The following is a 72089-nucleotide window of genomic DNA, read 5'->3' as shown; positions in this document are numbered from 1 at the left end:
GATAAAACTTTAAAGATTTAAAATACAATATTTAAGCAATATTTTTCCCTCCCATTATCATAGAAAATCGGCCACCTCCTTTAAAGGATTTAAATATTTGGCAACTCTCCATAATTGATCCCTTTCCTTATCCTTTCCTTGGTATGATTAATTCCCTCACATTTAATCATCAACAATTAATAATTAAGCAATATTCTCACCTCATTTACTTAGTAGAATTCGGCCCCTTTAAAAAGATTTGTTATTGGTTTGACAACTCACCATTTGATATCATTCCTTATTCTTTTCTTGGGAGATAAATCCCCCACCTCTTAATCACCAAGTAAATATTAAATAAACAATTTTCTACCTTGTACCTAGACTAGAAATAAGCCATGCACTCCTCTAATTATCCCTCAAATCAAATCATATCGTTATTATTTCCTTATCTCACAAACTCAAAAGATAGCAAGATTTGATCTTGCCATTTAATTCCCTTTTATCTTGCAAAATTCCCTCATTTTTCCCTAGCCATTCTCCCCACCCCATTCTCTCAAAATTTCAGTGTTCTTAAGCAAGAAAAATCGAGAGAGCACTAGAAATCGTGAGAAAAACAAGAGAGAAAACAAAAGAAGAACACTCCGTCTCCGCCGCGCCGTCTCGTCGTCTAGTGTGTTTTCTTTTCAAACGAAAATTTAAGGCATGTTTATATTATCCCTTGCTCTTCAATCAAGTTATATAAATATTTTTAAACCTTTCATGATCACGAATTCATAACAACAACCGAAATTTATTGACAGCATGTTCGAAAATTCTGCACAGAATATTTTCGGCTCTCTTCTTTGTGCTTCACGTTGGTATGTTTTCTTTTGGTTTCAGGGGTGGCTCATTCCAGGAGCTCAAGGCTGCTTTTAGACATGAACTAGGGTGTGTTAGGGAGGTGCTGGTCCATCGGTTTGAGTCCTTTCGCCAAAAGCAAGACTAAATGGACAGCAACTCCCATAGTGCAGTTTTTTTTGTGTTTCGATTTCTCGTTTTTCTTGCCTAAGGTGTGGGTTCTGATTTTGGCTGCCCTAGGGGCTGTAGCCATGGTTAGAAACCCTCCTTGGCATTTCTAGGATGTTAACAAGATGCCCTTTCATGGCTTGGTTCATGGCCCCATCGGTTTTCAAAACAAAACAAGACAAGTGTCCCTTCGATCCTTTTTATTTTCTGCATGAGTGGGTTTCGATTATATGGGGTTTGGGTGGATCTTGGTTAGCTTCTAGCCCTTAGCCATGGTTCACACAATACCTCATGGTGTCTAGATCATGCCATGGTCAATCATATGGACACTGGAATGACACACGACAGCAATAACGAACAAGACATCCCACGCATGTGAGATGCGTTCTCGGGTGGAGCTTGTGAGTAGTGTCGGGTGTTGCTTGGATTGTGGTTGGCCTAGGGCCCTTAACCATGTTTCAAGTCATACCTTATGATGTTGGTAAGAGGCTCTGGTTGGTGGTTCAAGCCCCAATGGCCATTAGCCTAGCAAACGACGCAAGGAAGCGCAACAGCTGCTGTTGTAATTTTCTTGACAGCAACCTTGCCTTCAGTTCAGAGGTGTGTTCCGAGTTCTTGGTTGGCTTTTAGCCTATGGCCTTGGACCAGACAGTACCTCAATGAGTTAGAAAGGCCATGTTTTGGGCCGTTTGTGATTTGGTTAAGTTTAGAGGTCGTACGAGAATTTACGGTGCAATGTGCCAAAGTGACTCTCGAAAGAGCATTTCATGTTTTGGCCTTCATTCACCAAATTTCATGAGTTTCAATTTTTAAGAGCGTCATTTCATCATGTTAGGCGTATTTTGACCATGACTAAACGATGGTTTCATGTTGGTTCGGGTTGGTACGGAGTCATGGTTAGAAATTAAGTTGTTGGTCTAGTTGGCCCCGTGTTTGGGTCTAATGACTAAGTTATTTTCAAGGGAAAAATCATTTGCATATTTTCATGTTAGAATTAGGTCGCAGCGAGCCTAGGAACGATCCAACCCATTTGGTAAATTAATACAGGATGTTTAATTATGTTATTTAATTATATTACGTGCATAAAAATATAAAATATTCATTTTTGAGATTTATGCGATATTGCTTGTGGCCACCTCACTATCATGGGATTGCAGCTTATCATGGGATTATTGCCTCACCCGGTGGTCACTAACCTGTTCATGTTCATTTATTGGTACGGATATCCAGTCCAAGGGCTGTGATGATCTCTACCGCCCACTATACTGTGGTTTAGTCTGATCAGGCGATTCAGTTCAGTTCATGAGCCACTTGCGTAGAACATAACCTCAATAGAAAATTATTACATGCTATTTCATGACAGGGCTCTACGGAGCAAACATTTCACTTACGATTTTTAGTTCAGTTATGCACGTATTTATAATTATTCATGACACGATTTTCATGATACGCTTTATGACAAGATATTCCCGCGTTACATTTTACGACATGATATCTTTACATGGCATGAAATTTTATGATATATGTACTTGTTATTTGCGATATATGCATGATGAGTCTATAGACTCACTAGACTTGATTGTTGTAGATACTGATGAGGTCGGGACCGAGGGCGGGGTCCAGTGAGCCATCGTGGGTCGGCAGTAGTAGGAACCCGAGGATCTCATTTTCAGCACTTACTATTTTCATTCCAAACTCAGTTTTTATTTTGTTGAAATTATTTTAGTTGTTACTTTCAAACAAATATTTACTTCCGCTGCTACTTTAAACGTTGAACCATTTTTACCAGTTTATTTTATGAATGAGGCTTTTTATTTAATTAAAGAGAAAATTTTAAATTTTTCCGCAAATTTTCAAGTACGAAATACGGGCCTCTACACATTTGGTTTTAGGAGAATGCCTTTTGGGCTATGCAATGCACCTGCCACTTTCCAGAGGTGCATGATGGCCATATTTGCATATATGGTGGAGGAAATAATGGAAGTCTTCATGGATGACTTTTCGGTATTTGGTTCTTCGTTTGATCATTGTTTACATAAATTATCCCTTGTTTTGCAGAGATACAAGGAAAAGAACTTAGTTCTTAACTGGGAAAAATGTCACTTTATGGTCCAAGAGAGCATTATTCTTGGACATAAAGTGTCTTCTAGGGGATTAGAAGTAGACAGAGCCAATGTGGTTGCAATCGAAAAACTTCCCCCACCAAAGAACATCAAAGGAATAAGGAGCTTCTTAGAGCATGCAGGGTTTTATCGTAGATTTATTAAAGATTTTTCTAAGATCACTAAACCCTTGTGTAATTTACTTGAGAAAGAGTCTACTTTTGTATTTGATGATGATTGTTCGCAGGCATTTGAAAAGATCAAGAAGGCATTAGTGACTGCACGAATTATGATAATACCAGACTGGAAGGAGCCCTTTGAGCTAATGTGTGATGCTAGTGATTATGCAATGGGCACAGTCTTAGGCCAAAGACGGGAGAAGATGTTTAGGGCAATTTACTACGCAAGCCGCACAATGGATGCCGCACAGCAAAATTACACTACGACTGAGAAGGAGATGCTTGCAGTGGTGTTTTCTTTTGATAAATTCAGGCCCTATTTGATCGGTACAAAGGTAGTTGTTTTTACTGACCATGCAGCTATTCGCTACTTATTCGCCAAGAAGGATGTAAAACCACGCTTGATAAGGTGGATTTTGCTGCTACAAGAATTTGACTTCGAGGTCAAAGATAAGAAAGGAAGTGAGAATCAAGTGGCTGACCACTTGTCAAGACTGGAGCTGGAGGAGAAGAAAGAAGAGGGAGTTATACAAGAAACATTTCATGATGAACAGCTTTTTGAGGTAAATTTTGTACTTCCTTGGTTTGCTGATATTGCTAATTTTTTGTCTTGCGGAAACCTTCCTCTAGATTTGAGCTATCATCAGAAAAAGAAGTTCATCCATGATATCAAGTTCTTTTTTTGGGACGATCCATTTGTGTACAACAGGTGTGCTGACCAAGTGATTAGAAGATGTGTGGAGGGTGTCGAAGCACATCAAATTCTGGAGAAATGTCATTCTTCACCATATGGTGGACATTTTGGAGTATCACGAACAGCAGCTAAGGTATGGCAATCTGGTTTTTATTGGCCTAGTTTGTTTAAAGATAGTTATACCTTAGTAAAATCATGTGATAGATGCCAGAGGTTAGGAAACATCTCTAGGCGTCACGAATTACCACTGACAAAAGTTTTGGAAGTGGAACTTTTTGACGTTTGGGGCATAGATTTCATGGGGCCCTTTCCTCCTTTTTTTGGTAATTCTTATATTTTACTAGCTTTGGATTATGTTTCGAAATGGGTGGAAGCAATCGCCACAAATACTAATGACGCTCGTGTTGTAGTTAAATTCGTGCATAAGAACATCTTCACCAAATTTGGAACACCGAGAGCCATCATAAGTGACGAAGGTACGCATTTTTGCAATAGAATTTTCAACTCGCTTTTGGCTAAATATAGTGTGAAACACGAGGTGGCACTAGCATATCATCCTCAATCAAATGGACAAGCTGGAATATCCAACCGGGAGATTAAACAAATACTAGAGAAAACTGTCAACACAAACCGGAAAGATTGGTCCATTAAGTTAAATGATGCATTGTGGGCCTATCGGACTGCGTTCAAGACACCTATTAGGATGTCTCCCTATAAGCTGGTCTTTGGTAAAGCATGTCATTTGCAATTGGAGTTGGAGCATAGAGCATTTTGGGCTGTGAAGAAATTATATTTTGATTTGCAAGCTTCGGGAGATATTAGAAAACTGCAGTTGAGTGAGATGGACGAATTCCGAAATAACGCATATGAAAATGCCAAGATCTACAAAGAGCGGACTAAGAAGTGGCATGACAAAATCATTGTCCGAAGGGAGCTCAAACTGGGACAACACGTACTATTATTCAATTTTCGTCTGAAGTTGTTTCCTGGTAAGTTGAAGTCGCGTTGGTCAGGGCCATTTGTTGTGGAAACAGTGTATCCTTATGGGGCTATCGAGCTAAAGTGCAGTGATAGAAGAACCTTCAAGGTGAATGGAAAGCGGGTTAAGCCTTACTATGGGACCGAAGTAAGGAATATCGACAGTGTCAAGTTGAGCGAACCAAACTAAACAGACTAGTGACAGTCGGGCTGACAACGTTAAACCAAGCGCTTGTTGGGAGGCAACCCAACCAGTTTCTCTTTATTGCTTTCGTTTTCTTTATTTTATTATATTTTCAGTAGTATCATTGTTTTTACGTTTTCTTTGTATTTAATTTGGCATGTGAAGATTAGACACTGATTTATGTGTTATTATGCAGGTACAAGTTGACACGAAGTGTGCAAAAAGGGCTCAAAAATATGCCTAATCTCGGAAGGAACAGTGCCTAGGCGCCAGGAAGCAGCGCTGCAACGCCATATTATGCGTACGTCAAGCGCCTAGGCACTACATAACCTGTGCCGCAGCGCTAGACATTCAGCGCCGCGGCGCTGAAGAGGCCGAGAAGTAAGCGCCTAGGCACTAAACACTCAGCGCCGTGGCGCTAGTTCGCATATATGAAAATAAAAAGGGGATCCGAGAGTTTCTTTAAGTAACCTAAGAAGTGCAAGCGCCGCGGCTCTCCTCTCCTCCTCCACCAAAATCGACTCCCACCATAAACATCCACAAATTCACCTTCAAAATACCACAACACACCACCCAAATCATCCTCAATCCAAATTCACCTAAATTTCGTACTCCTACACCTTCTTGTGGATCAAAAATTTCTGAAATAAAATTCTTCAACGGGCTAACACCAGAGGAACTACAAGCCTATTGTGGGTACTCTATCAAAAGTTAATCATTCTTGGCATTGTAGAGTTTCAAGATCCTGTAAGAATTTGAAGGAATAAGGTTTTGGATTTGGTGTACACAAGGTGCTCGATAAATGTTCTAAGTGAATTCGTTTTCAAGATTTAATGAATTGGGAGTACTGCATGTTAAAGGAGATTGTCAATTGATTGTATGTGTTGATATTGTGGGTGCTCATTATTGTCCTATTTGTGTGTGAGGCGTTGAAAATTATTGTTGAGCAAGGTTGATCTTGATTTGAAATATGCCGCCTAAAAGAAGAGCAAACAGGGTCCGTCTGGGGAGGGCGAGTCGTCTAATGCCAGTTTTGATAGACGATGGTTCTGGGACGCAATTGCTATCGAGAATTATATGAAATTATTAGAGAAAAATATGCAGAGAGAAAGGGGCATGGATCAGAGCTGCCCAAAAAATACTACGTTGGCTCGTGCTCGAGCAATAAATTGGGAAGAATTTTTTAAGCCCCCGGCTAATGCTGTGATGTCCCTGGTGAGGGAATTTTATGCAAATCTGAAAGTTAAACATGAGAATTTTCACGTGAGGATTCGGGGGCGGATGGTTGCCTTCGATTGCACAACAATAAATTCGCTGTATTCGATGCCAGACTATGAAACAGACGGGTATACACTGTTCATTCAAGACCCATACCCCTACGAGACGGTCATAAACACACTCTGTGAACTAGGTACAGTTTGGAAGCTCAACAATCAATGAGCCCCGGTCACATTCCCTGCGACGTCGATGAAAAGGGAAGCATATAACTGGTATCACTTTGTGGCCTCGCGGTTGATGCCATCTGGGAATGTATCTGACGTGACGAAGATGAAGGCAGCATTGGTTTTTTGTATCCTCACCGGCCTGACAGTGGACGCAGGCCGGGTGATTATGACGTCGATTCTGCAGGCTGCTAGGGGCACATCCACTGTGAGTATGCCTCATTCGTCGACGATCACCGATCTCTGTCATGTAGCGGGGGTCACTTGGGATGACAGTGATATTTTACTGCATGCAAAAGGAGATATATCACTGTCTAGACCCCTCCCGAGGGATAGGAGAAGAAGACTGATTACTAGTGGTCCGAGAGAGGCTTCAGGCAGTGGTGCACCGACACAGCCCGCCCCACAGCCCTTACATGCACAGACCGACAGCCCCAGTATGGAGGAAGTAGAGCGTAAGCTGGATAGATATTGAGGATGACGCGCGAGCACCAGGAGTACGTGTATGATTATCATTGAGTGCTTGCGCAGCATTACCCTGCTACTAGTCCATCTGGTGAGTCATTCCCACTACCACCTACATTTGGACATGGACCTGATGATGATGAGGAGGAGCCTGAGCTGTCAGGCAAGGACAGCGAGTCCTGATGCTCGCTGTATGAGGTACGTGATCCTCTGTTTTTCTTGCTTTATTACTGTACATTAGGGACAATGCACGTATTTAAGTTTGGGGGGTAGTTTACTGTCGTTTACTCTGCTTTACTTTTCAGTTTCAGTGTTTTATTTTCAGTTGTTATTTTAGGATCTGCATGATTAGTTATCTCCTGCACTTTGCTTTAATGTCGTTAAAAAAAATTGTTTATTGCATGTTAGAATTGTTAGGACTAGTCATGGATAAGCTATCATGAGGCCGATGATGAAAATAAAATCGTGAGTCTGAAGCATGAATGTATTCGTGATTACTTGAGAGTCACATTTTATTGCACTGTTATGTTTGTTGATATTATCGGTCCTTAGAGACAATTTGCGTGCCTGTGATGTTAATTAAACGAGAGAAGTCTGATTTTTAGTAATTCTCGCACGACATTGACTGACACTCTTGCGAACACAGAGATGATCTAGGCAATTTTTCTCAATATCTTTGGGCCGTCTCTCTTTATTCATTATCAATTGTTAGCCAATTTAGCCTCGAGTAGATTGAGATGTTTGAATTTTCTTTGTGCACCTATCTCATATATCATTTTGATTGAAAATTGCATGTGATTGGTTTGTATGAGTTGACTGATGGATTGATGGAAATCTAGAACTTGTTTGAACACTTTTCGAGGCAAAATATGGATAATATGTGACATAGGAATGATTTAGGCGATCTTTGGAGCCGTTTTGAGCCTTCGAGCCTACCAAACGAAAATGAAGTATCTCTAGTGTCCCATTTTGAGCCTACTAAAGAATCAAGTGGTGTGTGTCAATGACACACAATAGCCCCCACTTGTATCTATTCTACATCCCACAACAACTACCTAATGAAGCTTATACACTTACAATCCTACCCAATTTTGAGAGAAATAAGTTCATTGGTACTGTAATCATTCAAGTGCTCCTTTAAAAGAAAGAGAAAAAAGTAAATATTTTAAAAAAAAATGTGTGAATAAAAAGTGGTGAAAAAGAACATAAATGAGAAATGAAGGATATGAATGAGAAGAAAATAATAAGTGGATGGTGAATGAAAAGAGAATGAAAATGAGTAAAATCGATGAAGTTCAAATATTTCTCTCAAATTTTGATCTTCATACCTTTATTGTAGCCATGAGCCGTAGCCTAACGTTACAAGCCTACAAGACCTATTAACCTTGTCACATTTATCCAATATACTAGTGGAGAAAAGTTGTTCAAATCAAGCTTATGGATACCTGATGAAAATGATTAACGAGTATCGACTTTAATCACTTGCATGCAAGCATCTCATTGTGTGACTTCATCTTTGGTATACTTGTGTTAAATATCTTTTGAGCCAAATAATCACTAATAAAGTCCTTTGTGATCTGTGTAAGTAAATGTGTATGTTAATGAAGTGTGAGTTGCACCGAGCGAGGACGTCTTAAGTTTATGAGGCGATTAGGCATCGTGAATCTATTTGCGCATTCGATGAGGTAAATAAACATTGACATATCACACAAGCACGTGACTCTCGAGTAAATACGAATCACATGAAAATAAATAAATCTGAGGCCACTGTCACTTTTTACATATCCATGACTATAGCAGTCAGCATTAATTTCTTGTTCGAGTCAGCATTCCTATTTTTACTTTTATTTTGCTCGTGACTAGCAAAAGTTCAAGTTTGGGGGGGTTTGATAAGGGCAAGAATTGCACTTAATTTATATGTTAATCCATTTGATCTATGCTTTCGAACATATTTATGCTTGGTTTTTGTTGTTTTTGTGTAGTACGGGGATATATAACTTTGGGACGGTTTAGAGCAATCAGAGATGTTTTTGAGAGAGCCGCAACGCCAAAACAAGAGCCACAGCGCTCATTTGTGCAAAGACGAGCGCCTAGGCGCTACCCATTGTCACGCCCCATGTCCGAAACATCGGTGACATCCGGCATTGTTTAACATTTATTTGCAAACAATTAAGCCTCGTATCAAATCAAACCAGTCTTTTTCATAAAATCAATAATGTCTTTACAATGACACTGAAATGAAAATTAAATCCGAGTATTTTGAAGCGGAAACGAAAGGAAAACAGAAACTCTTGAGTCTTTATCTGGATCATCGATTCACCAACCCCAGAAAGCTTCCTGCTCCTCCTCATTTATTTGCTCTTCAGTTTTATCTGAAATTTGTAAGGGGTGAGTGTTTTGGGAAACACTCAGCAAGTGGGGGGTCGATCGATTTTCAATGATACATATAGATCTTAACCTTTAAACAGTTCTTTAATAATCTTTCAAATCTTAATACTTTTAACTCATCATAGCATAAACGAATCGAACAAAAGACAAAGTTTCCTTTTTCAGATGATTCAAAATAGTTCAAAAGCAAATCAGATAATTTCAGACAACAAGGACACAACACTGTTACTCATCTCATTTACATGATCAAATTGTCCCCAATATGTTAGTGCTCTAAGGGGTGAGGCCAGAACTCGGTTTTATACACACCGGTGGGGGCCAGACAGAAATGGTTTTATACCCACCATTGGGGGCCAGATAGAATCACAATTCTCGTCCAATTTCAAATCCGAATTGTAACAGTGCACACAGAATTCAGAGACAATAGACAGAACTTATCAGATTTTTTAGAGTACAGATTTTTAGACAGACACAGCGGAATCAAAGAAATTCGAAGCATAGAAGAAACCCATAATCGATCGAAATTTTAAACAGAACAGATAGCAATTTTCGAAAATATAAACATACATATAAGCATGTCATAGTATTTTTATTCAAGGGTTAAAATACAAGCAAATACTTAATCAAAAGCCCACTTACCTATATTTTGAAGATAAGTTCGAAATTTTCAGCTTTTGGAACAAATTTTCCTCCTGGAATTTGGGCAGCACTTCGACGTAAACTTTCAGCAGATTACGTCTCCAATCCAGCAGCACTTCGTAGTATTTTCTGAGCACTCGAACGATACAAACTCCTTCTTGCCTGGGACGAAATTTTTGGGACGATTTTGAGGAGGGGTGAGGGCCGAATTCTTGAAGGCTTTTTGGTGCACTTTTCATTCAACCTTGAGGTGGTATTTATAGGGGAAGGGAAGGCTTTTCATCTTGCCTTGGCCGAAATCTTGGTCTCCAAGATTAGCCATAAATGTAGTCCGAAATCCCATGCATTCTTCAAGAGTCACAATTGTTTTCTGTAGGGTCATTTCCTGCATCATTAATGTGTCCTAGCCCTTAGCTCCTCCCGCAGCTCTTTCATGGGTTAACTCGAAGGTCATTTCTTGCATACTTAATTTGTCCAAACCTTTAGCTCCTCCTTTAGCTCTCTTTTTGGTCTTGTTAGGACAAGCTTGGTTGAGCTTCTTTGAGCTGAAAGATCGTGTCCTTGAGCTTGGGTTTTACTCCTCCCGTGGCAACCCTTCAATGGATTCTGTTATTTGCATCTCGGCCTCTCGTTGTGCTAATCCCCGAGCTTTGAAGCTATTTACTCGAGTTAAATTTACTGAAAATCTAATTTAATATTCAAGTTTATAGTTAGAATGAAAGTTGTTGAACTTATATTAAGCTAAATTTCAAGTTCGTATTTCTTACATGATTTATTTCTGATCGGAAAATCTCGGGTTCTCACACCCAAGAAGCTCAGCTGCGCAACATTGCCGAAGAATAAGCACCTAGGCGCTGCCCACACAGCGCCGCGGCGCCTCAAGGCCGAGAGACAAGCGCTTAGGCGCTAAGGAACAAGCGCCGCAGCGCTAACATTCAAAATTGACGGGCGCCTAGGCGCCACTTATTCAGTGCTGCGGCGCTAATGGAGGCGAAACAAAGATTAATTGGGCTTCGACTCACGGCCCGGCGGGGGAATTAAAAAGAAAGCAAGGGTTCAAATTTGAGAGATGCCGTTTTTGGGGAAAAACCAGAGATGAGAGCTGGAGCGAACACGAGACGACGATCCAGAGCGCGAAGATCGATTAAAAATACGAAGAACGACGAATCTGGGGACAGAGACTACACTTCGGATTTGTTATCTGTTCTTCCATTTTTCCTTTTTCTCGTATTTCGATGTCTAAAACTTTGAGCATGAGTTGTTTTTATCTAGAATTCGTCATGAACTAATTTTCTGTTCTAGAGGATGATGTAGCTTTGTGGATACGATAGTTTGACTCGGTTTTTATATGATTGAATTCCTTCTCGTTTAATTGTGTTTCTTTGTGTTATTCTACTGCAATTTACTGGCCATAATTTGTGCATTGTCTGATTAATTCTATAACTCGGGAGAGGGATTAGGATTATAGATCATTAGAAACACATCGTTGAATGTTTATAGCATTCGGAAGGCGTATAACTTTAGCCAGACTTAGGTAAGAGCATTGTTGGCATTTATCAATTAAACTTAGATTTTATTAGGAATAATTGAATCGAAGTTTGATTGATACAATTTATTCGTCACTTGGGAAAGAGAGAATAAAACAAGTAAGTGTTCTTGGCTATTAAATGATTGGAATTCGTGAATATAAATTGAACTGAAAATAATTATCGTAGAAACTTAGTGAAATCATTTCTCTAGATATTTCCTCTCCTTGATATTTTCCTCAATTCGGTGATTAGCTATTAATTTTTCGATTCATTAATTCCAAGCAAACCAATCTTTTTATTGATTTTTCTAGATAAAGTCGAGACTATTTTAATTACAAGCATTGATATAAGTTTGGATTACACTCCTCGTGGGAACGATACTCTACTTACATTCTACTATAACTTGACATCGTGCGCTTGCGAGCAATCAAGAAAACACGCAACAGCATACTGATCAAATCTTCCTTCAACTGCTCTTCTAGTAGCTTACTCACGTACACCACTTTTGGATCATCAAGCTCCCCCAAGTTAATCTCTTCTAACGGGTCTTGTACCTCGTGTTGGCCATCTTCCATTTGAAATGGCGCCATCAACAATTCACCAACTTGGAGTTCATCCTCTTCGTATTCTTCTTCTTGGACAACCTCGGTTCCATAGGTGTCTCATGCTTCCTCCTCCTCTAATTTGTTCAGTACTTGCTGCACATGCGCCTTCCATATAGAGGTTGCAGCTAACTCCAAGTCACGAGTGGGGTAATTCTGCTCATAAGGTTTTAGTTGCCGTGAGGCATAAGCAATTACCTGACCCTCTTGCATAAGTACACACCCTAATCCTCCCTTTGACGCATCACTATATATAGTGAAATTCTTACCATCCTCGGGAAGAATTAGTACTGGTGTGGATGCAAGTTTTGTCTTCAGGGTTTCAAAACTTCTTTCACATGCTTCATTCCAAATGAATTTCAACTTTTTCTGAGTAAGTTTTGTGAGTGGAATGGCTATCGAAGAAAATCATTCCAAAAATTTTCTGTAGTAGCCCGCTAATTTCAGAAAACTTCTTAATTCAGTTACTGTTTTCAGCTTTGGCCAATCCTTGATTGCCTCTACTTTCTTAGGGTCTACTGACACCCCAAATTCATAAATTATATGACTTAGGAACGCCACACTTTTTAACCAAAATTCACACTTCTTGAATTTGGCATATAGTTCCCTTTCTCTTAGTGTTTGCAACGTGAGACGCAAATGTTCTTGGTGTTCTTCCTCACTTGGTGAGTATACCAAGATATCATCTATAAAAACAACCACAAACTTGTCGAGATATGGTTTGAACACTCGATTCATCAGGTCCATGAATGCTGCAGGAGCATTTGTTAGACCAAAAGGCATTACTGTAAATTCGTAATGTCCATATCTCGTCCTAAAAGCAGTTTTAGGGATATCCTCAGTTTTGACTTTCAGCTGGTGATAACCAGATCTTAGATCGAGTTTTGAGAAAACTTAGCTCCCTTTAGCTGATCAAAAAGATCGTCTATTCTCGAGAGTGGGTACTTATTCTTTATGGTGATCTTGTTTAACTCTCGGTAGTCAATACATAGCCTCATACTCCCGTCCTTCTCCTTTACGAATAGTACTGGGGCTCCCCACGGGGAGGCACTGGGGCGAATCTGCTTCTTGTCCACTAATTCCTGAAGTTGCTCCTTTAACTCTTTTAATTCAGCTGGAGCCATTCGGTATGGTGCCTTTGAGATTGGTGCAGCACCAGGGACCAAATTGATTTCTAATTCCACTTCCCTATCGGGTATCTCACCCGGTAATTCTTCGGGGAAAACGTCTCAAAATTCTTGAACAATTGGAATATCCTCCAACTTTGGGGCTTCTTCTTCCTTGATTTCAGTGATCATTGCCAGATAAATTTCTTCTCCTCCTTTTATGGCCTTCCAGGCTTGTGAGGCAGATAACAAAGATTTCCTTTTCTTGGATCTTCTGTGGTATATGACTTCCTCTTTAGTCGGAGTCTTAAGTCTAATTTCTTTCTTTTGACAGTCCACTATGACATGGTTTTTAGCTAACCAGTCCATTTCAAGAATGATGTCAAACTCAACCGTATTGAGTTGAATCAATTCCACTTCGAAAGTTCATTTGTTGATACCAATTTTACAGTTTCGATACACTTTGTATGTCTCAATTATTTTACTCGCCGGTGTTGCCACTCTTAATGGTTCACTAAGAGTATCATGTTCAAGTTTAAGTTTCTTAGCAAATCTTCTATACACAAACGAGTGCATAGCACCACAATCAAACAAGGTATATGCAGGCATTTCATTGAGTAAGGTAGTACCTGCCACCACTTCGTTGGTATTATCTGCTTCCTCTTGGGTTATTGCATACACTCGGGCATTTGTCTTGTTTTCGTTTGGTTTTTTGGGTCTCGTCCCTTTTTTTTTTATTTTCCGGACATTCTTTAATTCAATGGCCCACCTGTCCACACTTGAAACATGCACCTGTCTTCCGATAACATTCTCCAGTATGATACTGTTTACAGGTGTCGCACCACTTCCCTTCCCTGTTGCCAGCATTGACAGAGCTTCCTTTGAAAGGCCCACCTGAGTAATTTGGCTTCTTAAACTTGGGACCATTTTGGGTAGATTGATTGACCATCGGTCTTTTGTTTTTGTTTTCTTCCTCGCGGCGTTTGATATCCGTGTCTGCGCTCATTGCAGCGCCCATCAAATCCGCAAAACTGTTTGGCTTGAATACTGCCAAAGCTGACTGAATCCGGCTGTTGAGTCCCTTTTTAAAACAATGCATTTTTAGCGTTTCATCAGACATGATTGTTGGGACATAGGTTCCCAGATCATTGAATCTTGAAGTGTATTCCATTACTGTCATGTCTGGGGTCTGCTTGAAGTTTTCAACTTCTGCAGACGAAATTCGGCTGGGTAGTGTTGTTTCAAAAACTCTCTCTTAAAAATCTGCCATGTGATCTCTTCCACTTCAGCTAGAGATGGTGACACAGTCTCCCACCACTTTCGTGCTATGTCCTCAAGAAACGGTGTTACAACCTCCACTCTCAACTCTTCAGGCACTTCCAGTAGGTGTAATTGCGTCTCGACATTCTTAAGCCAGTTATGGCTGACTTCTGGATCTGGGTTCCCATCAAAAGTCGGGACTCGATTTCTCCTGAGAGATTCGTAATGGTATTTAATTCCACGCGACGGTGGTTCCGGTGGCGGCTGGATGGCGTTGGCAAGGGGATTCACGATTCCTTGCAATGTGGCGGCTACAATGGTAGCTATTGCCATCATATCTTCTTCACTGAGATTCACTCTCGGTGGTGGTGGTGGATTTTCATTTTGGTTGGCGCCACGAGGGTTACGGTTGTTTCGGGGTGGTCTGCCTGCCATTTCCTATAAACATATATTTTATTAATTTATTTACCATAATGTAAAATCAAAATAATTTCATTAAATCTTGAAATTTATACAATCCAAAGTTTCAAAATAAATGATTAATCAAATAATTCTGGATACAATCGATGCCTAATCTAAAGCTCTCTCTCTACTCGTCTATGACTTCACCGTCTCCTACTGCCTCATTAATCTCCTCTTCTACAATAGGATTTTCTTCTTGGTTAGCTTCAAGTTCTTCCAAGAGTTCCTCCATATTGATCATGTTATTCTGTAGCTGATCAATATGATTTTGCAACTGTGTGTTATGGTGGTCAAGGTTGTTTACTTGCTCCTGAACCTCCTGTATTGTTAATTGGCTTACTTTTTCATCGATTTCTTGTTCTTCGATCCGTTTTTCTAGACGGCGTTGTGTTTTGAGAAGGCTATTATCCCGGATTTGGAGTGTAAAAATCCTATCTTGAGCTTTGTTTAACTCTTGTTTGGTGATCTCGTGACGAAGTTCCGACTCTAGATGATAGGCAGCATAACGTCTAACGTCCTCGCGTTGTTTCTTCTCTTCCTCTCTGGCTTCACGGAGATCTTCCATCATGCATATGTTATTCCGATCCAACTGGTAGTTGTCTCTCTCAAGTTTTTCATTTTTTTCTTTCAGTGTTTTAATTTCTGTCTTCTTTTCCTGAAGTTGTTTTTGAAGTTCATTTATAATGCTTTGAAGATCCATGTTTGTTTTCCTATAAAAAAAAAAAACACAATTTTATTGATAGTATACTCATCCAATTTTAAATATGCAATAAGATAATAGAAAGTTTCGTTTAATAATTTGATACATAATATCTCCTTAATCACAATTTTATTACAATCCAGATACTCTTATTATAATCTTGATACTAGGCTAGTCTATCATCTCTCCTCCGTTGCTGTCGCTGTCACTGTCGTCATCGGCCACCTCCATTGGTGCTTCCTCCTCTTCCTCCATGTTTTCTATTACCAGGTGCAAATAGTTGTTCTGATCTTGGAGTCTGTCCATAGTACCGTGGAGCTTGGAGATGTACCGCTCTTGCTTGGCGCTGAACTCTTCGTGACGCTGACGAGCCTGAGTAGCGCGCTCTCTCTCTCTGTCTCAACTCTTTCCAGCAGATCCTTGTTCAGTGAAGCTAAGCGCGCAATGCTAGCCGAATCAGTCGGTATCTGTAGTAGTTGGCTCTCAGCCAAGTCCAAGTGATGAGTCAATCGTTGTACGTCAGTCTCAAGTATATGCCTAATCTCGTTAAGTTCTTGCTTCTCCAATCTTTCCTTGGCCAGTTGCGCTTTCAAGGTCGCGATCTCCCTAGTCTAATTAACAATCGTTAGCTGGCGCATGCGAAGGGCAGCCTGAGCGCGGGTACGTGGAGCAGCCATTTCCTAGAATAAGTGGAGGAAAAAAAATATCATAATCGTATAAAGGATAGAAAGACACAAATAATAGAAACAAAGTTGTCGTGGAAAATTTTCGATTCTATGGATTTGCGGAAATTGAAGGGATAGATTTTTGAAGTTGTTCAAAAATTTAGGGAACAAACGAAAGTTGGACTCATGTTGGGAGACACTAGGCTTTTGCCATTCGTCAAATTTTGTCTATCAAAATCCCAGTGGGATTATGAACCTGGCGGCTCTGATACCACTTAAATGTCACGCCCCATGTCCGAAGCATCGGTGACATCCGGCATTGTTTAACATTTATTTGCAAACAATTAAGCCTCGTATCAAATCGAACCAGTCTTTTTCAAAAAAATCAATAATGTCTTTACAATGACACTAAAATGGAAATTACATCCGAGTATTTTGAAGCAGAAACAAAAGGAAAACAGAAACTCTTGAGTCTTGATCTGGATCATCAACTCACCAACCCCAGAAAGCTTCCTGCTCCTCCTCATTTATTTGCTCTTCAGTTTTATCTGAAATTTGTGATGGGTGAGTGTTTTGGGAAACACTCAGCAAGTGGGGGGTCGATCGATTTTCAATGATACATATAGATCTTAACCTTTAAACAGTTCTTTAATAATCTTTCAAATCTTATTACTTTTAACTCATCATAGCAGAACGAATCGAACAAAAGACAAAGTTTCCTTTTTCAGATGATTCGAAATAGTTCAGAAGCAAATCAGATAATTTCAGACAGCACAGACACAACACTGTTACTCATCTCATTTCCATGGTCAAATTGTCCCCAATATGTTAGTGCTCCAAGGGGTGAGGCCAAAACTCGGTTTTATACACACCGCCGGGGCCAGATAGAAATGGTTTTATACCCACCATTGGGGGCCAGACAGAATCACAATTCTCGTCTCATTTCAAATCCGAATTGTAACAGTGCACACAGAATTCAGAGACAACAGACAGAACTTATCAGATTTCTCAGAGTACAGATTTTTAGACAGACACAGCGGAATCAAAGAAATTCGAAGCATAGAAGAAACCCATAATCGATCGAAATTTTAAACAGAACAGATAGCAATTTTCGAAAATATGAACATACATATAAGCATGTCCTATTATTTTTATTCAAGGGTTAAAATACAAGCAAATACTTAATCAAAAGCCCACTTACCTATGTTTTGAAGATAAGTTCGAAATTTTCAGCTTTTGGAACAAATTTTCCTCCTGGAATTTGGGCAGCACTTTGACGTAAACTTTCAGCAGATTACGTCTACAATCCAGCAGCACTTCGTCGTATTTTCTGAGCACTAGAACGATACGAACTCCTTCTTGCCTGGGACGAAATTTTTGGGACGATTTTGAGGAGGGGTGAGGGCCGAATTCTTGAAGGCTTTTTGGTGCACTTTTCATTCAACCTTGAAGTGGTATTTATAGGAGAAGGGAAGGCTTTTCATCTTGCCTTGGCCGAAATCTTGGTCTCCAAGATTAGCCATTAATGTAGTCCAAAATCCCATGCATTCTTCAAGAGTCACATTGGTTTTCAATAGGGTCATTTCAAGCATCATTAATGTGTCCTAGCCCTTAGCTCCTCCCGCAGCTCCTTCATGGGTTAACTCAAAGGTCATTTCTTGCATACTTAATTTGTCCAAACTTTTAGCTCCTCCTTTAGCTCTCTTTTTGGTCTTGTTAGGACAAGCTCGGTTGAGCTTCTTTGAGCTGAAAGGTCGTGTCCTTGAGCTGGGGTTTTACTCCTCCCGTGGCAACCCTTCAATGGATGCTGTTATTTGCAGCTCGGCCTCCCGTTGAGCTAATCCTCGAGCTTTGAAGCTATTTACTCGAGTTAAATTTACTGAAAATCTAAGTTAAAATTCAATTTTATAGTTAGAATGAAAGTTGTTGAGTTTATATTAAGCTAAATTTCAAGTTCGTATTTCTTACATGATTTATTTCTGATCGGAAAATCTCGGGTTCTCACACCCAAGAAGCACCGCGGTGCAACATTTCCAAAGAATAAGCACCTAGGCGCTGCCCACACAGCGCCGCGGCGCCTCAAGGCAAAGAGACAAGCGCTTAGGCGCTAAGGAACAAGCGCTGCGGCGCTAACATTCAAAATTGACGGGCGCCTAGGCGCCACTTATTCAGCGCTGCGGCGCTAATGGCGGCAAAACAAAGATTAATTGGGCTTCGACTCACGGCCCGGCAGGGGAATTAAAAAGAAAGCAAGGGTTCAGATTTGAGAGACGTCGTTTTTTGGGAAAAACTAAAGAGGAGAGCAGGAGAGAACACGAGACGATGATCCAGAGCGCGAAGATCGATTACAAATACGAAGAACGACGAATTTGGGGACAGAGACTACACTTTGGATTTGTTATCTGTTCTTCCATTTTTCCATTTTCTCGTATTTCAATGTCTAAAACTTTGAAAATGCGTTGTTTTTATCTAGATTTTGTCATGAACTAATTTTCTGTTCTAGAGGATGATGTAGCTTTGTGGATACGATAGTTTGACTCGGTTTTTATATGATTGAATTCCTTCTCGTTTAATTGTGTTTCTTTGCATTATTCTACTACAATTTACTGGCCATAAATTATGCGTTGTCTGATTAATTCTATAACTCGGGAGAGGGATTAGGATTATAGATCATTAGAAACACATCGTTGAATGTTTATAGCGTTCGGAATGCGTATAACTTTAGCGAGGCTTAGGTAAGAGCATTGTTGGCATTTATCAATTAAACTTAGATTTTATTAGGAATAATTGAATCAAGTTTGATTGATACAATTTATTCGTCACTTGGGAAAGGGAGAATAAAACAAGTAAGTGTTCTTGGCTATTAAATGATTGGAATTCGTGAATATAAATTGAATTGAAAATAATTATCGTAGAAACTTAGAGAAATCATTTCTCTAGATATTTCCTCTCCTTGATATTTTCCTCAATTCAGTGATTAGTTATTAATTTTGCGATTCATTAATTCCAAGCAAACCAACCTTTTTATTGATTTTTCTAGATAAAGTCGAGACTATTTTAATTACAAGCATTGATATAATTTTGGATTACACTCCTCGTGGGAACGATACTCTACTTACATTCTACTATAACTTGACATCGTGCGCTTGCGAGCAATCAGGAAAACACGCAACAGCATACTGATCAAATCTTCCTTCAAATGCTCTTCTAGTAACTTACTCACATACACCACTTTTGGATCCTCAAGCTCCCCCAAGTTAATCTCTTCTAACGGGTCTTGTGCCTCGTGTTGGCCATCTTCCATTTGAAATGGCGCCATCAACAATTCACCAACTTGGAGTTCATCCTCTTCGTATCCTTCTTCTTGGACAACCTCGGTTCCATAGGTGTCTCATGCTTCCTCCTCCTCTAATTTGTTCAGTACTTGCTCCACATGCGCCTTCCATATAGAGGTTGCAGCTACCTCTCTTCTTTTTTGGTTCAAATCAATCATCAACCTCTTCAATCAGCGACTGAATTATAAACCTAGGCAGCACGATAACAGTAGGTTTGAGGATTCTTTCCAACACCGAGCTTGGAGTTGGTGTTTGCATGTACAGTGGATTTTCTTTCTTACTATTGCTACGAACTTTGATGGGCCCAAAATCCTCATTGTAATATCTAGACTCAACTGCACTTGCACTTGTTTGAAAGGGCTGTCTATCAGCTTCTACAACCTCCACATCGTCCCCTTTCCAAAATAACAACAGCTGGTGCATTGAGGATGGGATGCACTGGTTTGCATAGATCCAATCTCTGCCTAATGACGCTTGGAAGTTGGCGGACGAGTTTACCACGAAAAATGCACATAAAGACGACATACTCCACACAGTAACATCAGCGGGGAATACCCCAATGGTCTTGGTGATTTCTCCTGTAAATGCAGCAACAGGAACTTCTGTAGGAATCAACTCTTCTTCAGTTTTGCCCAGACTTTTTAACATTGTTACTGGAAGAACATTCACAGCTGAACCATTGTCAATCAAAACCCTAGACACTGGCTTCCCATTCACGTGGGCTTTGATGCACAATGGCCTTATGTGCTTGGTCATGGCCGGTGTAGGCTTCTCAAGTATCACTTGTTTAGGCTTATTTGGGTGATCCTCTTTTATAATCACTCTTGAACTCTCTTCAGGGAGTTTATCTGAATAATATTCTTTTTGCGTTGATTCCTTGGGCATCAACTCCCCATTTTCTGCTTCCACCATTTTAAATTTCTCTGGTAGTATCACCATTCCTGTGGCACAATCCACAGTGATGTGAAACTCTCCAAACCAAAAATTGATTGTTTTTCCTCTTTGATCATTTTCCTCACTTAACAGATCATCATCATCGTCCACTAACTTATCCTCAGTAGTTGATCTTCCAAACTTGAACTTACTCCCCACCTGATCCCTAGTGATTAGAATATCAATTGTGGATTCCTTTCTCAATTTAGTTGACTCTTATCTTCTTGCAATAGATCTTTCTCTCAACAGTCGTCTCTTCTGAGTCCTAGTCGGTGGCCTAGGGAACTTTTTGTGCTGGGCCATTCTCCAAGACTCACTGAACTCACCTCTAGCTGGAAGAACGTGCCTAGGATTTACTCTCCTGCTCTCAAACATTTTTTTCTTTTGAGATTTCATATGCACTCCGCTCTCTGCCTTGATCAGCTGATACTTTTCTGGTTTCCACCCTTCGCGACTCAACTCTACATATGTTTCTCATGTCCGAGTATCTCTGGTACTGCTCACGAGATGATTCCCCTCTGAACCCTTGATTCTCACACACTAGTCTCTCGAAGTAATGTTGGTTCCTCGGCCGATAGGCCACAGATTCACCAACATTTATGGGGAAATGCTGTTGAACTGTTCTACTTGATCAGCACTATGTCTTCCATGAGCTTCCAACAATTGGCCCTTTGGGATCCAGCATTTCTTGATTATTTGGTCTTTCACTGCAAAGGATCGGCTTATTTTGTCATTGAGAAGATCCCTCAAATTTGTCACATTCACATTAACCAAAGCTACTGGGGGAAAAAGATCATCATCCACCGCCATAGACTCTTGTTTGTTAGGGAACTTCACGATTCCCTTGTTAATTCTGTCCTGCAAAATGTTCTTGAACGCCCAACAAGATTTGGTAGTATGATTGTAGGAATTGTGGTACTTACAATACTCTCGACCTTTCAGCTCTTCTTTAGGTGGCATCATGTGATCAGGTGAAAAGGTGATGAATTTTTCTTTTACCAAGAAATCGAAAACTTCCTCGGTCTTTGACACATCAAATGTATACTGCATATCTTTGGGGAGTTGGGAGTTGTTTTCTTTTTAGGTTCTGTCGGCTTTTTTTAGTAGGGGAACTGTGCAAGAACCAGCTGATTGAATTTTTGCCAATATCACATCTTCCACCTCCTGATAATAAGACCCCATAGCAGTTCTCTTTTTTTATGAATCTTTCCACAACAGTTCTTTGTATTCAGCAATTTTGGCAGCCAGCTCAATGAAGTCCCTGAACTTCATACCTTGGAAGTTCTTCCTTAATTCAAAATCCAGCCCCTTTTGTGCCATCTTCACGAACTCAGTCTCAGACAGGAACACCTTGCACCTATTATTCATCATTTTGAACCTATCGATAAAAGATTCTACAGATTCTCCTTTCTTTTGGGTGACCCTAGATAAATCGGCAATACACACTTCTGGCTCTGTTCTATAGAATTGGATGTAAAATTGTCTTTCCATCTCTTGCCAACTCATCACTGAATTTCTGGGGAGTGAGGCATACCAAGCAAATGAAGTCCCTGTGAGAGAATTCGGGAATAGCTGCAACTTTAAATATTTGAATTTTTCCAAGTTGGCTGATTTCCCGCACTAGATGGTAAACCTGGCTATGTGTTCCATGCTGGACTTGCCATCCTCCTCAGAGAATAAGCTGAAATCATGAACTCTGCAACCCCTTGGATATGGGTTACTCACGTCTATGTAGTCTGGATAGTGTTTGTGAAACTCTGGGCGGCCTATCTGTCTCAAGGCCGGCCCGTATAACTCTTGAACAGTTTCTCTCACCACATCAGGATCAATCATTGCTGCATTTCTGTTGGGGAGTGGATAGTGATCATAGTTTGCCCCCCGAGCTTGAAACCCTGCATTTAAACCAACATTACCTCGTGGGAAGCCCCTATCTACTCTGGATAATCCATGTGTGATATATCATCATAAACTCCAGGTTGGTACAGAGGATTTGTCACGCTGTACAATTGAGTAACTGGTTGTTTCGAGCTCCCCACTCCATGAGCACGTGAATATGGCTTGGCTCTCCCCCCTAAGGTCTCTTCTCTCCTGTGAGGTGGTGTATACCTTCTTTTTGGCTGACTTGTGACAGTGAAATCTGGGCGGCGGGGATCACTAGCCCTTGAGTTTCCTACTCCCTGGTCAAATTCAGGGACTTGGTTACTTCCGTGAACTTGGTTGCTTCCCTGATCAGTCTCTTTGACAGTAGTATTTTGCTCCCCTCGGACAGACTGATTCGGCTAACTCAGTGGAGTCTTCAAACAATCAGACATTGCCTTAGATAATTCCTGTGAAATTTCCTCAATCTTTATAGTAGTCAATTCCTCCATCACTCTGTTTGAATCTTGATCATATTTAGTCAGGACCTGCAGATCAACTTCTTTGGGATGTGGTTCAACAACAGGTTGCTCGGGCTGTTGAACCTGAGTTCCCTCCTCTCCTAACTGACGTTTTCTTTTCTTCTTAGCGGCATATAGTGAGGCCCCACTAGGCGTGCCAAAAATTATTTGCACAATATTGATATTTGCGGGCGTGCTATGTGCGAAAATACACCAATTTGTGTAAAAATTATAAAAATCTAACTTCTAAAAACAAGCGAAAGTGAATACTAAATTTGATCGTCGGTTCTAATCTCCTAAAACAAATATAACGCCAAAACGAAGAAAACTATTGGAATTTGAGGAATAAACCTCTGACATCGTTTATATTTTCAATAAACAGTAAGAATTTATAAGATATAAAAATATAACAATTAAAGTTGCTGAAATATACAATGACAAGATCCTAGAATGCTAGAAATATACTAGAACGCTTAAAAACTAGTGGTTGAAGACTGAAATTAGCAGAGAGCTTTTTGCAGATTTTTGTGTATGTAGAGTTGTCCATGTTCTTGTGTTTGCCGATCTCTTTTTCTGTCCAGCAGCCATGCGGTTCTCCCACTCTCCCATGATTCAAGTTCTTCTACTTTTCATCCCACGATCTTCATCTCTTTCCTCTCACAATCTCCTCCCTTTTCACCTCCTTGCGATCAGTTTGAATTGATAAGAATTGATCAGCTATGAGCTTGTATTATTTAATTGGGCGTTAAAATCACGGGAGGTTTCTATACCGGAGGTTGGGCTTCATTTACAATTAACTACAAGCATTGTCGTTCTTTGCGAATAATGTAACCCTAGGGTTTCTCGCATCCATCGCTACACGCCGTTCACAAGTATTATTTATTCACGTCGTGAATTTCTTAGGTTGCATACGCAATCGCTCTACAGTTTAGAATAATCCTTGGTGGATTCGCTTCAATTTCACGTCTTTTGCTCCTCGAGCTATTGTTTAGGTTCAAATTTCTGGGTTTTTCTTAATTTTTTGATTATGCAACCAAACATGTAACTTTAATTCATCGGATTCTATCTATTGTTTATGGGTCGCCATTATCGACAAGAATTCGAGATGGCTCCATACGAGTCAGCAGCGGTTGCCCATTTCCTTTGGCAAATCGTCTGCCGCTTGGAGCCTAGATGAATCGTTCCGGTTTGAAGATCCATGAAATCTATCACTTTTACTATTTCATGATACAATAAACTGGGAAAATCTTTGAGATCCAGACAACAAATTTATTTTAAAATCTGTTTCATTGGTTCTTCAAGATTGAACATTTTTCTAAAAATCTTGGTGGAAGCTCATATATTTTGTATGGGTCCTGATAAAAATAAATAAATTTATTCAAAATTCAATATTGTTATTTGTTTTCTAGATCGCATCGCATATTTTGGGATTTTCTGGAAACCCACTATCTTTCAGTTTAATTATACGAGAAAAATGTCTCAAAATTTCTATGTTTTTAAGATCCAAAATTGTTTCAAATATTGTCTGATCATAAAATAAACTGATAGATTTTTAGTGAGGTATCTTCAAGATTGTTTATTTTTCCAAATTCGTTTCGTTTTCAGTCGGCACTAAAGTCAGACAACGGGGGCTTCGTATCTATGAACAATGGCAAGCTACCTTTTGCACAGTGCCTAAAAATTGCTACTTATCACGAATGGAGGAAGTTTGATTCCTTCAAATTTGAAGTAGCTAAATCTACACCACCTTTTATTGAAATGCAGTGCATACGTGTATTTGTTCGACTTGCTTTTTGACGGCATGTTATTTGTTTCAATTCTCTTCTTGATTTGGAACAAGTCTAGTTTTGTTTTAGAGTCTGGTTGGATTCATGCCATCCATGTTTCGAGGCCGAACGGATTTAAGATTGTCGACATTTTTTATGTTATTTGTGTGCGGTGATGAGCAGCTAACATGTAAGAAGAGCCAACTTCGTGTTGGTTCCTTCAATGAAATCTTCTTGTTAACGCTTGGCTTCTGAGCATTCTATATTCGAGAGTTATCCATACCTGCTATTTGGCGACAGTGTGATGCTTAGGCCTCTCAAGAAAAGTCTATCCGTTCAGATACAAAGTTGTAACTTTTATCTTTATATTTTTCAGGATATCTTGTTATATCCTGGAAAATTAGTAAATATGAAGTCACTGTGTTATTTTTGTCGATAAAATTATGTGCAATAACGATTTTAAGTGGAATGGACAACCGGTGATGCAAATCATCAGAATGATGCTGTAATTATAATTGAATAATAATTCTTTTCGTTACTTGGTTCCAAATCATAAGAATGTGGTTGTAATTATAATTGAAGATTACTTTTTTATTTTTGGAAATTCAATTATAAATTTAACTACGTTCATATTTGTTTATTGATCAAACTGTTGCAATTATGATCCAGAAAATAATTACTCAAAATATACTAATTAGACCGCTGAAGGATTGAAAGGTGTAAACAGTGCTTCTCAGGATGTAGTACTTCTAAGAACCCGCTTCATCTTCTCACTAACACATTATAAAACAAAGCCAAGGGAAAAATGAAGTGTATGCATGCTTCAATTGTCCAGACTCATAGCCCAGGTAATGGGAATTGGCTTGTAAGTGCCTCCACTCGCTTTTGCAGATCCAATACCTTGTCGATCAGAGGAAAGGTTGGGGAAGTGACAAATTTCATAAAGTCTAGTAGTTTCGAGCCGCTGACAGATTTCTTGGCTTCTAAGGTGATTTGCACACCTTCATGGATATAATCTGCCACTGCTATGAATTCATTTTCACTGAAACCTCGGGTAGTCATTGCAGGTGAACCTATGCGTATCCCACCAGGCACTAGTGCACTTTTGTCACCTATAAATTTCAATAGTAAAAATGAGAGAAGCTAAAAGTTTCTGTGCAGAATACAAGCTCAGGCATCAAAATATTCGTGTTCTATTAAAATTTGATATAACATGTCTCTCTATGACAAGTTAACAACGTACTAATCTTTTGTATTTTCTTCTTAGCATCTTCTCATATGCTTTATATTTTTTATGCATGGATGGTGGTTTGTGTCAAAGCCCTCCTAAGATTCGGTAAATTTATATAAAATGGTCACAGGGCGTGGCGTATATGACAGAAAAGGATTTTGTACACTCACCGGGTACTGAATTTTTATTGAGGGTGATGGATGCCATATCGAGAATTTTCTCCACTCTAGCACCGTCTATCCCCTGCACACGGGAGAAGGGTTGATGTATTAGAACTTATGATAAATCATCCAAAGAAAATAGTCAATAAAATAACCAAAGATTACGAGTAGTTGATTTCAATTGTAGACACGGACAGGCAATTGAGTGCTAGTAGAACGAATTTAAGAATAATTTCAAGTATGGAAACACACACAATATCTCATCACTCGCCTTTTAATTATAGTTTTATTGTTCTGGGCTATATGAGAACAAGAAAGGTAAAAATAAGTCAGATGCTCACCAAGGGGCGGAGATCCACAAGGACCAAATGGTTATCACTCCCTCCAGAGACCAGTTTGTATCCCAACTCCATTAACCGGTCAGCAAGAGCTCTACAATTATTGACCACCTATCAGACGAATAGATGGCGTCAAAATAATCATACATGAAGAGATAACTAAAAAAATAAACTAAAACATCAAGAACCTTATTTTGATAAGCCTTGAACGCAGGTGATTTTGCGTGTTTTAAACAAACAGCAAGCCCCCCAATTGTGTGATTATGTGGACCTCCCTGTTCATGATAATAAACGGTTTGGTTAACCAAAAAACAAATTTAAATACGAGCAAATATGCAATAATCCCATAATGTTAATATTTACAGCATATTCAATACATTAATGACAAGCAAAGCACAGATTCCACAGACCTGTAGACCTGGAAAAACAGCATTGTTAATGGCAGATTCTAAATCAAAACCCAGAACAGGATCCTTCTTGAAAAAGATCATGCCTCCTCTAGGACCCCTCAGAGACTGAAAAGCACGTCAAGTTATGGTCACCAAAATGAAGAGAAATTTTTTTTATAAATTAAAGGATGACCCTGTTGCTGTCAAATTTGACAACAAAAAGAATACCACATTAATTCATTCTACTTCTCGTTGGCAGCAATCCAGGTGCTTTGTCCAAGTTTACATAACTAACTATATAGAGCAAATAATCATAGCGAACCTTGTGTGTTGTAGTAGTTACAATGTCACAGTAATCAAAAGGATTTGCGACGACAGAGGCAGCAACAAGTCCACTAATGTGAGCCATATCCATCATGAGAAAAGCACCAACAGAATCAGCGATCTGCATATCAAAAACTAATGGTTAGATGCTGAATATGATCGAAAACATGGATAATGCATGAATTAAGCATACATGAATACGGACGAGGTACATGTAAAACGAACCTTCCTCATGCAAGGATAGTCAAAATCTCTAGGATAAGCGCTAGCACCTGCAATTATAAGTTTTGGACGAAACAAAATAGCTGTTTTCTCAAGCATTTCATAATCAACGAGGCCTGCGCAAAGTTTAGTGTTAGTTATGGTTACAATTAATCTATGAAATCATGCTATTTAAACTTCATAACAAAATACCAAGACCTGTAGACTCATCAAGTCGATAGGGCATGGACTCAAAATAAATAGATGTGCCAGAAACTCGTCTCTTGGGAGTCATGAAACCATGTGACAAGTGTCCACCATGAGGCAAATCCAATCCCTGGAGTCACTCAAATCCCGATAAAATAAGAATAACTTCAAATGTTCCAACAGATTGATGCTGGAAGAAAGGATGGTATTTTACCATTATGCGATCATGTGGATTAAGAACTGCAGTGTAAACCTCAAAATTAGCAGGAGAACCTGACAATGGTTGAACATTTACACCCCATTTTTCCCCATCCAAACCAAATGCTGCAAGCGCCCTCGCTTGACAAAGAATCTCAAGTTCATCAATAAACTCGTTGCCACCATAATATCTAGACAAATAAACATAAATAAATCTCGCATTACAAATTGTAGTGATGTCCAGTGCTTAATATTGTATTGATGTCATTTTCCTTCATCCAAGCTATTACCTTTTACCAGGGAGTCCTTCTGAGTATTTATTAGTGAGGCAAGAACCAACAGCTTCCATCACTGCACGTGATGTAAAGTTCTCTGAAGCAATAAGTTCTAAGCTTCTAAATTGACGATTCTTCTCCCTGTCAATAATGGATCGAACTTCGGGATCTGCTTCACTCAAGCCATAGTCCACAAAGTTGCTCCCAGCACCTAATCAATCCATTTCACGATTAAGAAAACTCGCAACGTATAATGAATTATATGAAGGGAAAACAATGGAACTTTATGCCAACTCATTCGAGTTGCCAGGAGAATAAATATGAAAAGTATCAAGTTGCAATTTCTCTGAAAGGATCAAGCATTTCTCACTAAAAAATGGCAATAACAAAGAAAACACCAAAGCCTGAGGTCTTTGAATATAAAAACTTAAGACACAAAAATGTATAAAGACAATCATTAATCAAAACAATGCCAAATCTCCCATAAATATCAGCCAATCAATTGCCACCTCAGCTAGTTACACCCGTTGAAACTCAACCGGAGAACGTTGCAGACAGCAGTTACAAAAAAAATGAACTGGCTTGATAATTATCACGAGAATGTGTGGGGATGCTGCACAAATGGTGCCCCTCTCTTTTTAAAATGCCATACAGTGGGTTGTAATCTTTCATGATAATGGATTCATCATTGAATTTTAATGTTCTCATGTCAGTAAAAGTATAAACATGCAAGAATTTATGCCTTTAAATCAAACAACAAAAAGTCATGCTTATCCAAATTCAAGGAACTGAAAGCACGTGACACTCAGGTCTCACCCAGGACAACATTAAGTTTGACGGAAAATATCAAACAAGACAAGATTCTGGGCCAAGAACCAAAGCAGACATTTATTAACATTTACAAAAAAGAACCACAGATCGATGCAAAGGAAAATTTGGTAACACACACAAAACTTGAAGACTTAAAGATAAATCTTTTATGCAGTAAGGAAGAATGTGAAAATATTCGATGGTTTTTCCATGTTTGAACTACGATTTGACTTATATTGTTTACCACCTTCAATTTCAGAGATAGGAACAGACACAGAAGAGGCTGGCTTCCCAGTAACTAAGCTTGCTTCCAATGGAGACGACCTACATGGCCTCATTGAACTCAATTTCACATAATTTGAGCCCCCATTGGTGCCAAGCAATTTAGAAGGAAATGTTGATCCCTGTGTCCAAACAGTTTGTTGAATAGAGCTCGTCATTGCAGATCCACCACAAGCCAGTATGCTCTCTCTCTCTCCGGACTCTGATGCTATACTTTCAGTTTACTTGTATTAAAACAAGATCTTCTGCCTGACCGGTAGAAATCAAGAAAATTAGCTTGAAACAAATTTTAGATACAGGCACCTGATGCTTGGTATGCAGGGTATGACAGACATTTAACCCATTAACAAAAAAAATCAAAGGATAGTTATCAAACTGCCTTTTGTATAAGTTCCATTATACAGAAGTAACGTAGCCAAATCCGCCAAAAGTTAATCAGCTTATTCATACAAAAATTTATCACGACAATATACATAAATTCAACAAGTTCAACCGGACTTCATGATCCTAACATCATTAACCAGCTCAAAGAAACATCATAAATCCCCAACCAATCCAACAATCTATGTTTCTGTACATGAAGCTTTATTCGTTCCACCAAATCCACAAACACAAACCAACCAAAACTCAACATATGCAACTTCCTTTCCTGAGACACTCCATCCAACCTTCGCAGAACACAATACGACGAAATCCCACAATCGAAAAACAACTCAACGTTGGAAAGAAAGAAAAAAGAGTTAAATTTGACCATGTTGAATAATCCTTCAGAAATTAGCCCGTCCTCTAGCTCAAAGCACATATAAAACAGCGAACCAAAACCAAACAGTACAGAAAAACTCACTCTTATCCTGTTTATTCTTCCGTATGAACTGAAATTTCCGGAATAATTATTTTCTGTTGGTGTTTTGGTTTTCTTGTCAAATGAACATTTCTGTAGGCATCTTTTTACACAAGAGGAGAGTGAAGGTCGAAAACCTAGCTCAGTTCAAAGCCCGCGCCTCGCCGTCAGCAACTTTATATATAGTTTTAAATTTAATTTTATTTTATCGTATTTTTAGATTATATGAGTTAAAAAATTATTAATATAAAAAAANTTCAATATTCAAATATTCAATATTAAAATATTAATTTTCAACAAATTTCAATATAAAAAATTTTCATATTTAATACAATTGCATAAATATTCAACTATGTGCATATGGACATTAGTTACACTTCTAATTTTTAATTCTATAGGGCAGAATAAAAATCCGGTTAACCAGTATAGAGTCTGATTGATCTATATTTATGAGATGGTCGATCTGATTAATAAAAATTAATATTTTAAATGTAAAATAAAATAATTTTTTTGACTATTCATCTCACAAAGTTTATTTTTAGATGATCTCGTATAAATTTTTGTCATCTATTATTTATTATAAAGGCTTTGATATATTAGATTTAACTCATTTTTTTCCCCAAAATTTTTCATATTTTCATAGGGCCCAAATACAATCATTATATAAGGATAATGAATCTAAATTTTTTTTAATGTAACATTAAATTTTTTCAAAAACTACTGTGTTTTCTGATTTTATAAAGCATAAAAAGTTAAAGAATTCAATATATGATATTATCTGGCATCCATAATTAATAAATATATTATTCGGAAAATAAAAATCAGTCAAAGTATCGTCCAATACAACTTTCAAAACACAAAAAGAAAAAAAAAACAGTTACATTACATTTACTAATTACTTGTTTGATAATTAAATGTGCATGATGTTTATAAAAAAAAATTCACAAAAACTCATGTAAGACGGTTTTATGAGTCAAGCTTGTGAAACATGTATTCTATTATGTCATCCATGAAAAGATATTATTTTTTATTCTAAAAGTAATTTTTTATTATAAATGTAGACAAAGTTGACATGTCTCACGAATAAAATTATGTCACAAAAGATCTACTCAAAATATTTTATGACTAATTTATTCAAATATTATTAACTTTTTAACCATTAATGATTAAAGTTAAACATAATATATCCCAATTTTTTACCAATTCAAAAGTATGCATAAGAATATAATAAATTCAATAATAGATTTTGATCAGGCTACGGATTTATTTTCTAAAAAAATGACTGGATTCCGTTGTAATTTTCAATCTGAACAATTATATACCTTATTTCTTCTTTTTTTTTTTACAGAGATTTCTTTTTAGATATTGTTTATTGAGTGGGTCTCATGTGAGACCGTCTCACGGATCTTAATCTGTGAGACGGGTCAACCCTACTCATATTCACAATAAAAATAATACTCTTAGCATAAAAAGTAATACTTTTTCATGGATGACCCAAATAAGAGATCCGTCTCACAAGTACAATCCGTGAGACCGTCTCACACAAGTTTTTGTCTTGTTTATTTGATATTTTGTATTAATATACATTATTTGTAATTTAACATATCTGGTATAACTTTTACTGTTTTAATTATAAAACATCGTACAAGATATATATTTATTTTTTTACTCATCAAAAATATTTTTAGCTCTAGCCCTGGCATTGATTTAGATTTTTTTAAATAAATTAAAAAAAAAATTAATGAATCTTTCACAAAAAATAAAATCATAGCAAATAGTTAATAGTCCGTTTGGTTAAAGAAGATCACATGTTAAAAATGTTTTTAAATAATAAAATTTCTTTTATTAAAAAATTTAATTTTTGGGTACAAAAGAAGTTTAAAAATATACTTAAAAAAAGTTTTTTTAAACTGAATTTTATTTATTTATTTTAACTTATAATTTTTTTAAAAAAATTATAAGAAAATACATTTTAATATTTATCCAAACCCAAAACGTCTTCTTTTTTTTTTTAAACAATAACACTGATGAAATTATTTAGGTTTTTTTTAAGCTATAAATTTTATATCCAAACTCAATCTAAATCTGATAGTTAATAGTTTGGCATATTACGCTTTCTACTTCATTCAAAAAATTTTAAATTTAAACACGTGCTGTTTAAATAACATCCACTAAAATAATCATAGTTTTATTATTTAATTATACAAATATTTATTAAAAAATGAAATATGAAATTCAATAATCATCACCTTCAAATTTGATCTATAAATTTTATTTTATTGTTTTAGATAACTTAATTAAAGTAACCACTTATACTTTTATTGAATTTAACTAAATTTAATTTTGTTTAATCAAGAAATAACATTAATTAAAGAGTCACCAAAAGATAAATCCAAAATGAACGAAGGAAAATGGGAAGTTGGTGAAAAATCCTCAATCAAGATATTTTTTTGGATTCACTCCCTACCCACAAAATTGTGGTACTATGTCATACAAAATGTGGTACACTTCATATGGAAATGTGGTACTAAAAAAGTACCCAAGAATTGAACACAAAAAAAATCGACGGCTGGGAATTGAAGGCCAATTTTCCGAAGGAAAAACACATTCGATACAAAAAAAAATGATAAATTATCTGACACACACCACAACAATCAATACAATGAGTTACCAAATTAGCAGTGTGGCTAACATGTGTTAATGATTGGATATTGATTAAAACAAGGAGATATTGAATCTCATCAGATTCACGGTTCACCGATGCCGAAGTCACTGCTTTGACGGCAAGGGATGAATATCTCTGTCACACCTTTTCTCTATTCTTATCATAATTACCATAATCAAAATAGGGTTTGAATGATATAACTATAGTATGAAGCAAATCAAACAAGGGGCATCAATTTGACGGTTTATAAAATTTTTGACATGGTGTCCCTACTTTTTTTTAAACAAAAAACTCAAGCAATGCCATATATACAACAACATCAACTATATTTTCATACGCAGCCATGCACCATATGGTTATACAAATACATATTCATAAACTTCGTAAAACTTGTTCAAATCCTGACATATTTTAGTACAATACATATGCGGAAGCTATACAATAATAAGTCCCGGTTCTTGCCGAGGTGAGGCACGTCACAAACATCCATTGGCGAACCGGCATCCTATGTTTCTTCACTACCTGATCCTGTAATACATGAGCTACGTGAGTTTATAAAACTCAATAAGTTGACACTTGTACGTATCAATATGCGTCGAAGGAACATACATATCAAGTCGTGACAACAATGAATCTTTAAACCATATCATATCATAGCATATATTCATGTTCATTTTTGTACTTGAGCCTCATTAGTTGACCTGTACTACCATGCTTGTTTTATTATATAGTTACTACTGTGTTGGACGTCAGAGAGCAACCTTTGGCATCCCCACGCCCCATGAACATATATTGGCCAATAGGTTGGTGGACTTAAAACCACCCATGATGTCAACAAGCCCTATATCATGTAAAAATCAATCATTTTCTTTTCATATTCATGTTCATGTTCATAACATAGCACCCATCATCAATATTTATGAGTTTCTTATATATTTAATGCATAACAATTGAATATGATGCTATATTTTCATCAATAAGATACTAACAATGTACATATAGCAATAATCAATGGGAAGTATTTGAAATCATAACATTACTCATGTATTACTTTAAGAACATGTCAACTTACTGTCCAAGTGTACGAATACTGGTTTGAGACGATGTTCTCGCTTCTATACTGTCAAATACATCAATAAACCAATCACTATGTGTATACTAGGTGAAAATCACTCTTTTATTGCCCTATACATGTATAACAAACAAAAGAGAAGAAAACTTACACCCTTAGAAAGTTCTTGTGATGGAAAACTTAATTCTAACTTCAAAATGATGAAAAGAATGAAGAAGAAAGCATTTGGAGGAAGTTTTCTAGGTTTTCTTTTGAGTTTATGCTGTTAGAGAAGGTGAGAATGGTGGAAAGTGCTTAGAAAAGTCGATACTTATCTTTTTATACATCAGGNAGTCCCGGTTCTTGTCGAGGTGAGGCACGTCACAAGCATCCATTGGCGAACCGGCATCCTATGTTTCTTCACTACCTGATCCTGTAATACATGAGCTACGTGAGTTTATAAAACTCAATAAGTTGACACTTGTAAGTATCAATATGCGTCGAAGGAACATACATATCAAGTCGTGACAACAATGAATCTTTAAACCATGTCATATCATAGCATATATTCATGATCATTTTTGTACTTGAGCCTCATTAGTTGACCTGTACTACCATGCTTGCTTTATTATATAGCTACTACTGTGTTGGACGTCAGGGAGTAACCTTTGGCATCCCCATGCCCCATGAACATATATTGGCCAATAGGTTTGTGGACTTAAAACCACCCATGATGTCAACAAGCCCTATATCATGTAAAAATCAATCCTTTTCTNGAGCTACCGAAAAGAAGATTCACCTTCGTGGTATGAGTAGTACATATCAAATATTTTAAGCCCTCTTCAACTGTACAGTCCATTACATTGAACAGTCTCGGAATCTCCCTCCTTCCGGTGTAAGATCGGTTCATTCATGTTCCCTCCGCCTAGAAGCCTGCCAGGAGCCGCTCATTGTCCGTGCAACCTCATGGCACCGGCGATCACCCCCCGCCCTCTTCGGCCCCGGGCCTTACAAGGAAGCGCCCGGGCGGACGTCTTTTACCGCCCAGGCGGACATTTACATCGGCCCGGGCGCGCAAGTTTCGGCTCTGCACACTGTTTCATCACAAATCGCTCCAAAAACGTTTCTTCCTTTCATAATCTGAAAAATTGGTAAACATAAAAGTTGTAGCCCTATATCTTGGCTTGAATCTCCAACCAGTTTCATGTCATTTGGAGATCTGAGGAAAAAGTTATGCTTATTCTCCCAACATGTGTCAGTGAAGGAATGACGATACACACAACACACTTCGGGGCACTTTTGGCTTGTCTTCCACAATGATTTGAACAAAATCCAAAAAATGAAAGTTGTAGCATTATATCTTAGCTTTCGAATGGTTGTAGCCTCACACAATTTGGATAAATATTCTAATCATTGTGCTAAAATCCGTAAAAACTACCATATTTTCATCTCATTTCCTACCAATTTCATTACACTACTTCTACCTATACATCTTACTATCACTATTTAGACACATATTCATTCTCAATACATAATGGACAATCTAGAAATCATATTCCATATCAATATCGATACCTCAATCAACATGTAAAATATAATGAGCTAAATAATTACATATTACATGACATAAACATATTATTATCATTTGTACGAGTAACCGAGCATTACAAGCTCATAACACAAAAACTTTATAAAACTTAACATTAATCGCTAAAATAAAGCCAATATAAATAGCAAAGAGCTCGACAGAATATACAGATCCTGGGTGTCGAATACCTCAATTTAATTCACAGGTCGAAGATACTCAAAATGATCTTGAAACCGAAACAACCATTCACATTGTCAAAACAATGAAACATGCATCTACTAAGTTTAATTTTTTTTATAAAGCAAAGCGTTTGTATTACCTTACAGCAGTATAGATTCCATCTACTAAATTAACGTCGTTACGGAACATCCAGTCTACAAGTGGGGCCCACTAACGGCGTCTCAAACAGTTTTCGGAGAAGCAATCCAGGCCGTTAATATATTCTCAACGGTCGTAGATTGAGTTGGAGGTGGAAGTGTACACGAGAGGGTATAAAAATTGTTGTTGGGATGTAGAAAGAAGAGTAATTTCATATTTTCTTTCCATACTTCAAAAGAAGAACAATAGAGCGTCTCTCTCAAATTTCTACTCTTTTTTCAGATTTTTTTTAGAAATTTGTTAAAATGGAAAACTTTGGTGTGTAAAATGCAGTGAATTCATTGTTTTCAGAAGGTGGTCTTTGTTTTCTGTTTTTGAGTTTTCTGAAGATATATCTCGGATTTAACATGTAATATGTCTGTGTATTATGAATCACAGGTGCATTTGCAAGCGATTTGGATTCGTTTTCAAGTGGGCGTTGACGATTGGTTAATTTTACTGGCTATGAAAGACGCTGAAGAACTATTGTATTTCGCGAAGGAAATTTGAATGCAGAGCTTTGTAATCATCGTTGTGTTTCCATTTCTGCGGTTCTTATTGTGTTTTCTTCGCGATTAACGCGTTTCTTTTCTGTAATTTTTGCTTTACAGGTTCATCTGTGTAGATTTGATGTCAGTTTCTTGTCTGTAGATATCGGAATCGAATACAAAATCCGTAGATCGAAGCTCAGTTTTGTTGTTTTTACATGTTGAAATTGCTGTGGAAGATTGAAATCGAGGCTTGGATCTGTTGAGTGACTGGTTGAATTGTCGTATCCGTGAGTTGACAGAGCCTGAAGGGATAAACCAGCGGAAGCTGATATAGATTCGAGTTACATGATATCAATGAATCTTGCTTGATGTTTTTTTCTGTGAGAAAATTATCAGTAAAATTGTCGCCAAAGTAAGAGGAAACAAGTTATATAAATCTTCATTTCAGAAAACATCTGAAAATATGGTTGAATTTGATCTGTTTCTCACAAATATTTATATTCTGTAAATGCAGATTCGGAGCAATCGGTTTCGGTGTTGATTCTCGGAGCTTATTATTAGCAATTTCGTCAAAAACTTCCATTGAGAGAGGAAAAGAATAGAGTTCTCATACAGTCCCGTGTTTTAATTGAGACCCCCAGGTAATGCTATGGTGATGGGATTCGGTGACTTGCTCGCTCATCTCTGCCTTTCTACCTCCGAATCGCTTCGATTTCATCTTCTCCTACCTCTCAATCTGGAGATTTCGTCTTATCCGATTCACAATCTTGGTAATTTTGTGTGTTTTGAGCGATCTCTACTGCCTTGATTTGAGATATTTGCTGAAAATCCAATCTCCTTTTCTTCATAATTTTCAACGCTCCTTTTCATTTGGATATTACAGAATTTTGCTTAGTTTCCTGTCAATTTCTTCAGAACCATCAGAAAACCAAACCAGAGTTCTAAAGAAAAATCAAAATCTATTTCCCTCTGTTGGCCAATATACATGACCAAAGCTCAGCTTACAGAGCGATTCTTACCAATTTGTTCATCTCTTTTCGACTGAATCCTGCATTATTTTCCTTGGAGGAACTGTTAAATATACTCACAATTAGCAAACAGAATCTGAACGCAAATGTGATTGGATTGTTGAACAGGTGGGTGCAATATGGAGAGCAACAATGGCCAATCGACCAATAATAGAGATGGGCCACTATTACTGAGATCCGAGCCCAAGTCAACCTCTACGACGTCGTCTGAGTTCGTGCTGCAGTGGGGCAATAGGAAAAGGCTGCGCTGCATGAAGATCCAAACCAACAAGGAATCAAGCTCCGGATCCGGTCGACCCATGACCCGGGTCAATCGTCGGGTAATAAAATCAGACACAAACAAGGATCCGAATTGGCTTCAGCAGATAAACGCAGAAAAGGTTCATGTGAATGTGAATCTCCGTCAACGTCCGCAATCGCCGTCACCATCACATCGAATTTTGAGGTGATCTTTCTACTTTTTGTGTGTTTTCTTTGGGGGTGTTTAATATATCTGAGATTTTTTTTTTTTTTTAAAAAAGAAGAGTTTTCTAACTGTTAAAATAAATTTTTTTACACTAACAATAATTTTTTTCCGATTTTTTTAGAAAAATAACAATGTCAGTATGTTATTTTTATTTATTAAAATTTCGTAAATATATTTTACTTTTCAATATGTTTTTACAAAATCAATTTTGAGAAGATAGATAATCTTAGGAATAAATTGTAATGGGAGCGCAGCAATGGCATCTTTCATCAAATTAATAATGACAAATACTTGTGTGAGACGGTCTCACGAATCGTATTTTATGATACAAATTTCTTATTTGGATCATAAACAAATAAGGGTGTTTGTCTTGTTTTAGGGGAAGACTGGAAGAGCTCTGGAAAAATATTTAGGAAAAATATTGTTTATTTGGTTCCACTTTGAGAAAATTAAATTATTTTCAAATCATATCAAATACGGTTGGATACAATTATTTTAAAATTTAGAATAATATAGTTTGCGTACAATAGTATAAAAGTTTTTTGTTTTTGTTTTTTTTTTTAAATCAATAATATAATTTTATTTATTTATTTGGGGACCTCGTCCTTAGATAAAACGTTATTTAAAACCGTATAAAACGTACTGGTGGCAAAGAAAATTCCGTTAATAGTAATGACTATGCTGAGGTATGTAAAATTTGTTTTAAGAAATGAAAAAAAATAGTAATACAGTATTTATTTTTATTTTATTTTTTTGAAATCGTTATTATTTTTTATTTTTTGTTGAGGATATAGTTATTTTGTTTTTGGTATAAAAAAAAATGCAAACAAAAACAAATTAGGCATTAATCCAATATTTTATCTGGCAACGGTTGATAATGGAAACTTTGGAAAGTGGGCCGCCATTTGTCCTTTGATCCCTTCCTTTTTCATGAATGAATGAATGAATTTGTTGATTACTAATATGAATATGATGATGTTTCGATTAGGACACGTATACTCTTCAGACATATTTCGATCCAAAGGCCCAAATTTTCTTCGACGAAACTATGTTATAATCCTTGAAATTTCTCCCCACTGCACTTTTGCTTTTAGGCTTTAGAGTTCGGTCTCAAATTTCTTGAATCCTTGACCCTTCTAAAAATAAAAGCCGACCCGAATCTGAGCCACATCCTCTCTTAACAGCTCTCCTTTTTCTACGCCAAACCTTGTGATCTGCAACTACCCCGCAAGGTTATTCCTGTAATTTCACCTTCACTCATTATTTTTCTTTAGTTTTTATCTGACCAGATTTTGGGTTGTAAATTGTTTCGGTAATTGATTTGTATGTGCGGAATGTAATGTCTAGTGTTTTTTTTACATATCATGATGTGATGGTTTGCCGAGAAATTTTACTTGAGATTTCATATGTTTTGGAGCAAAATTCTAAATCTATTCCTTAAATTATAAATTGTTTTTAAATTTTGGTAACTTCATAATATATGTCAATTTTTCTCGTGCCCACTCCACTTGAATGGGGGATGCATGTCGTTCTAACTTGTAATTTCTTATTTTCTTTTTCCTCTAGGAATTCAGAGAGTTGGATTGGGATGAGGGGACATAGCAATGGTGTGAAGGGATTGGCTTCACCGGATAGATGTGGTGATAAGATCAAAGCTAGTAGCAATACCAACACTCACAATAAAAAGAACAGCAATATTAATGGTAGTCATCAAAATGACCACCACCAGCAGCAGGGCGGTGGCGGAAGTCGTGGTTCTGGGTCATCGGAGACAACCCATGAAGGGAAGAAAGGTGGGCCTTTGTCAGGTAACGAGGCTATCCCCGTAGTGTGGCCGCCTAAGTTTGTGATCGCGTTGACAAATAAGGAGAAAGAAGAGGATTTCATGGCAATTAAAGGCTCCAAACTTCCTCAAAGGCCAAAGAAACGAGCCAAGTTAATTCAGCGCACAGTCAATGTTAGTTTTATTACTCCCCTCTTTTTTCTATTTGCGAACTAGTTACTTGCATTGTGCTGAAATTATGGGGATTGCTTCACTCTTTCATGGATGATTTTGCTTGTTTTTTTTTCTTTTTCCAATTATTCACGACTAGTTAGGTAGACTTTGTTTACTTCAACTCTTCCTCTCATTTTGGATTTTTTGTGAGTGCGTTTTTCATATTTACTTCTCTCTTCAGAAAACAGGACTACAAGTTTTCTATTTCTATCTCTGCGATCAGAAACGATGATATATATGCAAATCGATACAAACTTTATCGAGTCTATAGATGGATTCAGCCATTGAAAGGCAACTATTTTTGTTCGTGCCTTTCACTTGAATCTCGAAATGCTACTTCCTACCAAATGACAGCTGATTAAAATGAAACTATAAAAAGGCATGTTGGGTTGGTGAAGCCAAAAATTGCGAGGTGGTATTTGGACTATCATGTCCTTTGTCGGATCCAATTTTTTTTTGTTCTGGCAAGCTGAAAAATTGTATGTAAAATATCAATCTTTTTTCCCTGCTGGTCCTACCAGTAATTACCCTTTTGTCGTTTCTAAAAGCCATCGTTGATTATATTTCTGAATTGTCATCTACTCTACGAGTCTTTGCTATTTTCATTTATTTTATTGTGGAGGGAATATGCTTTTGTCAATTATTGATTTTGGTGGGCCTTATTTTCCTTGTTTGGCGCCACTTGTGTATATAAACATATATTATTGGATGGATGACCCACTCTGCCTCACCACGTACTCAAGATAACACAGCACTAAAGGTTCAAGCGTCAATTTCTATGTTTCGATCATTAGTGGTTCATGATATTTCATTACCATCTAATGTCGACAACATTCGATCAATTTCATGTATAATATTTTATTCATTTAAGTTTAGATACATCTCTTACTTTATTGCTGAGTGTTCTTTGAAGAAACTTGTTATTCAAATGCGTAAAACATGAAAAAAATCATTACCAGGAACCTATAATTTAGAGTTTAGAGTGTGGTCAATGCTTTTTTGACAGTGAATTCCATCTTTGAAGATCCTGCGTTTGAAATTATGGCATTTACTAAAATACTCGAAATAGGAAAGAAACAGTATTATCCCGGTCTGATTCTGAATCTTTGATTGCAATTGCAGTTGGTATGCCCGGGTTCATGGCTATGCGATCTAACTCTTGAGCGATACGAGGTTCGAGAGAAGAAAGTTTGTAAGAAGGTACTCTCTGTTTCTCCATGATCCTTTTTTCTTCATCTAAAGCAAGGAGGATAATCTAAATACTCGAATTCATGATCATCAGTAGTCACATAACAAAGTTGACCAACAGTACAAATTGTATTTTCTTTCTTTTTTTTTTTAAAAATTTCTTTATAGTGACATCACTTCACCATTTTCAGAGACCAAGAGGCTTGAAGGCTATGGGCAACATGGAATCAGACTCGGAGTAAAGGAATGTTACGGAATCGTAAAAATGTAATCTTTGAAAATGTGTACACTTTTTCGCAAATCAATGGACGGTTCAATTAGACACTTTGCTTTACAATTCGCTTCAGGATTAGGGAGCTACAGCGGCGCTATAGAATAATGCTATTGGCTATTGCCTTGGCGTAATTTTTTCCTTTTTTCCAAAAAACAAAAACAAAATTTTAAATTCAAAATTTAATTTATGTTGTGAAAAAGTAAAAATTTACGGTAAAAAGTAAAAATCTTAAACTCTTAAAATTATCACACTACACATTTTATAATATTTTTCTCTCAACTCAATTGTGATTTTCTTCACAAATGAGATATCTATTTATAGAAAATTTTTACAAATAATCCAAAAATAAAATACATCATTACCTACATCATCACACACTAATTTTCAATATTCAACACCTAATTTTCAACATTCAACATTCACATTTTCAACACAAATATTTAACACATTTTTAAATAATTTTTCAACACTCCCCCTTGTGATGATGATCATAATGATTGTATACATTACGTGTTTTTATACTGCCTCGTTAAAAACCTTACTAGGAAAAACCCATTGGGATAAAAACCATAGTAAGGGAAAAAGAGTGCAGTCACGTAAACTCCCCCTCATGTTGACACGAACAATTCTTCACAAATTTCGTAGATTGCGCATCCCAATATTATATATGTGCTTTCTGAATATTGTCGTAGGAAGTGCCTTTGTGAAGAGATCTGATGAGTTTTCACTTGATTGAATGTGACGAACATCAATACATTTATTCTTCTCAAGCTCCTTGGTGAATGCGAAGAACTTAGGAGGAATATGTTTAGTTCTGTCGCTTTTTATGTATCCTTCTTTCATTTGAGCAACACATGCAGCATTATCTTCATATAGTATCACAGGCTTCTCGTCGAATGATAATCCGCATGAGATTTGGATATGTTGAGTCATTGATTTTAACCACACACATTCACGGCTTGCTTCATGTAGTGCAATAATCTCGGCATGATTTGATGAAGTTGTTACAAGTGTTTGTTTCTGTGAACGCCAAGAAATTGCAGTGCCTCCACGAGTAAATACATATCCAGTTTGAGAACGTGCTTTGTGTGGATCAGATAAGTATCCAGCATCGGCATAACCAATTATACTTGGATTAGCATCTTTTGAATACAAAAGTCCCAAGTCTGTCGTTCCTCGTAGATAACGGAATATATGTTTAATTCCGTTCCAATGTCTCTTTGTTGGATATGTGCTAAATCTTGCCAATAAATTTACGGCAAAAGATATATCAGGCCTTGTACAATTTGTAAGATACATAAGGGCACCGATAGCACTTAGATATGGTACTTCTGGACCAAGAATATCTTCATCATCTTCACATGGACGGAATGGATCCTTTTCTATGTTTAATGATCTAACAACCATTGGAGTACTTAAAGGATTTGATTTGTCCATATTAAAACGTTTAAGGATCTTTTCTGTATAATTTGTCTGGTGAACAAATATTCCACATTCTTTTTGTTCAATTTGTAAACCCAGACAATACTTGGTTTTTCCAAGATCCTTCATTTCAAATTCTTCTTTCAAGTATGACACAACTTCTTGAATTTCCTTATTTGTTCCAATGATGTTTAAATCATCAACATATACAGCAATAATTACGCATCCGGATGTTGTTTTCTTAATGAAAACACAAGGGCATATTGAATTATTTACATATCCCTTTTTCATCAAGTGATCACTTAGCCTATTATACCACATTCTGCCGGATTGCTTCAACCCATATAATGGTCTTAGTAATTTCACAGAATAACATTCTTTGGGTTTTGAACTTTGTGCTTCAGGCATCTTAAATCCTTCAGGGATTTTCATATATATATTACTATCAAGTGATCCATATAAGTAGGCTGTAACAACATCCATAAGACGCATTTCTAAATTTTCAGATACTGCCAAGCTAATCAAATACCGAAACGTAATTGCATCCATCACAGGAGAATACGTTTCTTCATAATCAATTCCAGGCCTTTGAGAAAAACCTTGTGCAACAAGTCGAGCTTTATATCTTACTATTTCATTTTTCTCATTTCGCTTTCGAATAAAAACCCATTTGTATCCAACAGGTTTTACACCTTCAGGTGTAAGGACTATAGGTCCAAAAACATTACGTTTATTTAGCGAATCCAATTCAACCTGGATGGCATCTTTCCATTTTATCCAATCCTGCCGATTTTTACATTCACCAAAAGATTTTGGTTCATGATCTTCATTATCATTTATGATGTCGATTGCCACATTATAAGAAAATATATCATCAATTTCTTCTATATCTTTTCGGTTCCATATTTTTCCAGTATTAATATAATTGATAGAGATTTCATGATTCTCGTCAGTTTGTGGTTCTGACAAAACATTTTCATCATCATGTGTTTCTTCAGGAACATCATTCTCTATTTTGTGATCATTATGTGTTTCTTCAGGAACATCATTCTCTATTTTGTGATCATTGTGTTTCTCTATGAATTTTCTTTTTCGAGGATTTTTATCCTTGGAACCAACTGGCCTTCCACGCTTCAGGCGTTTAATGACATCATGACTATCTTCAATTTGTTTCTTCGGAATTTCAATTCGAGCAGGGGCATTTGCAGCATGTATATATGATTTAGTTACCCCTTTTGTGTCTGCAAATGCATCTGGTATTTGATTTGCTATTCTTTGCAAGTGCACAATTTGCTGTACATCTTTTTCACATTGTTTTGTTCTTGGATCCAGATGTAACAATGATGATACATACCATGTAATTTCTTTTTCGGTATGTTTCTGTTCTCCCCCTAACATTGGGAAGATTTCCTCATTAAAATGACAATCAGCAAAACGTGCTGTGAACACGTCGCCTGTCTGTGGTTCAAGATATCGAATGATCGATGGACTATCATAACCAATATAAATTCCAATCTTTCTTTGAGGTCCCATTTTCTTTCGTTGAGGTGGTGCAATAGGCACATACACCATACATCCAAAAATTCTCAGATGAGAAATGTCTGGTTCTTTACCAAATGCAAGCTGCAATGGGGAGTATTTATGATATGCACTTGGTCTGATGCGAATTAATGAAGCAGCATGTAAAATTGCATGTCCCCATATAGAAATAGGGAGCTTTGTTTTCATAATCATTGGTCTAGCAATCATTTGCAGACGTTTAATCAATGATTCAGCCAATCCATTTTGAGTATGTACATGAGCAACAGGATGCTCAACAATGATTCCCATAGACATACAATAATCATTGAAAGTCTGGGAAGTAAATTCACCAGCATTATCAAGTCTAATTTTCTTGATTGTATAATCGGGAAATTGATTCCTCAATTTTATTATTTGAGCAAGTAATCTTGCAAATGCAACATTTCGAGTTGACAATAAACATACATGTGACCATCTGCTGGAGGCATCAATCAATACCATAAAGTATCTGAATGGTCCACATGGTGGATGGATTGGTCCACAAATATCACCCTGAATACGTTCAAGAAACATTGGTGATTCAGTTTGGATTTTGGCTGGTGATGGTCTTATAATAAGTTTTCCAAGAGAACATGCTTTACATTGAAACTTATTATTCTGAAAGATCTTCTGGTCTTTCAATGGATGACCATGTGTATTTTCTATAATTCTTCGCATCATTGTTGAACCAGGATGTCCTAATCGATCATGCCAATTGGTTAATATTGAAGAATTATCAATTACCATGTTTGATTCAATGGGACGTATATGTGTATAATGCAATCCAGTAGGGAGCATTGGTAGTTTTTCAATCACATATTTCTTTCCTGATTTATATGTGGTAAGACACATATATTTCTCATTCCCTTCATTCATTGTTTGAGTATCATACCCATGGGAATATATATCATTAAAACTCAACAAATTTCTTTTCGATTGTGGTGAATATAAAGCATCATTGATCAAAAATTTTGTACCATTAGGTAACAAAAATTGTGCTTTACCACATCCTTTAATCAAGTCTACAGGACCTGATATTGTATTCACCGTTGTTTTTGTTGGTTTTAGTTCCAAGAAATATCTTTTATCTCGGAGGATAGTGTGCGTTGTACCACTATCGGGTATGCAAACTTCAGCTTTGCTCATAGCATTTTCCATATTTGAACTTCAAAAAATATGCAATGAAAAAAAATTAATGACAATACATATTTAAATATAACACATATCATAATTGTACAATAAAACATTATCATATAAATACATGAAAAATAAATTATTGTACATTTATATTCTACCACTATATTGTTCATTTTCAGAGAAATCATTGAGAAAATCTGCAGCATCAATATTGTTCATTTCTATCCCACCAACATATTGATCATTTCCAGAGAAATCATTCATAAAATCAGCAGCATCAAAATGAGTTGAATCACTCAAACGGTCACTTCGCTCAGTGAAGTTGGTCTCCTTTTCTTTCCCCTTTATCGATTCTTTATAAAGTTTGCAAAGATGCTCAGGGGCTCGACAAATACGAGACCAATGTCCTGGAGTACCGCATCTGAAACAAGAACTTTCAAATCTTTTCGAGTGATTTTCATTAACACTCATGTTTTCTTGATGCCTTTTCTGTGGATGGTTTGGGACGTTATTTTGAGATGAGTTATAGAAATAACTATCTCGATTATTTTCAAAACCACGGCCGCGTCCACGACCACGACCACTTCCTCGTCCACGTCCACGTCCACGACCTCGACCTCGACCTCGACCTCGACCAAAACCTTGTCTTTGAATTTGATTTTGGTTTCCAGGTTTAAATTCATTTTTACTTACAGCATTTACTTCTGGAAATGCTGTTGATCCAGTGGGTCGGGACTGATGATTTCTCATTAATAGCTCGTTGTTCTTTTCCGCCACAAGAAGACAGGCGATGAGTTCAGAATATCTCGCAAATCCACGCACTCTATATTGTTGCTGTAGTGTTATATTTGATGCGTGAAACGTGGAAAATGTTTTTTCAAGCATTTCCGATTCTGTAACCTCATGTCCACAAAATTTTAACTGCGAGATTATTCTATACATCGCTGAATTGTAATCACTGACTTTTTTAAAGTCTTGGAATCTTAACATATTCCATTCATCACGGGCGGTCGGAAGTATAACTTCCCTTATATGTTCAAATCTCTCTTTTAATCCTTTCCACAGAGCCATGGGATCTTTTTCGATGAGATATTCACATTTTAAACCTTCATCAAGGTGTCGTCGTAAAAATATTATAGCTTTTGCTTTTTCTTGTGATGAAGATATACCATTTTCTTTAATGGTCTCGCTTAGACCCAATGACTCAAGATGCATTTCTACATCAAGAGTCCATGGCATATAGTTTTTCCCAGTAATATCAAGAGCGATGAATTCGAGCTTTGCCAAGTTTGCCATGGTGGTACTAAAAATTACGATGCATTTTATTAGTTAATGAATATTGCAATACAAAGTAATGGATAAACAACAAGTACAAGTATTCGTAAAAATAAAGAAAACACACGAGGAGGATATTCTCCGATAAATACAAGACTGGTGAGTATGATAACCAAAATAATTAAAAATAACCTCGTGAAAGCCATCTTCTTTTTTTCTTCGAAAATTTGATGAAGAATAATTTTTAGAGAAGAAGAGAAAGTTGGAGTGATTGAATGTATTTGTGAGATTGTATTTATAGAGCAAAAACTAGCCGTTTTGTTACCGTTTATTACCGTTGGTGTATAAGAAAATAAATGTATGTATTTGTATAATTTTATGGTAATAATATGGTGTATATAATATTAGTCATATTTAAATAATTATGTATATCATATCACATTATTATAATTAGGTGTCATAAGTTATTTTGTTTAAAAAACCTTATAGGCTTTTATACTTGTCGTATCCCTTACCGGGAGTGTGGGATGTCGTCTTAACATCCTCCCAGGATTTATAACAAGTTTTTGAAAAAATTATTTTTATTATTTCTAACAATAACATTATATTATATATTACATATATAAACAATAAATAAATAACAGTAAAATAAATATTATTACTTTTGTTACCTTTTTCTTCTGTTCGGAGCTTGGAAAAATATGGAGGACTTTTAGAGCTTCGTGCTGATAACGTGTTGTGAAAAAGTAAAAATTTACGGTAAAAAGTAAAAATCTCAAACTCTCAAAATTATCACACTACACACTTTATAATATTTTTCTCTCAACTCAATTGTGATTTTCTTCACAAATGAGAGATCTATTTATAGAAAATTTTTACAAATAATCCAAAAATAAAATACATCATTACCTACATCATCACACACTAATTTTCAATATTCAACACCTAATTTTACCTAATTTTCAACATTCAACATTCACATTTTCAACACAAATATTTTTCACATTTTTAAATAATTTTTCAACAATTTATATATTTACAATTAAAAATATTTTTGTAGTAGTAGTTTTCGAATAGAGTGAGCGTGCGTTCGGGGTAAAAGTAATTGTTATCTAACCTCATCGTTCACAGTCTCTCAAATCTTATAGATTAGAGATTTACCTAAATAGACTTTACACAATTGCTATTACAAAGATATCCCTTATCTTTTAAATCATATTCAATATCAATTTAATAATCTCAAACTCTTTATTTTATTATCTCATTAATTTCATGCGTATAGAGGTGACCGTGAAATACATCAATCCTATTTCTTTAAGCAAGTATGAATTTCTTTTTTTCCACTTAACTTTTACTTAAAAAAAATTGATTTTATATTGATATTACTGTGTGTGTAGGTATGTGAGTTATGACAAAATCAGTTTGTTACTAATTTTGTTTATGTCAAATCATTAGAATATATTGCTTAAAATTGATTACTGTAATTTTGATTTTAATTTTTTTTAATATTTGACTTGATTATTTTCATGAGCAACAATCGTAATTAAAATATTATAACTTTGGTGTTTTCGTATGCACTAATTCAAACTAACAATTCATAATTTTATTAAAATATGTTTATTGATATAAGTAAATAGTATTAAAAAAATTAATATCTTATAAATTAAATAAAACAGAACAAATGTTAAATCAATTCTTTAAAAAAATAGATACTTAAATAAATGAATCAAGAAAATGGAACATGTGTGGTCATAAAAAAAGGGTATTTTAGGATTTTTAAATTATATAAGACATAATGCAAATTATGTAATAAAGAAGATCATTTTTAAAATTAGGACTTTGAAATAGACTACAATAATCAATTTCCTTAGGCTCTAAACCAAGATATCGACCAGAAATATATATCTAACTAACTGAGTAGTTTTCTTATGAGACAGTTTTACATAAATTTTTATCATCTAAACCTATTTCACGTTTTATACACTTTTAAGGCCACTCAATAAGGCAAACAACAAAGCTAAGTGTAGCATAAAATTGAAGTGCAGAAAAACGATAAGCGTCAATCATACAAATTATATCATCCTTTTACGTACAAGTTTAGCAGCAGTTAGATGCCGACGTCCAACTTATTTCCTAGAACAGTTCAGGAAGAGATCGTTTGAGTTACTTAACTACAGTGAATATTATACGACGGTTAGAGATCATGACAGGGCATTCTCCCTTGTCATCTTATTCAACAAACTCTGTAAACAAGGTTCCTTCGATCTATGGGGAAACAGAAAGAGCAAATAATATAAACGATAACAAGGGAGAATGCCCTGTCATGATCTCTAACCGTCGTGCAATATTCACTGTAGGGAGAATCAATAAAAAATGTTGTGAAAGAGAGATTACATTTCGTGAAAAATAGCAGAATGCACAATATTGACTATTAAAATTAATCGACAAGTCGCGTGGAGAGCTTAAAGTTTTACTAAGGATGGCCAACTTAATTTTTCACAAGGTAGTTGGGAGGTAAAACTTGAATGATTTGTTCTACTCCTCCATTTGATGGTTGTGCCCCTTACAAGAAGGAAAGCGACGGAATTTGCAACTTACTGAAGTGCAAACTTACATATTCTATTGTATTTATTGGTGAACCTTGTAATGTAATGTTTTCTTTTCGGGTTAATCTATTTAATCAGCCAAGCCAAAAAGCATCTGAGTACAACCATCGATACCTCAACATAGATATTGATGGTTTCCTTTCTCCAAGTAGCAGACGAACAACGAGATAAAATTTATAGGATCTTTTTATAATAAGCTGTCATAATTAAGGGCAAAAAGCAAATAAAAACTGACATCGCCATAGGATGTCCTGAATTATCATTACCTAAACTCCTTTCTCAGCAGGACGAAATTTTCTCAACCTTTGTGACACAAAAACATATTGTTATTTCCTTCTTCCTGGTAGTTCAATCATACTCGTGGATGTAGATGTAAACTTGTGGAAGCATATCAATATATGCAGAGCATCGAGTTTTGTAAATAAGAAATTAATCATCTACAAATCATCAAGCAAGTTTTGAAGACGCATGAGGAAAAAAAAACCAGAAAAAGAATAATTGGACGTACTGATTCAACTTTCCACCAAGTACTAAAAGCACAGAGGCCCATAACCCCTGCAGTCAAATAACATCAGAGGACCATATTTTCCATTCTCAACATCTGCCTGAGTAAGAGGATGACCCCGGCCACTGATCATAGTCACAGTTCCTTCCCTAGAACAAAACTTGCACCGGAAGTTGAAAAAAGATAATAAGAAATTACTATGAAATGACAAATTATCCTCGCCAAACCCAAATCAATTAGTGTAACAGGTATTCAAGAAAACAAAAATATATGTTGCCAAATATTATTCTTTTCAATTCGGACAAAGCCTTCCTAGAATGTGGGTGCATTTATGTTCATAGGCATAAGATAATAAATAAAACCCGAGTATGCAGAGTTCAAGTGATAACATCAATCATCAGATACATGAGAGAGAGAGAGAGAGAGAGAGAGAGTTTACCTTCTGGGCAAGATGCGATTCACCCTTGCCTTTTGTAGAAGAAACTATCTCATTCAAGCTAATACACGTCTCTTTCTGTGTCACTTCTCCATAGTTCCCACATTTCAGAAACACGTAGATGAAAAGTACACACAGTGTGAGGAATGATTTTTTGAAAGAACGAAAATAATTATCAATTTTACTTCAAGTATATTCAAAACAAGGTTTAATTGGTCAAGGTAACTTAAAAAATCATTATCAGATCTGAATCCCACTTGGATAGACATTTCCTGTGATATTCATGAACTGCCATGTTCCAGACCGTAAATCAGTTGTAACACACTTTATGCCAAAACAAGATGAGAATAAAAGATTTTCAAAGTGATAATAATTCTTTTACGCTAAAACATCGGAAAAAACAAATGCCAATTACATGTACCCAAATCAATTAACAACTTATATCAATCAAAAGAAAGGCTCGGATGATGATCCCCACAATAAATCTAACAACTTGAAAGAGAACTTAATATGAAACAATTACGAGTGACATTTACATGAAGAGCAACGGATATCATTTAGCTTTGCAGCCCACCACATTAAAAGTTACCAGCTGTAAAATACACAGCAGGAAACAAGACATACTATTCCGAAAAGACCAGGACGCGATTACATTGATATAAATCCAGATAATACTAACCATACAAAAATCCCAGCAGCAGCATAATATTACATGCCCTTACATGATCATGTATAAATATTTACGTCTACTATCAGCATTTGTCTGGGTTCTAGCTATTTTAAAATCAGTGCAACAAAATTGGAATAAAACCTTCAGAAAACTCTCCAAGAATGCATTTTGTGTAAATATAGGGGAAAATTCTGACAACACTATATTAGCAGAAATAAATTACAAATGAGTTGAGCATGAAAACTACAGTTCAAAATGGCTTATTAAACAGTAAATGAAAGTGAGAACTAAACTAAACAGACATAGAGCAACACAAACACAGAGAGGAAAGCAAATCAACGAATTAACCTAAACACAAATAATAATCGAAATTAAAGTGACAAAACTAACAATATATTGCAACGTATTGGACATACGAGTTCAAATACGATCACAATTCATAAATAACCTCCGATTTAGTCAACAAAATCGAGGGAAAATACAAAAAAAACGGAGATACCTTGAAGTTGCAGGAGAAGTTAGCATCATTGCAACCGTCCTGAGGCAGGAGGTCAGTAAGATTCTCAAGCTCCGTGCTGATCATCGACATGTAGTTCACCATTTCTTCACTGTAAAAGCTTCGAATCTCCGGAATTCTCGCTCACCGTGTGTCCTTCCTGTATTCTTGCGTGGGTAGGTATCTGTATACAATTGTCTCGAGATAAAGGGTTTCTGTTTATAATTTATACGCTTAAATCTTATTTATGGTCCAAACACTTGCAAAACCCTTGCACCCCACCACGATGAATTGAAATCAAAACCAATATTTCTTGATTTTAGGAAAAATGAGAGAATTTCATTGCACAAAAAAATGAGAGAACCGTCTGTACAAAACTCAATGAATGAATTTGCATACAAGTTTTTGCCCTTATATAATATGCTAATACAATTGTAATCAAGTCTACCAACTAATCATCTGACTAGGCAACCGACTACGTATAACTATATTTGTTCATAAAACTCCCCCTCAAGATAGATAAGGAGTGAATGTTGTGCACTCCCATCTTGGACGAGAGACCTCGGAATTGAGCTGACAGCAACGCATTAGAAAACAAGAAAGTAAGTTGTAGGGTCGAGGAAGCATGCATGAGTTTAATGATTCCAGATTGAACTTCTCTCGCACAACATGACAATCAATCTCAATATGTTTGGTCCATTCATGGAAGACGGGATTAGATGCAATGTGTATTGCGGCTTGAATATCACAAAAAAGCTAACGGTTCTTGACGGTGAACTCCAAGATCTTTAAGAAGAGATATCACCCATAAGACCTCACATAGCTGCAACCATGGACCTATACTCAGGTACAGCTGATGACCTCTCAAAGGCTTGTTGTTTCTTCGATCGCCAAGATACCATAGATTTTTCAAGAAACACATAAAAACCTGTTGAAGACTTCTGTGTGTCTAGACACGCCCCCCAATTAGCATCAGAAAAGAAACTAAGCTTGAGATTCGAATCTGAACTGTAAAACATGCATTGGCCAGTTGTTCCCTTAATATATTTCATCACATTGATCGTAGCATCCACTTGTGGCACTCAAGGCTTAGACACATATTGGCTTAGTTTATTTTGCACAAGTGAAAAAGGGTCGTGTAATCGTGAGGTACAACAACGTCCCAATCAATCTTCTGCAGGATGATGAATCAGGAAGCAATTCCCCATCCTCGTGACTTATTTTCATGTTAACATCCATAGGAGTGGTCCTTGGTTTGCATCCAAGGAATCCTGCTTCATTAACCAATTGTAAAGCATAGTGTCTTTAGCAAATAGAAATACATATCTTCGAATGTGCAACTTCGATCCCGCAAAAATATTTTAATTCTCCCAAGTCTATCAAGCAAAACTTGTTCTTAATAAGAACCTTAAAATTTGTTGCTTCTTTCTCATTGTTTGTAGGTTCAACAGTACCATCAACATACACCAACAAAGCCAAGAAAATATCTCCATGAGTGCGAATAAACAATGAGTTATCAGAATGTGACTCCATAAAACAAAGATTTATCAAGGTAGAAGAGAATTTTGCAAACCATTGGCGAGATGCTTGTTTGAGTCCGTGGAGTTATTTATGTAGCCTGCACACAGTATTTTTAGGCAAGGACTCTCCCTTTCTGCGATACCCTGGAGTCAGAGACATATAAGCTTCTTCGGACAAGTCCCCATGAAGGAAAACCATGTTCACATCAAGTTGAAACAAAAACCAACCGCGAGCCGCTGCAAGAGCTAATAGGATTCCAATGGACACAATCTTAGCAACAAGGGAAAAAGTTTCAAGATAATCGATACCCGTTTGTTGTGTATATCCCTTAGCAACAAGCCTAGCTTTCTAACATTGCAAGGTGCCATCAGCTAAAAATTTAGCTTTATAAACCCAACGACAACCACAGTTTTACCAGGTGACAAAGATACAAGAGACCATGTACCATTGTTTTCTAAGGCTCGAAGCTCTTCAGTCATGGCCTGCCTCCATTCGTGCAACACAACAGCCCGAAAGAAACTTTAAGGTTCAACAATGGAAGATACATTGAACAAAAAAGCTCGAAAAGAAGGTGCAGTTTGTGGGTTTCAAGAATTGAAGATAATGGATGGTCAGTCAAGGATTTAGGACGGTGATCAACAACATAGCACTGATAATCACGAAGATGAACCGGCCTGGAAGAGATGCACTGGGAACGAGTCGGACTAGGAGCATTGATACGGGAAGAGTCACTGACAAGATTGGTTGGGAGATAACATGAAAACAACACACTTTCAGAGGATAGCTCAAGACTATCCTTAGTTTGAGAAATCTTTTCAAGAAACGGGAAGATAGATTCATGAGAAGGGACATCCGGAGAAATGTTCACCTCATTTGTGTCAAGATTTAGCAACTCGTATCCCTTATACCTTGGTGGATACCCAAGGAACATGGACTTGGTGGCTCTAGGGGAGAACTTTGAACGCGAAGAGATGAGAGTAGACAAATAGCAAAAGAATTGAAAATTCTTTAAATGTGAATACTTTGGGTGCTTGTGATATAATAGTTCAAAAGGCGTTCTATTGGACAAAAGCGGAGGAAGAGTCCGGTTAATGAGATACACAATTGTGGTAACACACTCATTCCAATAAATCAATGGGGTGCCATATTGAAAAAAAGCATGCGAAAATTTGAGAATTTCTTAATATTTTATTTCCACAACAGAGTTTTGTTATGGATGTTCAAGAGAATAATGATAATGAACAATGTCTTTGTCCAGGAAGAATTTGGTGAAGTTAAATTCTGGCGCATCATCACTCCGAACCGCTTAGATGTTCTTACCAAATTGGGTATAGGCTAAGGAATAAAAAGCTGGAAAGACATTAGACACATCAGATTTTGATCGCAACATATATATCCAAGTAAATCTAATATGATCATCAACTATAGGACAAAAATATTTGAACCCTTCAACTGTAAATGGAATAAACAGACCCCAAATATCAATGTGAATAAGATCAAAAGTATTGTCACAAATATTATTATTTGATATAAAGGGTAATCGCTTTTGTTTGGAAAGATGACATATTGAACATTGTGTTACATCCAGGGGCCTAGCTTCATTAGGGGCTAGGATGGGCTTTAGCCCAGCCTAGTCTCGGGATTAATGTGTATATATAGTTATATATTTTAGGAATTTTAGTTACTGATCAAAATTTTTATACATGGATATCTATGAGTTTTAAATAATCTAGTATTTGAGATTATTCTATATCTATGGGGTTATCTTAATTTATATATTTACTCATTTTAATTCTACACTTTATATATATATTTGTGTTGTTATGGTTATAAATATGTATTTACATAAATATACTGAAAATATATAAATACTAAATAATAATCAAATTAAGTGATAATTATTAGAGTACAAAATTGTATAACTAAATTATTTGAATGAATAATGTCATATGTACAATCAAATTTTTTATTTATTTTACTATGAATTTATTTTAAAAGTTCATTATTATAAATGATATTTATCATGTATCTTGATATATTAAGTTCTTAAAATGATTTTTAAAATTTATCTAGTTCATATTATACAAAATATAACAAAAAAAATTTAAAAATATATTAAATAATATTTACATTTTCAATATCCAGCCCACCCTATTTTAAAATCTTGGCTACGCCCCTGGTTACATCGTCATCTACAGGATTGAAATGCAACTCAGTACCTATTACAGAAAGTCGCTCTAATCTAGAACGCCAAAGCGTAGTTTTGTTGAGAAAAACATTACAGACAGTAGCATGAACATTTGAATTGATGAAGACATATAAATTGCCTACTCGTTTACCCATCACACTATTTGATCCCGATACCTGATTCGCGCTCTTCCTTGACCTTGATTCTGCTTATGATTACATTTAGAATGTCCAGGTGGATAACCACGCAACTTGTAGCATAGCGTTTGTGTATCCACAATGAGAACAAACAGTTCCGTTCTTGCCCCAAATCTCTCGAGCAGTGGTCATATACATCAAGCAATCCGTTATTCTCGACTTACAGAATTCAAAATCCACGATATAACCATGTCATTACATCGATCCGAGGTGTTGAGATTGGAACTTACGAGCAGATGAGATACAATGATTAACCGTGGGTGATCGGTAGTATGGGCTACTGGAATCCTCCTATTTGCAGTGATACCATTTTAGGAAAATCGAGCAGATTTCATCGCAGAGAACCGTCTAAACAAAACTGAATGTATGTATGACTGTGATGAGTGATAATGACTAATGTTATTATATAATAAATAAAGCAATTTCTTGTTTTATTTTAGTGCAAATTGTATTATTTTATATCATAAGGTGCCTAATAATTGTGGTGGCAATTACAATTTTATTAGTTATATAAATTTACCTAGTTTTTGTTTTAGTATTTTAATTTATCAAATTTTGATTTTTATAAAGTAATTTGGATTTTTTTCGTGTTGGTTTTTTTTTATCTGAAACTATTATATCTACCGGATATTTCTCATTTGATACTGGTACTTTCATATGTGACTTATGTGACAAGAATAAACCTTATATTACACAAATTAAATATACATAAACAAAAATATTGTGATACAACAAACATTTTTCTTTATATTTTGAAGTGTTGTAGGTCATTTTGATTTATTTTTTTCATTTTTATATAAGATGAATTTAAATTTGAGTTATATGATTAATAAAATAAATGATATTATATATATTTAATGGTTTCAGAAAAAAACCATGAAAACTAATGTTAAACAAATTACCAGACGAAAACTCAAAACAAATTAAGTTATGTGACTAAATTTGCAATTTTTCCTTAAAAATGTCTCAAATCAAATGCAAAGATAAAGATGGCGGACAAGAACCAAAAATCCCAACTCTTGTGGAACCACCAGGTTGCAAGAAACAGCAAATCATCAAATATTTAATTAAATCAAACATGTCTATAATGCAGTATAAATTCTCAACTAAATCGTTAAATCAGGCTTATAGACCTAAATCTTTCTCAAGTCTTTTAAACCAGCAAGGATTTTTTTTATCTTTTTGATGTCCTAAATAGTATATATGTTATAAATATCATGGATATTTATCTCTTCATGAAGTTGCAGGTTCTGTTCGATCACAACGTTGGGTCCACAGTCCGGAGTGTTTTTAGCGTTTTCCCTATTCACATACTTTTTCCTGTTCTAATCTTCCTAACCTCATTTTTCCCAATTTCGAATCGTTTTGACTCACCTGCGTGTCATCTTTTATTGTTGGGTTACACATATTTCGGTTCTTGAATGGGTAAACTCTGTCCCAGGTTTCTTGATATTTAAAACTATTGTGCCTTGTGCGTGCTTTGTTTAGAAATATCCTTGATATTTTCCTAGGAAAGGAATAGGAATCAACTTTGGTGGAGAATTTTTGCTTTATTGCAGGTTGGTCCAACTTTGTTTTTCGTTTTAGTTATCAAGAAAAGCAGTATTTGATGTTTTCTTAAATGGGTCGGTTTTGGAATTCAGTTCTGGTTATAAATTCTGTTTATGATCACCAGTTTGTTCTAATTTACTTCTTTATTTAGTGGGTGCTTTGATTCAAGGTAAAGTTTGTTCAGAAAAAGATCTGATCTTGATATGTGGGACTTCATATTTTATAATGACTTGTGAGGAATGGTTGAAGATTATCAACAAGTATGAACTTTTCAATTTTCTTGAGCTTAAATTTAAAGACGAAGTTATAGAAAAAAGTAGGTTGATATTGGAAAATAAGTAGTGAAGATGAAGAGAGGTAAAGATGAAGGGAAAATAATGGGGCCTATGTTTCCAAGGCTTCACGTGAATGATACAGAGAAAGGAGGGCCAAGAGCACCTCCAAGGAACAAGATGGCGCTCTATGAGCAGCTCAGCATCCCTTCTCAGAAATTCAGTCACACAGTTCTGCCCCATAATCGGAATGTTGCAGTGCCTTATTCGAGCCAGGTAATCTGTGAAATTTTAGTTTTTTTCGTGTTCTTTCTTATGAAACTTTATGTTTTTCTGTATGTTTAGCCTTTACCTCAAACTTTTATGTTTTTATTACATGAACATACTTTGTCAGCATCATTATATTAGGTTTCCTTTTCTTTTTTTTCTTTGACATTCGTTATCTTTTATAGTACTTTGATATTTAATTATTGTTAGATTTAAGCCTAGGTTGAGTTTATAATATTTGTGGTGGCTGAATCTCTTGATTTTGTTATTGGACCACTGTAACACGGCCTGCATACATTTCGTTCTTTTGGCATCGGTTTTTCGGGGTGCAACAAAGGTTGATGTAACAAAGCTAAAACATAATTGGAAGTTCAACCTGTGCTGTTGCTTTGAGCTTGAAAATGTGATATAATTTTATTTCTTTTCTATTTTTATTCGACTCAGTTTGAGAGAGAAAGGAGGAGGTTAGAAATTTATCTCGTTTGTGGCAGCAAAGTGCTTATCTAATTTCTGAAAAAACTCGTGCTTCCAGGGTGGTGGAAATGAAAGGGGTGTTTTTTCCTCTCACCATCAGCCTCCGAGACTAATGTTTGAGAAGCAATATAGCCAGTATTCTGATTTGAGCTCTCCTTTAACACGAATACAACCGAGAAAAAAATTTGATGAAGATGACTTTGCCGTTCCCATTTTCACAAATTCCAGGCCAAGTCAAGTAAATGACAGAGAAAAAGCAACTCCGTTCAATCCCTCTTATTTCAATCACTCATTGGAATTTTCGAAAGCAGCCAAGAATGGTGTATTTGGGCACTTACCACAACAGTTTGTTGTTGGTCAGAATCAATTTGTTAAAGCTGTCTCAAATTCATCAATAGTTGAGCAGACCGAGGAACCGCTGAAGCAAACTTATCCTTCGAGCCATGAACCAGGAAATAGTCATTCTAATCATATCAACTTGCCAGAGCCTGCCGAAGCTCAACCTGCCAGTGGAATCCATAGTGCTATTTCAAGGGAGTGTACATCAGCCTCAACTAAAAGCAAGTGTTCTATGTCATCAATTGCCATTCGGTCAGAAGATCAGAATATTTTACATGATGTTGCTAATGATGGAGAATCTAGAGAAGATGAGCCTTGTCGATTACTGCAAATGGGAAACTTGGACAGAAGTGAAAGTGTGTCTGAAACATTGGTGGTTGATGCCATATTTGGACCGGATATAACACCTGACGATGTAGTGGGAATAATAGGTCAGAGACACTTTTGGAAAGCAAGAAGAACTATTACAAAGTAAGTTTTATGCTTGCCATATCATCTGAAAATTTGTTGCCATTCTTTTGATTTGTCCGAAAGTTTCACTTCTTGATTATTATTGAGATGTTGTGTTCGACCATGGTCATGTGAGCATTTATTAAAACTTTTGATCAATCAGTTGGAACCATGGTTCTCTGGCATTTCAATTGCTTGTAGTCATTATGATATTGGGTGTGATATATTTTGAAGACTCATAATTTGTCTGCTGCTTTTATTTTTTCCTTTCTGAAAAAACACTTAGGTTCCATTTGGATGGATTTAAAGCTAGAGATTTCAAATTCAAATCCATTTGATAATGTGTTTCAAATCCAAACTTTTTTTAGTCATTATTACTTCCTCAAATCCAAATTTTTCAATCCAAACTCAATCTTATGTTAGCATTTGGGGAAATAGATTTGAAATTCATGGATTTCGATTGTAATTTTATTGTGAACAACAAAGATCAAATCTTAAATTCGTCTTACTTATCTATACATTAGTTATACAAAATGAAATGAATTTCAAATGACACCGTTATTGGTGAAACTGAAATTCATCCTAGTTAACATGAAATTTATATAAACATGTAATTGGTGAATTTGAAGTTTATGGTCTTATTTCTCTGAACAACAAAATTACATTTGAAATTCATATGCAGACCTTCATGTCAATGGAGGATTGAAGAACAGTGGCGAAGGTGGTGGCTAAAATGGTTTCAGAGGAGGAAACTATTTGTATTCTTAGAAATTTCACATAAAATTTTAATTTTTACCTTTTGAGCTGGGGCGACCGGTGCCCTCATCTGACGATGGATTCCTCGGCACATTGCCGATAGAAGTGGTGGTTTTGATTTAGTGATCTGTCGCATCTGAACCCCAATAATAGATTATTCTTGTAGTGATTTGATGTATTCTTCGAAGTTTTTTTCTTTCTTTCGTTGCATTTTGACTATGACCACATTAATTCCATCTTTGATTTTCTGCTAAGCTTCATTGACTATCCCTTTCAGTTTTTGAGTAATCTTTTATCATTTGCAGCCAACAACGAGCTTTTGCGTGTCAAGTATTCGAGTTGCATAGATTGATAAAGGTGGGTGTGCCATTTAACTGTCTTGGGGTTTTCTTAGACGCAACTCAAAATTTCATACTTTATTTGCTGTTTCTCTATATAATGCTACTCTGCTTAATTTTGTATCAGGTTCAAAAAGGTATGGCTTTATCACGTCATCTTCTCCAGGACGTTTCTTCTTCAGAAAAGCCTATAGAACCCGTACCTTCGAAGAATCTCCAATTAGATGACCCCGGTGTGGCACTTCCAAATGTTTCCAAAGGTGAATCAGTGAAGCCAAGCCACAAGAACAAACTCCTGGTCCAACATTCCGTGGGCATACCCTCTATATCCGCTGCTCAAACTAGCGGCAACTCTCAAGCAACATCCATTAGTAGTCAATATACTCCCCCTGGATTGGGGGCTTTGAATCAAACTCAACCACATGGGCACCAGTGGTTGATCCCATTGATGTCTCCTTCCGAAGGACTTGTTTACAAGCCATACCCTGGAAATGGTTATGTTTACTCTGTTTATGGAGGATATAATGTCCCTTCGGGATCAAATCCAGGAACTGGTTGTTTTTCCACTCCCACATTTGGAATCCCGCTTCAACATCCAACATTCCCTTCCCCCGTTCCTCAAGGCTACTTCCCCCCCTACAGCATGCCAATCATGAGTACAGCATTTTCAGGCTTGTCTGTCGAGCAAACCAACGTCCCTGCTATGGCCCATCAACAAACCACCCGAGAAACAAATTCAACCATTCAACATGATGCTAACACGGATGCATCCGAGGATATTGAAGTGCAATGCAGCTCGTCCACCTTCCCAATCCAGCGACTGCAAGGCAGTGGCAGCATGAAATCAAAACACATGCTTCCGCTTTTTCCGCTGTCACCGACTCCAACCATCAATGCCGCCCCTGCCTCTAGCCCCCACCATCCTCAGCCGGAACACCCTCCAGCACAAGTCATTAAGGTCGTTCCTCACCATTCCAAGTCTGCTTCTGAATCTGCTGCAAGAATTTTTCAATCCATACAAGAGGAAAGATGGCGGTATGACTCTTCTTTGTGAGACTTTACTGTTTAGGACTTGGATTTTCGTTCATATTTCGTCTTCCTTTTTATCTTGGTAAGGTGGCGTTGATAGTTTTGGATATTTACCGGCATAATCAAGTGGTAATGAATGTGTGTTTTAATTTGATACAAGTACCTCCTAATTTATTTCCGAAATTCATGTCACTTGATTTAAACACGACCTAGTTCGACGCTGTTTTTCAATTTCATGAACAAATTCTTGATCATCTTTTCACACATATACATGCACATTGGATTGGTTTGCAAGTTATTTAGATTGTGTTTGGATCGAGTTATTTGAAATTAAAAATTAGAATCTGCATGAACTATTGTTATAGACTTCAGCATAGTCTAAAAATCCGAGTCTCAAATGATTTAAATTAAATCCTTTCGTCCAAAAATAATCTTGTCAAGTCTGGAAGAACAGAGCCAATATTATGGAGCTAGTTTACAAGGATATGTAGTGAATTTTAGAAATAGTATGAACTAGCCAAATAAATGAGGGAAAAAATATTATTTGGTATGTTTTATTGCTTAAAATTAACATCCTCTCAAAATCATCATAAGTCGTAAAATCTTTAAAGTAATCATAAATCATAAGCTTATTTTATTTGCGGAAAACTAGCGACGGTCATTGGGTTGTGTGCACCTTCAATCCAGCTAGTTCAACCATCAAGACATCCATTATTATCAAGCTCATCTGCATCGATCACACCTAGTGAGTCTATTGACTCAGCAAACCTTAACCATGATTACAAGTAATACATATATAAGCGCACGCATCAGCAAAAATACTTTTAATAAAATAGCTTTTCATGACTATGCATAAACTTAAAACATTTTTCCTTTCATCATATACATTTATCTTTTTTCATCATATACGTATACGTTTTCTTTTTATTGAATTCTGATCGTTAATTGTGACTTTCATATCAGCTGTTAGTCGATGGATCCATCTACGTATAACCATGGTACCAAGCGACGGGGACATCAGCGACACTCTCAACCGTCAATTGAGTCTTGTCCTATCATATCGATGGAAATACGATCGTCGGTGAAACATCCACTACTCGTTTTTTTTTGAAAAAAGTACTAGATTTTTTTTTATAAAAGTTTCGGCCGATCACAATATATATACATATATATTTTAAAAATACTTTTGCACCATTTAAAATAACTCATCCAATTATTATTTAAAAATTTCAAAAAAGAACTCAATTCAAAACATAAAATCGTAAATCGTTAATCAAACCTAAACTTAGCAAAGTTTCAAAATAACATAACTCTAACATCCTCTCAAAAGCCTCTCAAAAGCAACATAAAAGTCATAAAATCTTTAACGTAAACTTAATTTAAAATGCGGAAAAACTAGCGCTGGTTCTCGGGTTGTGTGCACATTCAGTCCAGCAAGATCAACCATCAAGTCCCTCCACAACATCAATAATATGACTCTAAAGTCCCTCAGGTGATATTGATAATAATATGTGTGCACCTTCAGTCCAGCAAGATCAACCATCAAGTCGTAAAAATCTTTGACGTAAATCATAAACGTAAGTGCGGAAAGATAAGAGCTGGTCCTCGGGTTATGTGCACCTTCAGTCCAGTCAGATCAACCATATTATTATCAATATCACCTGCATCAATCACACCTAGTGAGTCTAAAGTCTCAAAACATCATAATCTTGATAACAAGTATTACATATACAAAACACATGCAAAAGTGAAAATACTTTTACGAAAAATAACATTTTCATGAAGATGCATAAACTTTAAACATAAATATTTTCGTAAACATTTTCATATCTACATATTCATATTCATCATACTCGTATTCATATTCATTTTCGTTGAATTCAGATCGTTAATTATGACTTTCGTATTCGTATTGGGGCGATGAATCCATCTACATGTAACCACAGTACTGGGTGGCCGGGACATCAGCGACACTCTCACCCGTCAACTGAGCATTGGCCTACGTATTAACATATCATCGTATCACATATTCGTATTAGTCACAATTACTTCACTTCCTTCAACATTTCGTATTTTCATCACTTATAAAAATTAAACATGCATATAAAGTTTTTCCTTTAAATCAAGCATGCAACATATTTTTTAAATGTCCATATTAAATCATAAAAATCCATAAATATTTAAAATAAAAATTTTAACATATAAAACATCATTCAGGACACTGCCATGACATTTACAATTTTTCGGGTGTAAAATTATCGTTTTGTCTCTAGACGTAAAATTCCACATTTTTGACATTTTCTTAATTCCGTCGACTCTAGACCATCCCAAATAATTATTTAAGCTTACATTAATTTTCTCTCATTTTTATTTAGTTTAAATTCTAGACTTTTCAATTGNACTCTAGACCATCTCAAATAATTATTTAAGCTTACATTAATTTTCTTTCATTTTTATTTAGTTTAAATTCTAGACTTTTCAATTATTGCTTAATTACTCATTTTTAACGCATTTTAATCCCGAATTAAATCAAACTTAAATATAAAATTCTCAAATTAAAAATTTAGACTTTTTATATTATTTTAGCCCTCGTGAACCACGACTCGACCCCCGTGAGCTATGTTTCGAATTTTAAACCAAGGAAACTCTATCTTCGAACAACAACTAAAACCCTTGAACCAACTATGTTTTTCACCGAGCCAGCCTGAGCCAACTTCAAACTAGCCCTCCCCTGGACCCTCGTGAATCCATAACACCTCTAGGACCTAACCCTAGCCCCAAAACCGAAGCCACAACTCAGAACATGCCATGGCCGAGAACCCTCTTGAGCTAGGACTCTACGTTTTCTTGCTTAGCCACTTAACCAACGAGCCAGCCCCTGACCCTAACCCTTGTGCACCCTCTTAGGACCCTAAGGACTTGACCTAGCTCAACCCAAAGCTCCTGGCCGAGCCCTTTCCCTGCGCGCGGTGCTGCACCAGCGTGATACTTCTCGACCCTTCACGGGAGGAGTCCTCCCCAGCCGTGATCCTCGAGTCCTAGAATGTCTTGGACTCCTTCCTTAACCCGTTCGTGACCCTAGCCAGCCCTGGTCCCAGCCGAGACCAAGCCATGCAACAAAAACTTGAACCCGAGCCCTTAGATCACCAAAACCGTGTGTTTGGTTCCAGCTTGTGTCGTGATCGTGTGTAGCGTGTTGTGTGTGTTCTAGTACTCCTTAAACTCATGCCAAACCACCCTTGATCCTTCCCTAATCATGGCAGCCCCTTAAGAACACAATAATTCATGTTTTGGATCAAAACCAAGCTTTCAAATTCATGTTGATGCACAAACACGAAAATAATAAGAGTGCATCTTGTTTTTCCATGCAAATCATGATCATACAAATACTAGGGTGTGATAGATGAGAAAAAAGAAGAATATGGCATGCTTTTGCGTAATTAACGTACGAATTAACATTGACGAATCGAATAACGACGACGAAAAGCCTTGGGAGAATTTCCTTGAAGAAGTCGAAGCTTTTCCTTGCCAAATTATTGTGTTTGCCGTGAGATTGATGAGAGAAAATAATTGTGATGCTTTGGGGCAGGGGAGGCGTGAGTTTGTGATATAATTGTGGGGTGATTTGCACTTTAATTAATAAATAAAATACTAATGGTAGCTTAGACCTATTAACTAAGTTAGTTAGGCCCAATAAGCCCATTAGTGCTTTTAAAAATTATTTTTTTTAATAAAGTTTCTGAAATTAATAGTCGGGTTGTCAAAACGTTCGTATTTTTGATGAAAATCGTATACCGATAAAAATTACGTCCCGGCGTATAAAATCACCTCAAAACTCCTTATTTTCAAAAATCAGAAAAAACATCAACCTTAATTTAAATAATTAAAAACAATTATTTAATAAAAACATTTTCTATTTTTCAGCCCTCGGTCTCCGTTCCTCGATCGCAACTCGAATAACCTTTAAAAATACATTTTAATGCTTTCATGCAGAAAAGTACATTTTAAACATGTCAACATGTACAACATAATGAATTTATGCAATTAATTGAAATACACAAGGAATTTAATAACTTGCATGTATGTGGTTTACGTGTACCTTCAAATTTTCGGGGCGTTACATTAAAACACTCCCATAAATATTCCTTAGGCTTAAACTTTAGCTTTTCGATAAATTCTTCGATTCGTTTTTAATCTTGGACATATGTCCCGGTTTTGACTCGTATTAATTCGAAACTTAACCAAAACTTGCCAAACTTGAACCATAGCTTAATAATACCTAAATAAACCATATACAACCCAATTCAAGCCATTAAGACTCTCGATCAAGCCTAGGGACATTCTGAATTTTTCTGCACCTAGCCCTAATTGGTTTGATTCCTAGCTTGCCTCGACTCCAGCCCCTTAACACCATGTCCAGACCTTAATTGACCCTACTAGGACCTAGATCGAACCCATAACATGTTGCTGGACCAAACCTAATAGCCCTAACGCGCCCAGCCCTTCACCCTTGCCCTAGGAAGCCATGCATGACTCCCATAGGCGCGGCTCATGCCTATCCTTCGAACCATCCATCGTGCAGCCTATCTAGGACCATGGTTCAGCACTCTCAAGACCCCTGGACGTGCCCCTAACAGCAGCTAGCAGCCGCATACACTTAGGAAGCAACCGAACCCTAGCCGAAACCCTAACCCTCAAAATCTCCAATTTTCACTCAACATGCTTCTCCGCCTTGTCCAGCCCTTACACACGCATATAAGGACCCTTAAACACATTAAAATTCATTCATTCCTATAGCCCTACTATGGCAGCCCCTTTATGCGTTATACCCAAGGGTTTTACAAGATGAAAACACTAGTTTTATGCATGAATAACCATAAAAACGAAAATATTTAAAGTGTATCATGTTTTTCATGCAATCATGTTTCAAATACGCAATATAGTGTGATAGATGAGAAAAAAGAAGATTAAGGCGTGCTTTTACGTTTATTACGCACGACAAACGGCTTGACGATGCGAGGGACGTTGGTGGAGAGACGGGGGATGCACCTTGCTGATTTTTCTTCAATATTTTCGTGATTTTCCTTCCAAAATTGTGTGTTCGTGCGTGTGGTTTGCTGCTAATAGAGTCCTAGTATGTTTTGGGAGGGTTGGGACGTGAGTTTTGAAGGTTTGGGGTTATTTTAATTAAAACTCATAATACAAGCTTAGGCCCATTAACATAGTGTAATAGGCCTATTAAGACCATTAGATACTAATTAAAATATTTTGTTTAGGAAAGTTTGCAAAAATATTAACCGAGTTTCCAAAAAAGTTCATATTTTCGTCGAAAATCGAATACCGTTAAAAATTACGACTCGACGTATAAAATCACCTCAAAACATCTTATTCTCAAAAATATCATATAGCATAAACCTTATTTTAAATAATTCAAAATAAGGATTTAATAAAATTATTTTTCCTTATATGGTACCCGGTCTACGTTCCCCGATCGCGTCTCGAATAACCTTTAAAACACACTTTTATGCATTCTAGTAGAAAACCATATTTTAAACATGTAAACATGCATACCACATTTAATAAATGAAATTAAAATAATTTAATTAGAACACATAAGAATGTGATAACTTGCATGCATATGGTTCACGTGAACCTTAAAATTTTCGGGACGTTACAATCGTATCAACGTATTAGTTAAAATCAATTCGTCTCCTTCAACCTTTTATATTTCCATCACTTATAAAAATTCATGTATATATAAATCATTTTTCTTTTAAACCAAGCATCCAACACGTCTTTTAGCATTAAGGTTTCATCATAAAATTTCATAAACATATAAAATAAATGTTTTAACATGTATTACAGCATTCAGGGGCACTGCCATAACGTCTAACATTTTTCAGGTATAAAATGACCGTTTTGCCCCTGGAACTTCAACTTTCCCAATATATCTTTAGACCTTAAAATGACAACCCAAATCATTCCAAACTTGAAATATCACCTTAAAATACATCCATAAACATTCCTTAGACGTAACTTAAGATTCTCGACTAATTTCCCAATTCGTTTTTAAACTTAGACGTCCACCCCGGTTTTAACCCGAATGGACTCGAAACTTAATCAAACTCGAGACACGACTTATTAACACCTAACTAACCCTTTTTCATCCCAAACCAAGCCAATTGAAACCCATAGAACAGCCTAGGAACGTTCTGAAATTTTCTGCCTTCATCCATTCGAACCCTAGCTTGGACTATCCACTAATTCCTTCGCTACTAACCCTTGGCCGACCCAACCAGCCCTTATTCCACCTTCCTAGGACCATGACCGAGCCCATGAGACCTACTTAGTCAAGCCCTAGCGAGCCATGCACGAGGACGTGCATGGATCTCTCTACAACCCCCAGCCATGGCTAGGTTGTGTCCTAGCCGTATGCCCTTTACTCCTAGCCCCTCTAGCCTCATCGAGCCCTCATGAGTCCTGCCCCTCGCTTGTAAAGTACCCCGCACGGCCCCTTTCCTTTTTTTCCAACAAAAACATATGCCCTAACCCTATGAGCCTCCAACCGAGCGACCCTCCTTCTAGCACCATACCAGGCCTACTTCTTTTCACCTAGGGCCACAAGACCACCCTCTTAGAACTCCTGTAGGTGCCCCTACAGCAGCTGGTGGTCGCGCCCTCCTAGGAAGCCAAACCAAAACCCTAGGACTCTAGAATCCCCAAATTTCGTTCAGCATGCTTCACCATTGTATGACCCGAATCCTTATTTTCAATGAAGTAAAATTTAAAAGATAATTAAAGAGTTGTTAATTAAGTATTATTAAGGAATTGATAATTCGGGATCAAGCTGTTGGGATCCACCGAATTTTAAATAGATAACCCGATCTACTTCAGATTACGTTATCTCGAGAAATCCAATTAGATGAATGAGATTTAACGTGTGGTAGATAATATTGATTCGGATTTTCTGAAATAGTCCGGATGCAACCTATAAATGGAAGCTGAATTCTTTTTTTTCCTACACCGCATCCTTCAGAGAGATTTCTAGCCTTATACCTTAGATTTTCTAGCTAGTTTCTAGGGCACTTTGGTATCGAGAAGTTTCGGAGCTAGTGTCGACTCGAGGGAAGGTCGGTGAACTGGGATCGAGACATCATCAGCGGGCTGACGACGGACGCAGGTATAATCCTAAAACCTTTAGGATGAACTTTGAAGCATGTTGGTAATTCATGATCTGATTTGATAGTGATTTCATATTGTTGGTATTGTCTAGTGATACTCCATGGATGGGCCCACTACCCCTAGCCCATCCCTTGCCCAAATGGAAGACAAGCCCATCAAAGGTCCAGGTATTCTCCTATAAATACCAGGTTTGAGTGTTCAGTTGATACATTCACTATATTGTTTCCAGCAGCGCCCTTAGCTGCTCCCCCTATATATCCTCAGTCTCTGACTTGAGCGTCGGAGGGGCTACGCCAGGACACCTTCCTGGCCCCCTTCTAACGGTCTTATTTGTGATTTCAGGCTCAGGGTAATTTTTAAGCATGAGTCTGGATTAGTGACACCTGCAGAAAGCGGACCATAAATTTTCCGTGAGTATCACTTGGAGACTGGTGATACCCCATGGATGGGCCCACTACCTCTGGCCCATCCCTTGCCCAAATGGAAGACAAGCCCATCAAGGGCCCATGTATTCTCTTATAAATACCAGGTTTGAGTGTTCAGTTGATTCATTCACTATATTGTTTTCAGCAGCGCCCTTAGCTGCTCCCCCTATATATCCTCAGTCTCTGACTTGAGCGTCGGAGGGGCTACGCCAGGACACCCTCCTGGCCTCCTTCTAACAGTCTTATTTGTGATTTCAGGCTCAGGGTAATTTTTAAGCCTGCGTCTGGATTAGTGACACCTACAGAAAGCGGACCATAAATTTTCCGTGAGTATCATCTAGGTTCAGAGCTTTCTGTCAGATTGTTTTAGTGAGGTACATGATGTACTGACTGAGATATCCAAGCGTAATATACACACTTATATGCTGCATATTTATATGTTGCATTATACATGTTTTACTGCTTTGGTATATTATGCATGACATATCATTTTGAGCCTGATATCTTTTGAGATATACCTCGTTTTTTGGGGCCGCTCAGCCCTATTCTGTATTGTGGACGATGGGGCATCGAGATACAGTGCCTGATGGGACCCGCGTGCTTTGATGACTGGACATTGTAAGTCCACATCTTGATGATGAGTGTGGGAGCTAAAACATGCTTAGGGCAGATAAGAGACTACACACTCAGGCGCCTCTAGACTGAGCATGAGATTCTTGACTTGATCCTTGATATCCGAGCATATTGCATTTTTGCATGCATCATATCAATTTGTATGCTCATACATTCTCGTATTGGACGATTGTCGCTCACGTCCTTGTTTTCATCTTGGGCACCCCATTTCACGGGGCAGGTTTTAAGTTAGACGGTTCGGACGACCAAGGCAGTGGCTAGAGCAGTTGGGTTTTCGGTGGTGATTGTAACCCTCTGACCCGAATTCATAAAATAACAGCGGAATTTAAAAATATTTTTCTTCTTCTTGAAGGAGAGAAGGTTTTAAAATACATTTCCAGATAGTCAAAAGTATACACATGATCGATCAAATGATACAACAAAAAAACAAAATATCATTTTTATGATCATGTCCAAAATGCTATCAAAATAATCCTTCCTTCTTCCATCTCTATATGCATATGACTCCGGTCTCAATCAACATCCCGGCTCGTCGCTCTTATCTGCATCACATGAAATAACTGAAATGAGTATAAAACTCAGCAAGTGGAACTCTTACATAGCAATGTACATATCATACTCTGAAAACATGGCTTTGAAAACATTAAATACCATCAACTCTGAAACATGAATATCATAGAATGAATAACAATAACGATGGTATTTCTCTTTTCTCTGTTGGATTGATATCTATATAGTAACTCTGTCTCTGTACCTATATCCCATCGATATACATCGATAACTCTGAGGGATATAAGCCTATGGTCGTTGATCAACTAATTGCATGCAATCTCTGACTATGTATCTATCAATCCAATAAAACATTTGAATTCTCTCTTTGGCATTAAAACAAACACTTTGAAGACTCTATTTTCTTTTGTATTCCCTTTAACATAATTGAGACATAAGAATGTCTCTAATATACAACAAGGTGTATTAATACATAGCATGAATCAAATGGAAGGGAATAACACTTTAAAACCATTGAAACACAATACATATATTATCATGTGAGCACAAGGAAATGAATTCCACTTACAACACTTGGAACCTTGAATCTATACCCTTGGTACACAACCTACAACAATAAACCATAATTTGCACCATCAATAACCCAATAATCACAAACTCATACCATTAAATCCATAAAACCAACACCATCAACAAACCCATGATTTCTCCCAACACCAAAACCAAGAATAAACTATACCACAAGCTTACCTTAGCTCCTTGAACCCATAAGAACCTTGATCACACTTCAATAATCCAACAAGTAGCTTGAATCAAAGAAAGGAAATGAAACCCTAACCTCCCCTTGAGAGAAAGAACCGAGAAAATGGGAGAAGAAATGAGAAAAAAATGAACCAACTCTTGCATTATATCACTTAAATCTCGAAAACACGCTTCTACTGTTCATGCACCGCGGGTGCGCTACATACCTCACCGCGGGTGCGGTGTACCTTCGGCACCTCAACCAAATTTCTGAAATCGACGACCGCGGGTGCGGTACCTATCCCACCGCGGGTGCGGTGTCTCTTCGGCAATTCCACAAATTCTGCAATAAAGACCGCGGGTGCGGTCTGCTCTCGGCCAAAACAACTCTATGCAACAAAAATCGAATCGCAACGCTGATACAACACAACTACCCATCAACTAATATCAACAATACACAAAACAATAATAACCAACAATACTATGACCCATAATCACAATCTTAACATCTAAATCAAACTTAATCTTAACCAAATAATCCATAAACATACGAAATCTTAAACTGTACCGTTCACCAGGCTTGGATATTACAATCTCCCCTCCTTAGAGGAAATTTCGTCCTCGAAATTGACGTCACTGCACAAACAACTCAGGATACTTCTCTTTCATCTCATCCTCTGGTTCCCACGTGGCTTCTTCAATCTGATGATTCCTCCAAAGGACTTTAACAATGCCGATCTCTTTGTTTTTCAACACTTTAACTTTGCGATCCAGAATCTGGACCAGAATCTCTTGGTACGTCAAATTCGGCGTCAAATCCAATGGCTCGTGGCGAAGAACATGGGAAGGATTCGCAATATATTTCCTGAGCATAGAGACGTGAAAAACATTATGAACTCTGTCAAGATCTGGCGGTAGGGCTAACCTGTAAGCTTGATCACCAATTCTATCCAAGATCTCAAATGGGCCAATAAATCTCGGACTCAACTTTCCCTTCTTGCCAAATCGCATCACACCCTTAAGAGGTTCTATCTTCAAGAACACATGATCGCCAACCTCAAACTGCAATGGCCTACGACGCACATCGGCATAACTCTTCTGTCTCGACTGCGCTGTCTTCATTCTCTCTCGGATAACAGCAACAACATCAGCAGTCTGTTGGACTAACTCTGGACCCAGCATCTTCCTCTCACCAATCTCATCCCAATACAAGGGAGATCTACACTTCCTACCATAAAGTGCTTCATACGGTGCCATGCCAATTGTCGCTTGGTAGCTATTATTATACGTGAACTCAACAAGAGGCAATTTAGAATTCCAGCTACCAGGATAATCGATAGTACAAGCTCTGAGCATATCCTCTAAAATCTGAATAACTCTCTCTGATTGACCATCGCTCTGGGGGTGATATGCTGTACTAAATGCTAACCGTGTACCCATAGCTCTGTGTAAACTCTTCCAAAACTCTGAAGTAAATCTAGGATCACAATTAGACACGATCGACACAGGAACACCATGAAGTCTAACAATCTCTGCTATGTACTCTTCGACATACTGGTTCATGGAATATGTCGTCTTGACTAGAAGAAAATGCGCTGACTTGGTCAATCGATCAACAATAACCCAAATAGAGTTAAAACCTTTCTGCGTTCTGGGAAGACCAGTCACGAAATCCATCGTAATGTGCTCTCATTTCCATTGAAGAATCGGCAATGATAACAATGTCCCAGCAGGTCTCTGGTGCTCGATCTTCCNTCTTCCAAAACTCTGAAGTAAATCTAGGATCACGATCAGACACGATCGACACAGGAACACCATGAAGTCTAACAATCTCTGCTATGTACTCTTCGGCATACTGGTTCATGGAATATGTCGTCTTGACTGGAAGAAAATGCGCTGACTTGGTCAATCGATCAACAATAACCCAAATAGAGTTAAAACCTTTCTGCGTTCTGGG

At 36.9% G+C, this 72089-nt stretch overlaps 3 protein-coding genes, 2 long non-coding RNA genes and 1 other non-coding gene across 11 annotated transcripts; 4 read left to right on the top strand and 2 right to left on the bottom strand.

Moving 5' to 3' along the window:
* Positions 1-24570: 24570 nt before the first annotated feature.
* On the bottom strand, positions 24571-30215 carry LOC140982716 (serine hydroxymethyltransferase 3, chloroplastic-like). Of its 3 annotated transcripts, XR_012176343.1 has the most exons (13): positions 30052-30215; positions 29170-29456; positions 28131-28326; positions 27857-28031; positions 27655-27772; positions 27460-27572; positions 27233-27355; positions 26932-27036; positions 26710-26796; positions 26525-26632; positions 26193-26265; positions 25570-25903; positions 24571-25537 (listed from the first exon to the last, which is right to left on the bottom strand). XR_012176343.1 is itself a non-coding variant. In XM_073449375.1 (12 exons), the coding sequence occupies exons 2-12, from the start codon at positions 29363-29365 to the stop codon at positions 25629-25631; spliced, it is 1569 nt and encodes a 522-aa protein (XP_073305476.1). In that variant the 5' UTR covers positions 29366-29456; positions 30052-30215; the 3' UTR covers positions 24571-25628. The 3 variants fall into 3 exon arrangements, 2 of the variants coding, with proteins under 2 accessions (XP_073305476.1, XP_073305477.1); XM_073449375.1 differs by having other exon boundaries at positions 24571-25903; XM_073449376.1 differs by having other exon boundaries at positions 24571-25903; positions 29173-29456; positions 30052-30214.
* LOC140983673 (small nucleolar RNA R24) lies at positions 24958-25051 on the top strand. Its single transcript, XR_012176466.1, has one exon. It is a non-coding gene; the product is annotated as a small nucleolar RNA R24 (small nucleolar RNA).
* Positions 30216-35866: 5651 nt separating the features above from the next.
* LOC140983072 (uncharacterized) lies at positions 35867-41206 on the top strand. Of its 2 annotated transcripts, none has more exons than XM_073449970.1 (8): positions 35867-36024; positions 36109-36231; positions 36321-36612; positions 36715-36841; positions 37337-37673; positions 39261-39651; positions 40813-40890; positions 41070-41206. In XM_073449970.1, exons 5-8 carry the CDS (start codon positions 37348-37350, stop codon positions 41118-41120), a joined length of 846 nt encoding a protein of 281 aa, XP_073306071.1. In that variant the 5' UTR covers positions 35867-36024; positions 36109-36231; positions 36321-36612; positions 36715-36841; positions 37337-37347; the 3' UTR covers positions 41121-41206. The 2 variants fall into 2 exon arrangements, with proteins under 2 accessions (XP_073306071.1, XP_073306070.1); XM_073449969.1 differs by having other exon boundaries at positions 36715-36970.
* Positions 41207-48911: 7705 nt separating this feature from the next.
* LOC140983312 (uncharacterized) lies at positions 48912-55515 on the bottom strand. 2 transcript variants are annotated; one of them, XR_012176408.1, is made up of 3 exons: positions 55145-55515; positions 50097-54130; positions 48912-49806 (listed from the first exon to the last, which is right to left on the bottom strand). It is a non-coding gene; the product is annotated as an uncharacterized lncRNA (long non-coding RNA). The 2 variants fall into 2 exon arrangements; XR_012176409.1 differs by having other exon boundaries at positions 50097-54115.
* Positions 55516-56383: 868 nt separating this feature from the next.
* Positions 56384-60895, top strand: LOC140982706 (protein HEADING DATE 3B-like). 2 transcript variants are annotated; one of them, XM_073449365.1, is made up of 5 exons: positions 56384-56724; positions 56868-57264; positions 57788-58539; positions 59580-59631; positions 59740-60895. In XM_073449365.1, exons 2-5 carry the CDS (start codon positions 57064-57066, stop codon positions 60664-60666), a joined length of 1932 nt encoding a protein of 643 aa, XP_073305466.1. In that variant the 5' UTR covers positions 56384-56724; positions 56868-57063; the 3' UTR covers positions 60667-60895. The 2 variants fall into 2 exon arrangements, with proteins under 2 accessions (XP_073305466.1, XP_073305465.1); XM_073449364.1 differs by having other exon boundaries at positions 56384-57264.
* A 6773-nt stretch (positions 60896-67668) lies between these two features.
* On the top strand, positions 67669-69155 carry LOC140983654 (uncharacterized). Its single transcript, XR_012176461.1, has 3 exons — positions 67669-67821; positions 68590-68622; positions 69102-69155. It is a non-coding gene; the product is annotated as an uncharacterized lncRNA (long non-coding RNA).
* The last annotated feature ends 2934 nt before the right edge of the window (positions 69156-72089 follow it).

The sequence above is a fragment of the Primulina huaijiensis genome, chromosome 8 (assembly GCF_012295235.1).
Source record: "Primulina huaijiensis isolate GDHJ02 chromosome 8, ASM1229523v2, whole genome shotgun sequence".
Taxonomy (NCBI): Eukaryota; Viridiplantae; Streptophyta; class Magnoliopsida; order Lamiales; family Gesneriaceae; genus Primulina; species Primulina huaijiensis.
The sequence above is the reverse complement of the archived record's forward strand: the minus strand, read 5'-3'. Positions and strand labels throughout refer to the sequence as shown.

What these genes read in the sequence shown, in the direction of transcription:
- LOC140982716 (XM_073449375.1), bottom strand. Translation starts at nt 29,365, where the DNA reads ATGACGAGCTCTATTCAACAAACTGTTTGGACACAGGGATCAACATTT. An exon ending in TAACTACTACAACACACAAG is followed by an intron (nt 27,037 to 27,232) that starts GTTCGCTATGAT and finishes CGTGCTTTTCAG; the next exon opens with TCTCTGAGGGGTCCTAGAGG. An exon ending in TCAAGGCTTATCAAAATAAG is followed by an intron (nt 26,633 to 26,709) that starts GTTCTTGATGTT and finishes TTCGTCTGATAG; the next exon opens with GTGGTCAATAATTGTAGAGC.
- LOC140982706 (XM_073449365.1), top strand. Translation starts at nt 57,064, where the DNA reads ATGAAGAGAGGTAAAGATGAAGGGAAAATAATGGGGCCTATGTTTCCA. An exon ending in CAGTGCCTTATTCGAGCCAG is followed by an intron (nt 57,265 to 57,787) that starts GTAATCTGTGAA and finishes TCGTGCTTCCAG; the next exon opens with GGTGGTGGAAATGAAAGGGG. An exon ending in GCAAGAAGAACTATTACAAA is followed by an intron (nt 58,540 to 59,579) that starts GTAAGTTTTATG and finishes TATCATTTGCAG; the next exon opens with CCAACAACGAGCTTTTGCGT.
- LOC140983072 (XM_073449969.1), top strand. Translation starts at nt 36,850, where the DNA reads ATGGTGATGGGATTCGGTGACTTGCTCGCTCATCTCTGCCTTTCTACC. An exon ending in TTATCCGATTCACAATCTTG is followed by an intron (nt 36,971 to 37,336) that starts GTAATTTTGTGT and finishes ATTGTTGAACAG; the next exon opens with GTGGGTGCAATATGGAGAGC. An exon ending in TAATTCAGCGCACAGTCAAT is followed by an intron (nt 39,652 to 40,812) that starts GTTAGTTTTATT and finishes TTGCAATTGCAG; the next exon opens with TTGGTATGCCCGGGTTCATG.